A 51,646-nucleotide genomic window follows, 5' to 3' on the forward strand; every position below is an offset into this window, starting at 1 on the left:
TGATAGGTCCCGAAAAAGTAGGATTCACCCTTTGGTGTTGTATCTTAGTAATTGTCCTACTTGACTGCAACAAGACTTTCTTATTGCTCTGAAAGTGTATTTATACACTTAAACTCTCACTAGTATCCTTTCCTAATTGGGATTGTTAGTCGCTTGGTTTTAAATTTTTAGTATTTCTCTTACTCTTTATCGCTTTCGCTTTGCGTTCATGGCTACGTCACTCTCACGTGACGGCCAGCACGTTTCGACTCCGATCGGGGTGTGTCAATAAAGCTTGATTAAATTAAATTTAAAAAATTAAACAAATTAATTACACAAACATTAATATAATAATGTTTGATTAATTAATTTGTTTATTTTTTAAATTTAATTAATGTTTGCCCGACAACCAACGACTACAAATGCTAGGCACTAGTCGGACGGCGAGTTGGGACCTAGCGTCTAGGCGACTAGGCGAACTAGGCAAATTTAAGTAAAGTTATTATATTGCATAAATAAGTGCCTATTTATATTTTTTTTATGTACTTAAAAACACATATAATTATATTGGAATACGTAAATTGCAAAATAAAAAATAACATATAAATTATAAAGTATTAGAACATATTGAAAACATGGGGAACAAACATATAATGAGTGTTCATCCAAGTATTCAACAAGTTTCTTACATTTTATTGAAAAATTAAAATGTAAAATGAAAGTTATCAATTTTCTGTTTAAGTTAGAGTCGCAACCTTGATAGGAGCATATTTATGCAACTTAGTTAGCTTGTTTTCTTGCATTTTCATAGTTAGTTTTTGTTTATTATAGTGATTTAAGCTATTTTCATGTGTTTGTAGGTCCAAATGACAAAGTTGGCAAGAAAGTGCAATTTGGAGCAGTTTTGGGCCAAGAATGGATAACACATGCATGGAGCACTTTGGATGGACATTTTTGAAGTTCAAAAGGCTAGGAAATAAAGTCAAGACAAAGAAGATAAGGAATCAGCCAAAAAGAAGGAACATTATCCAAAACCTTATCCAACCTTATCTTATCCTACCTTATCTCCAGCTACAAAAGGAGTCCTTATCCTATTCTAAATCTTTCCCATCTGAATTTAGGAGTCCTAATCCATCTAAACACATTCATTCTTTTCCTCGCTGGAATCTGATGAGAAGTGTCCTATTTCCTTACTAATTTGGAGTCCTAATCCTCTTCTTTCACACCCTTGTCGTGCCTTCCCTCTCCCTATAAGTATATTAAGCTGCAGCGCTCATAATTCACTCATCTCTCACCACAAATTCGCACCATACATCCATCATACTTAAAAATCCCTTTTGTGCCTCAACTTCGCAAGGAGAAAGGAGAGGAAACCCTTTGTTGTGCCTTGCCATTCAAGATTGGATTGCTGGAGCATTTTTAGGTGTTTTCTATCTTTTATTTTCAATGTTTAATTTAAATTGTCTTTGTTTAATTGCAAACATGAGGAGCTAAACTCGTTTTAGCTAGGGGGAAATTCAAAGCCATGAACATATTTGCAATATGAATTGATTACTTCCAGTTGTGATTTCATGAATCGTGAATGCAATTTACTTAACTTTTTGATTCAGAACTTATTCTTGTTTGTTGATTAAGGGTGTACACTTAGTTTTCATGCAGGGATTTCATGCTAAAATATAAGGGAGTTTCACCTAATAGTTATGAACTTATATTTATAAGTAGTGGAGGTTGCTAGTCACAATCGTGTTAAATGAATTCCTAGCAGGAGTATCATGTTGTTCGTAGTTATGAATGCCTTGTCAATGCTTATGATTTTCAAAAAGCTTAATGATCTTTGATTGTATCTCTATTATGTTGTTATGTAGGGAACTATTGAAGAATAATTTGGTTGCCGATGCGTTGTCCATCCAATTCAATGACTTAAGGAAAATCTTAGGGTTAATTAGTGCTATTCACGGTTAATCTGGGGCATTGAGGTTCATGGTTTATTGGAAAAGCAACTGGAAATCGATTTGTATGCAAGTGTGTCATGTGTGGAGAAGAACCTGATGCGAAAATTATCTTAACACACAAATTAAACCTTCTTTTGACAATTGTATTATATGTATAAGTAGGGATCATTCTGGACCGGGGATTAGAAGGGCTTGCTAATAACCTCTAAACTGACTCAAAAACATAAAAACAAAGTTAAAAACATTTGAATAGACTCAAAGGACTCAAAACAGGTTCAAAAGACTTAAAACAACTTAAAAACACTCAAAACTGCCTAAAAACACTTGTTGGGCAGTTTCTGACTCTAAACACAACTTTGAACAAAAATTGGGTTTTGGCTTCACCTAAAACAATAAAAAACACAAACAAAACAGATTTGAAACACTTTGAAACAAGAAACTAAAAGGGGGGTTTTGATTTGGATGAAGTTGAAACAAACAAACAAGTATAAAAAACTAGACAGATTGTAAAACGAATTTGAGAAATAAGATGATGGATGGGATAGCTAGAGGTTTTTTCTCCACACATGACATGTATGCAAACAACTCGATTTCCAATTACTACTTCATTGAATTATGAACGACAATGCCCCAAATTAACTGTGACATCACTATTTAACCCTCAGATTTTTCTTGTTTTATTGGATTGGATGACATCATTCGACAACCCAAAACATACTTCAAAAGTTCCTACATTACATCATAATAGAGATACAATCAAAGATCATTACGTTTAAGGAAAATCATAAGCATTGACAAAGCACTTGAAACTATGACATCATGTCACTCATGCTAGAATTAAACTTAATGCGATCGTTTATAAGTGACATCCACTACTTATGAATATAAGTTTGTAACGATTATGTGAAACTTTCTTATATTCTAGCATTGGATTTATGCATGCCAATTAAGTGTCGACCCTTAATTAACAAATACAAATAAGTTATCAATCACATAGTTAAGCCAATTGCATTCACGATTCAAGAGTTCATAACTGGAATTTATCAAATCATATTGCACACAGAATCATGGCTTTGAAATCACCCATAGCTAAGAGGGGTTTAGCCATTCATATTCACAACAAAACAAAAGATAATGAATTTAAACATAGTAAATAAAGAACGAGTTACACCTAGAATGCTTCAACAGTCAAGCTTGAATATCCAAGAGTCCTTCCTTCTTTCTTCACTCACGGCACAAGGTTAGGTGTAAGGTTTGGATGGTGATTTGTATGGAAGTGTTTGAGAAAATGAATGGATGTTTATGGATGAAGGTTGTATTGAAATGGGGATGAATGATCTAGCAAAAACTAAACTCTATGGCTGCCACACACACTTCTTTTTATAGAGGAAGTGCACGGCAATGGAGGGTAAAATGGTGGTGTGTGCAATGATTCAAGGGTGAAAATGAAGTAATGATGCAAAGCATGGGGGGTAAAATGAAGTGGTGTTGCAGCAATGAGTGCATGGAGTGGTGTTGAAATGATTCAAAGGTGAAAGTGAAGTGATGATGCAAAGCATGGGGGTAAAATGGAGTGGTGTTGCAGGTATGAATGCAAATAGGGAAGATGAATGATTGTGCACATGGTAGAGAAAGGAAAGGGAGGTGGAATGTTGCAGAAATGAGTAAAAAGTGCAGGTTGAGTCATGATGCACGACATGGGATTCCAAAGGTGGTGGATGGTGCATCAATAAGTGCATGTAGTAGAGGTAAAAGTTGTATGAAATCTGATGGGTGAAGAGGACAAGGAATGTGCAGCAATTGAGTGCAATGATTCAATGTATTGGTGCTTGAAATTAGAAATAATGAAGGAGACAAGGGTAACGATGGGCAAATACCCATTGGTTATGGGTAACCGCGGTTACCCACCCATTTAAATTAAACGGTTACGGTTATGGGTAACCGTTTAGATAAATAAACGGTTATGGGTATAATCATTTACCCGTGAAATTTAAATAGGCGGTTATGGGTATTAACCACGGTTATAAACGGGTAACCGTTTACCCATTTATTTTATATATGTAAAATTAACACAAACCATGTTCACTATCCAACAAAACTTAGATCAATGCTATTGACTATAGTGCATGATTTGTGTTGCATAAAACCTATATGATGTGCTCAATAACTTATATTTCTATTACTCCAATTTTTAATACAAGCCTAAAAAGCATAAACCTTTTTGGCAAGCCACACGCTGTTTGGCCCTCGCCAACATGCATTGTTTTATTTTTTACACTATGCTAATTACAAGTGCATATTGATTATGTCTGTAACATATATATGCTTATATGCTACACATAGCCATCACGGTTTTACATGAAATATCGTCCGTAAATTATTATTTCAATTATTGGAAAGGTATAAGGACTTAAAAAATTAAAATACGGAAATGTATGATGAATGTACCTATAACGGTGTTTAATTGTCAAAAAGAAAACAATTTTTTTTTAATTTTCAAGTTGTTAAAAAACATGTAGACGGGTGAAAAGTGGAAATGGTAAAAAAAAAAGATAAACGGGTTAAAAGGGTAAATGGGTAAACGGGTATTAAACGGTTACGGTTAAATGGGTATGCCGTTATGGGTATGGTTAACCGTTTATAAACAGTTATGGGTATGGGTATAACTGTTTAGGCAACTACCCAACGGGTAAACGGTTATGCGGGTATGAGCATAAATGGTTATGGGTAAATAAACGCGGTTACCCGCCCGCCATAACCGTTGCCCATCCCTAGACAAGGGTGGTGCACGACAAGGAGGGATAATGAGTGTAATGGTGCATGAAATGAGTGCAAGAAATATGGTGCATGAAGGGGACAAGGGTGATTATGCATGGCATGGGTGGAAAGGTGAGTAAGTGGTGAATCAATGAGTGCAAGGAGGTGAAAGGATATTGTGCACATGGTAGACAAAGGAAAGGAAGGTGGAATGGTGCAGAAATGAGTGCAAGGAGGGAACATGGATGAATGTGCACGACATGGGTGGAAATTAGAGTGATTTATGGCAGAAAATAGGAAAATGATGGCTGCCTTGCACGGCAAGGAAGAGAAATGGTGAAGGATGGTATGGCTTGGACTTTTAGGGCAGGTTTAGGACTTGTAGAACATGTAATGAAATGTCCCAAAGTATTTAGGAACCCTTCGTGTGATTGAATCTTTGGTAATTTAGGATTAGAAATGTAACGACAAGATAAGGCAAGTTTGACTAGTCTTTCCTCATTCTTAATGGTTTCCTTGTCTTCCTTGGTCCTCAATTTATTTTCTTCCTCTCCTTGGCACATTCCTAGCTTCTTTAGATCTTTAATTTCGTCCAACCACTTTGCTCCATGCATGTGATATCCATTCCATGCCCAAAACTACTCCAAACGGCACCAAAATGCACTTCTTTGCCTCTTTAACCCTTTGTACCTACAACCACATGAAAATGGCTTGAAATACTAAATCAACTAAGAAATAACAACATAAATGCACAAGAACAAGCTAACTAAGTTGCATAAATATGCTCCTATCAGAACCCTCTAGCTAGCCATTCACCCATTTAAATCACCAATTTCGTCCAAAGTTATTTAGAGTCTTAAATCTGTTTAGTTTTTTACTTTAAATTCATCAAAAACCCAATCCCCTTTACTTTGCTGTGTCAAGTTAGTTAGAATCTGTCCAATTTGTGTTTTTAAGTGTTTTTAAGTGTTTTGAGTCAAGTTAAAATCAATTTTCGTCCAATTCACCTTCTAGTTTCTAGTTTAAGTCTATTTGATTGTTTTATGATGTTTTAAGTAGTTTGAGTCAATTTTGAGTCATAAGAGTCTAGTTTTGTGTGTTTGAGTCTAGTTTAGTGTTTTAGAATTTAATTTGTGTAGATTAGCAGCTCTTCTAATCCCCGTCCTAAAGCGATCCCTACTTTCTAAACTTGCTTAATAACTCCAGAAAATTGCTTTCTTTGTTTTACACATATGTGAGTACTAGTTTTCATGTTTACACCACTCTTCTCACATATAACTAGTGTAGGGTGTGTAGTCAGAAAATGTGAGTGAAAATAAAGAGTATCTTGTAAGGAATTGAGCAAATTCTCTAAGGCATGTTGTTACATTCAAAATATCGTTTTAATTGGTTAAATGTGAACTAGTAAGTGGTGACTGTGATTAAGTATGTGCTCAAGTGTGAAGATGACTAAAATCTGTGGGAATGATGATCTTTAACATGTCATGTGCATTGGAAATCCCTGAGGTAAATGTTGGAAAGATTAGAGTGTGTTTTGTTTACTTTGTTTTGTTGTGTTTGTTTCATTTTGCTCGAGGACTAGCAAAAGCTAAGTGTGGGGGAATTTGATAGGAGCATATTTATGCGACTTAGTTAGCTTGTTCTTGTGCATTTACGTTGTTAGTTTTAGTTATTTTAGTCTTTTAAGCCATCTTCGTGTGTTTTCAGGTTCTAAGGACAAAGTATGCAAGAAGGTGCATTTTGGAGCCTTTTGGAGAAAAATTGGGCTTGGAATGAATAGCACATGCTTGGAGCAAAAGGAATGGATGAAATTGAAGACTTGAAGATGTAAGGATTCCTAATCAATGAAGGATTCCTAGAAGAAGGAGGATTCCTACTCCAACAAGGATTCCTACTTGAAGTAGGAAAGTTAAGCCAAAGTTTCCTATTTTGGCTTGACCTTTCCTAATCCTAAATATCCCTAATGTTCCAGTAACATTGAAGGCCTTATATGCATTCTAGACACAAACCAAAGGTTTTAGAACACTTTCTAACCTTGCCGTGCCTTTCCTTGTGATTTTGGGCTTTTAGAAGCCCTATCCCTCCACTTTCCACCCTTGCTGCACCTAAACCCTTCTAGAACCCTTTTTCCTTGCCTTGCAAGGCATTCCCCCTTATCCTCTCAGCCGCACCTCTCAAGCCTTTTCTCCCTTGGATTCTGATTTGTTAGGCCTTTTTCCTTGTGGATTTGGGTTCTACAAATCCTTTTCAGAAATTAATTGGACCATAATTCCTTCTCCAAACTTTATGTCGCACCCTAGGCCTTTAATCCTTAATTTCTGCTAAGTCCAAGTCCCAATCTGATTTCGCTAGGGTTTTGTGATGCCTATATATATACATATTTTAGGGTTGTGCCGCAGATACCACCCCTTTCACTCAGAAACACAATCAGCCGCACCCCATTCATCATTCTACACATCCAAACACAATTCCAGGCATCCTCATTCCTTGCCGCAACCCCCATCCAACCTAAACCTATCTCTGACCCCTTCATACATCCATACACATCCTTGGACTCTTGTGCCGCAGCAAGGTGGGGAAAAAGAAGGGCCTTGGCATTTCATGCTTGCAGATTAGAGCATTTTAGGTGTACTTCATTCTTGTTTTCAATGTTTACTTTGTTATTACTTTCTGATTTTACTATAATCGTGAATGGCTAAAACCCTATTTAGTTAGGGAGAAGTTTGAAGCCATGAACATGCTTGAGATATGAATTGATTTCTTTCAATTATGATTTGTTAAGTTGTGATTGCAATTCAATTATCTGTTTTATTCATAACTGATTCTTGTATGTTTATTAAGGATGCATACTTAGTTTTCATGCATGAATTTGATGCTAGAATATAAATAAGTTTCACCTAATTGTTACAAGTTTATATTCATTAGTAGTGAAGGTTGCTTGTCACAACCGCATTAATTGAATTCTTGGCAAATGTATCATGCATTCATAGTTACAATTGCCTCGTCAACACTTATGATTTTCATGAAACGTAATGATTTCTGATTGTATTTCTATTATGCATTCATGTAGGGGACTTTTAGAGAATGATTGGGGTTGCTGCATGCATTCATCTAATCCAATGAGTAAAGGAAAATCTGAGGGTTAATTTGTGCGTCACGGTTAATCTGGAGTGTTGAGCATCATAATCTATTAAAAAGCAATTGGAAATCAATTCATGCACAAGTGTGTCATGTGTGAAGAACGGACCTCTAACTAATCCATCCATCATCTTATTTCTCAAATTCGTTTTACAATCTGTCTAGTTTTTATACTTGTTTGTTTGTTTCAAATTCGTCCAAATCAAAACCCCCTTTTACTTTCTTGTTTCAAAGTGTTAAATTTCTGTTTTGTTTGTGTTTTTGAGTGTTTTGATTCAAGCCAAAACCCAATTTTCGTCTAAGATTGTGTTTAGAGTCAGAAACTGCCCAGTTTGTGTTTTTAGGCAGTTTTAAGTGTTTTTAAGTTGTTTTGAGTCTTTTGAACCTGTTTTGAGTCCCTTGAGTCTATTTAAATGTTTTTAACTTTGTTTTTATGTTTTTGAGTCAGTTTAGAGGTTTTAGCAAGCCCTCCTTATCCCCGATTTAGAACGATCCCTACTTGCATTTATACTACGATTTGACAACAAGAGGGTTTAATTTGAGTTCTTAACTTTTATCGTATCAGCAAGCCACCTGCTTCATTGGGAGTTTGAAGAGTTCTTTCTTCCCTCGTTTTAGTTCAATGTTTATTTCAGATTGCAATTGTTATGAACATGTGTAACTAATTTTCTTATTAGTTAGAGGTGAATTCGAAGCCATGGACATATGTTTGATATGAATTGATTATGTTTAGTTTTTGTTTCGTAAAACATGAATGTGGTTTACTTATCTAATTGATTGAGAACTTATTTTTGTATGTTGATTGAGGGTGCACACTTAATTTGCATGCATGAATCTGATGCTAAAATATAAGAGAGTTTCACCTAATCGTTATGAACTTATAATTACAAGTAGTGGAGGTTGCTAGTCATAATCGTGTTAGGTAAATCCATGGCAGGAGTATCATGCAGTTCATAGTTACGAATGTCATGTCAATGCTTATGATTTTCATAGAACTTAATGATCTTTGATTGTATCTCTATCATGTTGTTCATATAGGGAACTTGAGAAGAATAATTTGGTTGCCGATGCATATTCCATCCAATTCAATGAACTTAGGAAAATCTGAAAGTTAATTTGTGCTTTTCATGATTAATTTGGGGCATTGTCGTTCATGGTTTAAAGAAACAATACTGGAAATCAATTTATGTTGCATATGTTTGATGTGTGGAGAAGAATCCTCTAGCTAGCTTTTCACCATTCAATTCACCTAATTTCGTACCTAGTTTGATTTAGTTTTGCAATCTGTTCAATTTAATTAATTTCGTTCAAATCAATCCCCCCTTTTATTAAGTGTGTTAGATTAGTTAGAAAAGTGTTTAAATCTATCCAATTTAGTGTTTTGAGTCTTCATAGTCTTAAATTCGTCTAAATCACTCCCTATAGTTTGTTTTGAGTCCTTTTAACTTAGTTTTGCTGTTTTTAGTCAGTTTGGTTAGTTTTGAGTCATAAGAGTCTAGTTTTCTGTTTTTGAGTCTAGTTTAGTGTTTTAAAGTTTAAATTGAGTAGATTAGCATCCCTTCTAATCCCCGGCCTAAAACGATCCCTACTTTATACTACAATCACAGGGTTTTAATTTGAGTGTTGGATAATTTTCACATCAGCCATGTAACGGAATTTACATGTTTACTGTGAAAACAAAATTATGTTTGTCAATTGTATATAACTCAAAATGTAACCACTAAGTTTGCAGTTGTGGTGGATCTAACATGCATGTCATGTAGCGAAATTCACATGTTTACTATGAGAACAAAATTATGTTTATTAGTTATATACAACTCACAATGTAATTGCTAATTCTGCAGTTGTGGTTAGTGTAACACGAACATCATATATCGAAATTCCCCATGTTTACTATGAGAGCAAAATTATGTTTATTAGTTATATACAACTGACAATATAATTGCTAATTCTGTGGTTGTGGTTAGTATAACACGCACATCATATATCGAAATTCACATGTGTACTATGAGAACAAAATTATGTTATTAGTTATATATAACTCACAATGTAACTACTAGTTATGTTTTGTGGTTGGTTCTAGCATGCATGTCGTGTAACAAAATTCACATGTTTATTGTGAAAAAAAAAATTAGGTTTGTCAGTTTTATATAACTCACAATGTAATTGCTAAAGTTGTTGCGGTGGGTCCGACATGCATGTCAGATAGTGAAATTTACATGTTTATTGTGAGAACAATAATATATTTTTGAGTTATATGTAAGTTCTCAATGTAATTGCTAGGTCTGTCGTTGTGGTGGGTCTGATATGCATGTCAAGTAGTGAGATTCTCATGTTTACTGTGCGAACAAAAATATGTTTTTCAATTATATGTACTCTGAGAATTTATGTTTAACATTATATATATTTTAATGCTATTAGGGCCCAACATGCATTTCATGTAGCGAATTTTTACATGTTTATTGTGAAGATAACATTGTCTTTTAGTTATATATATTTACAATGTAAATACTAGTGATGGATCTAACATGCATTTGATGTAGCGAATTTCACATGTTTATAAGAACAAAGTTATAATTGTCAGTTTATATACTTCACATGAACGAACTATCACATATATATTTGTAAATAATGTTAAAACTTGTTTCCTGTATGCATGTAAGTTTATGTTGTTATGAGGGAAAACGAAAAAAATGTGTCATGATGAGTCCCGGCATGCATGTGATGTTATGCACTGAATTGTTCAAGTTTATTGTAGTAAGAAAATATAACCACATATGCATCGTTTTAATTTTACACTTAGCTAATTACAAGTGCATATATCGGCGAAATGCATGGTTATGTACCAAGACATGACCATCATGCTTCACATGATAGATTCATATCGACAAATTATTAGGAGTAAATTACATTTTATCCCCTCAGGTTTGGGTGCAATTGCAAACTTATAAACATCTTTAAAATATTTATTATTCATTTCAATGACCATACATCTGTTACAATTTCTGTTAATTTTTCTGTTATCGGCCACCTGGAAAAAAAAAAACTAAAAAAAAACCCATTTAAAACAAAACTTGTGGTAAAAAAGTAGTTTTATTTTAAAAACTTAAAAGAAAAAACAAATAAAAATTTGAAACACCTTTGCACCCTTTCATAAGTCTCTGTTCATTGCTCTGCTCTCCCTCAAATCCTTCTCAATGACCCTCTTTCCTCCTTTCATGATTGGGTTCTCCCTAATTCTCATCAAAACAGCGGCATCTTCGGCCCATTACCTTAAGAATTCATGAAGATCCTAGGAGGTCCATATTAGATTTTCACGACTCAACGATGCTAGGTACTCACTTGGTGATGCATATCTATATGCAAATTAAGTATTACTTTAGTCTAAAGAAGGCTTTTCAATTGTACTGTACAAATGAACAGTGTTTTGAACCACATTTCAACGTATTTACAAGATTGCCACCACCTTTTCAGTTTCAGATTGAAAATTTTGATTTATTTACGAAATTGCTACCCTTCAGAGTGCACGTGTCGATCATCTTAGAAAGGGTGGGGGGATGGTGGCAAACCCGATTTTGTTCCAGATATCTCTTCGACGACAAACCCAGTTTGCTCCAGAGCTCTTCAACGACAAAGTCAATTCGGCGCCTCACCGTTGCATACCTTGCCTTCCTCTCGCCATCACACACCTCACCGTACCTCGCCGCCGCACTCTTTACCAGAACTCGAATCAATGGTAACGTGCCAACTGTATATATTTTTTGTCGATTTTATCATTATTCTGGAAATTAGGGTTTGATCTAAATTTGGTGTGGCTGTGCTTCAGCCAAAACTCACAGATTAGGCTGAGAGAGATATATATAGGAGGATTTGTGGACGGATTTCAGGGAGAGAGGTGTGGGATGGCAAGGAAGGGAAGGGAGAGGGAGGAGTGAGGCTGCCAAAAAGGGGGTTAGGGTTGATTTTTTCTCCTTAAATCAATTGTTGGTTTCGGTGATTAAATGAGCATTGGTTAGAGATGAACTTTCATTTCCTTTATTTCTGAACTGGAATGGGGTCGATGGGACCATGCTCTGTTGCACGTTCAGACGAGTGATTTCAAGGATTTGGGGGTAGGGAGAGTGATTTCAAGGATTGGTAATTTCTCTTTCACTCTCTTTCACTCTCTTTCAGACTCTTCCTTTCTCCCAACTCTCCATCTCTCTCAACTTTAGTGCTAACCCTAATTTGTTCTTTCATTCGTCAAATTTCTCCATCCAAGCAATGAAAAATCGAACTGGGTTTTCAGATTATTGATGCTTCACGGACAGAGAATGGAAAGAGTTGATTGAGGGATTGGTGAGTATAGGCTTGCACAGAGGGAACTGCTCTTCCTTTCTCTCCGCTCCCCGTATCTCTCGATGTAAAGCCCACAAACCAAGTAGTGACGGTTGAAAGCCTAAAACATGCCGGGCGCAAAATGGTGGTACAGTGACGGTCGACAACCGCCTCCGTTGTCTATGAATTTGGCCATCAGAAAGCGTCTTACGATATGGTGAATTTCTCCAATTTCCCTTTATTTGGGTTTCCTCTATCCTTTTTGCATTTGATTGGGAGTTTATAAATTAGGGTTCTTGGGAAATGAGAGTCGATCTTCCTAATGCTAGCGGCGACGGCCAAAAACAACATCAGCAAAATTCTGCAGAAGAAGGGCACCGTCGTTCTTCCTCCTCTCTCTTTCAAGCTCAAGGTAGGTACTTCCTCATTTTTTTTGTTTGCCCATTTTGTCCTTTTTGATTTTGTGATTGCGTTCGATTGGGGTTGAGTTGATGGTCTCAAATGACTCCTTATCATCTTAGGCATCTTCTAGAACTTTTGCATGTGAAAATTTGCTTCAGATGGAGTTCTTCGTTTAAATTGGGTTTTATTAAGTTTTTCATGTTTTTGTAGAATTCTTCGTTTCAATTTTTTTGTCTTTGGAGTATTGTTCATTTAAATTTTCTTTTGATGTGATTCCATTTTATCTTAATCATCATTTAATTTATGAGATTTTTAATGTAATTTTATATGAATTTTAGTAATTTTTCTGAGTTTTGTATAAATCGTCGATTAATTTCTGGGTGGTTATTAATTATATGTTTTTTATTGAATTTGTTTTCAGAAAACTACAAGTAAAATATCTTTAATTAGTCGTCAGTTTTCATGTTTTGAACATCGTTTATACAAGCTATTGATAGGAGCATATTTATGCGACTTAGTTAGCTTGTTTCTTGGCATTTATGTTGTTGGTTCGTAGTTATTTTAGTATTTTAAGCTATTTTCGTGTGTTTGTAGGTCCAAAGGGTTAATGTGGCAAAAAAGTGCATTTTGGAGCATTTTGGAGCATATGCTTGGAGCAAAAGGAATGGACGAAATTTGAAGTTTGTGCATCATCCTCTCCCTATAAATAACCATTTTAGCATACTCATTTCACCCAACACATCCATTCACCTACCACTACATCCACTCATTTCACCCAACACATTCACCTACCACTACATCCACTCATTTCACCCAACACATCCATTCTCTAAACATCCATCCACTAGACCCATTACATCCACTCATTATCACACACTCATCCGCTACACCCATTACATCCACACACTACACCCATTGCATCCACTCATTACCAAACACTCATCCACTACACCCATTACATCCACTCATTACCACAACACTCACCCACTACACCCATTACATCCAGTCATTACAACTCTATACACTCCTCTCCCTAGCCTATGAATGCATCCACCCTTCACCATAATTTGGGGGCCATCATCCAAAGACACTACATTTCACATCTCACAACTTCATTCACAAACACAATTTCCTCGCCGTGACCTCCATCCATTCATCTAGCCATACTACATCTCACCAATCCATACACTTTCATCTCTTAGCCGTGCGAATCCATTCCATCCATATATCCATACACATCCTAGACACTTGTGCCACAACAAGGTGGTGAAAACAAAGGTCCTTAACGTTTCAAGCTTGGAACTTTGGAGCGTTTTAGGTGTACTCTGTTCTTGCTTTCAATGTCTACTTTGTTATTTTCTAATTTTGTTGCAATTATGAGTGGCAAAACCCCTATTTAGTTAGGGGGAAGTTTGAAGCCATGAACATGCTTGAGATTTGAATTGATTTCTTCCAATTGTGATTTGATAAGTTGTGATTGCAATTCAATTATCTATTTTATTCATAACTGATTCTTGTATGTTTATTAAGGATGCATACTTAGTTTTCATGCATGAATTAGATGCTAGAATATAAATGAGTTTCACCTAATGGTTATGATAGGAGCATATTTATGCGACTTAATTGGCTTGTTCTCGTGCATTTATGTTATGTTTCGTTAGCTATTTTAGTGTTTAAAGTTACTTTTGTGTATTTTCAGATTTTAAAGGCAAAGTATGCATTTTGGAGCCTTTTGCAGCAAAATGGAGCTTGGAATGATTATCACATGCTTGGAGCAAAAGGAATGGATGAATTGAAGACTTGAAGAAATTAGGATTCCTAATTGAAGAAGGATTCCTAATCGAAGAAGGATTCCTAATCAACAAGGGATTCCTAATCACACGAGGATTCCTAGAAGAACAAGGATTCCTACTCCAACAAGGATTCCTACTTGAAGTAGGAAAGTTAAGCCAAGGTTTCCTATTTTGGTTTGACCTTTCCTCATTCTAAAAGTCCTTATGTTCCAGCCACTTTGAAGACTTCATATGCATTCTAGGACACAAAACAAGGGCCCTAGAAATCTTTTGGACAAGTGTCGCACCCCCCTTACCCTTTCCTCTTCCTTGCCGTGCAAGGGAGAGGGCTCTTTCCTGATTTTAGACATTAAAACACATACCTTTTGTGTTTTTATCTCCTTGCCGCATATCCCTTGCAATTTCCTTTAATTTCTGATTTGATTTCCTATTTCTAGAAGCTTTTGACTTAAATTTCTGTTTACCTAATTAGCCTAGGGTTTTTAATTTCCTAATCCCTTTAAATAAACATGTGTGTGCAGCCACAAACATACCCATTCACCCAGAAAATAACCATTCACGCCAGAAACTGAACCCCACCTTCAACAGTCCCATTCCTTCACCATTCACCATATTTTCTGACCCAAAACCACCCTAGCCGCACCACCCATCAACCCTAAACACTTCCATACGTCTTCCATCCATTCTACATCATTCAATAACCCAAGAAACCACCAACATCCAATCTGCCGCAAGCAAGGAAAGGGGACAGATTCACTCAATTGTTTGGCTCTTCATTCTGAGTTGTTGAACAATTTTAGGTGTATTCTATCTTATATTTCAATGTCTAATTCATGTAATCTTTGTTTTGCTTTAAGTATGATTGGCTAAATTCGTTTTGGCTAAGGATGTATTCAAAACCATGATTATATATGTGAAATAAGTTGATTACTTTCAGTTATCGTTGCATAAGTCGTGAATACAATTTGCTTAACCGTTTGATTTAGAACTTATTCTTGTATGTTGATTGAGAGTGCACGCTTAATTTGCATGCTTGAATTTGGTGCTAGGATATAAGTTTGTTTCACCTAATCGTTATGAATTTATATTCGCAAGTAGTGAAGGTCGCTAGTCACGATCGTGTTAAGTAGATTCCTGGCAAGAGTATCATGCTTTTCATAGTTACAATTGCCTTGTCGATTCTTATGATTTCCAAAGAACGTAATGATTCTAACTTGTATCTTTATCATGCTGTTCATATAGAAAACTTGTTAGGAATAATTTGTTTGCGATGCATATTCATCCAATTCAATGATTCTAGGGAAATCTGAAGGTTAATTTAAGCGGACCTAATTAACTTGGAGTGTCGAGGTTCATAACTTATTGAATTGATAACTTATTGAATTGATAACTGGAAATTGATTTACGTTGCATATATTTCATGTGTGGAGAAGAACCCCTTAGCCATTCCATCATCCATTGATTCATCACAATTTTGTCTACAATATGTTTTCTTTACAATCTGCCATTTAATTTAAATTCGTCCAAAATGAACCCCACTTTATTTCTTTGAGTCATATTAGTTAGAACTTGTCTTAGATTATGTTTTTAAGTGTTTTAGGTCATTAGAAAACCAAAATTCGTCCAAGTTTGCATTAGAGTCCAAAAACTGCCCAGAAAGTGTTTTAAGGCAGTTTTGAGTGTTTTTGGTGCTGTTTTGAGTCTTTTGATTTGTTTTAGTGTTTTAGAGTTTAGTTTTGCATTCTTTGAGTCCAGTCGAGTGTTTTAAACCTTGTTTTACATATTTGAGTCAGTTTACAGTGTTTTAGCAATCCCTCCTAATCCCCGGTTTAAGAACGATCCCTACTTATCCATACTACAATTATCAACAAGAGGGTTTAATTTGTGTGTTAAGTTAATTTACGCATCAAATTTTGGCGCCGTTGTCGGGGATTAGCAACTTTGCTAATCCCTCGTTCTTTTTGTTTATTTGTTATTTTCGTTTGTTTTCTATTGCAGATTGCTAACTTGTTTCGTTTCTTTGTTTTTAGGTACTAGTGCATGACTCGAAGTTCCAAACCTGTTCGTGAGCATATTTTGGACTTCGACGACGATTTCGAGCGAAATTTGAGAAGAAGGAAGAACCAACAAGAGTCTAACCCACCTAGCCCGGAACCTGACCTTGAAGAACAAGTTTTAGAAGAAGAAGAGGATCCCACGGCACAAGTGGGTGGAGAAGTTCAAGGCATGGACAACCGTACACTCAAGGAGCTTTCTGCCTCAAGTTTGGATAATGCCGCACCATTGTGTATCCAATACCCCATGGCTGCCCAAGGTAAAACCGAAGAGTTCGAGCTTAAGTCAAGTTTGCTCCACCACATTCCAAAGTTCCATGGGCTGTCCATGGAGGATCCGAACAAACATTTGAAAGAATTTGAAGTGGTGTGCTCAAGTATGACTCCGGTCAACGTTGACGGAAGTATTTTAAAGATGAAGGCTTTTCCATTCTCTTTAATGGACAAGGCTAAGGATTGGTTATACGAGTTGGCTCCCGGAACAGTTACGTCTTGGGAGAGTATGAAGAAGGCGTTTCTGGAGAAGTTTTTCCCAACTTCTCACATCATTCTTCTTCGTAAAAAAATAAGTGGAATTCAACAAGATGAAGGTGAGTCTTTTCCTACATATTATGAACGATTTAAATCACTTGTTGCTTCTTGTCCACAGCATCAGATGAAGGAGGAGTTGCTTTTGCAATACTTCTACGAAGGGCTCCTACCACTAAAACGTCAAATGCTCGATGCCTCAGCGGGTGGAGCATTGGTGGACAAAAAGCCCATGGCTGCAAAAATATTGATTGCTAATCGAGCGTTGAACGCTCAACAATACGAGGGTGTAGGCCAAAGAGGACCCCCACGGCAATAAGTTCATGAGGTAAGTTCCACATCCAATATTCAATCTCAGTTAGCTAATCTTACTTCTATTGTTTCACAGATGGCCGAGGGAATGAAGATTCAAGGACCCTTGGTGTGTGGCGTATGTTCTATCCAAGGACATGTTTCCGAAAAGTGTCCTCAACTCATCGAGAATGGTGGATGGGAGAGTGCTAATGCCATTGGGTTTCAAAGCCAAAATCAGCCAAGACATGATCCATATTCCAACACATATAATCCGGGGTGGAGAGACCATCCAAACTTCAAATGGAGAGAGCCACAACAAGCTCAACCACAAGGAGGCTTTAGGCAACAACCCCCGGGATTCTACACCAAGCAATACGCACCCCCACAAGCTCTTCCACAACCTGCCCAAACTACTTCAGGTAATGATTTGAATAATGATACACTTGTTAAGCTACTTTCCACCTTGACTCAGGGGCAAGAAAATCAAAACAAAAGGGTGGATCAACTAGAGAAACAAATGGGGCAGATTGCCGAAGTTGTTGGGCAGATTAGAGACCAAGGAAGGCTTCCTAGTTCTACCATTCCAAATCCAAAATGAGGGTTTGAATCAGCCAAAGCAATCACCCTAAGAAGTGGTAAGGAAGTTGGGGCAGGTTCTTCATCAAAAACAGGTCATAACGAGGATGAAATTTTGCAAATGGAAGAGGAGGAATCAAGGCCACCTACGGCAAAGGTGGACACACCTATGCCGCAAGCCCCCATGGCTCCAAATATGTCCAATTCATCCAACAAGGGTAAGAATGTGTCAAATTCGGTTCATACTAATGTTTTTCCTTCGAATGTTCCTTTTCCTAGTAGGTTTATGCAAACGAAGAAGGAGGAAGCTGAAAAGGACATCCTTAAGACATTTAGGAAAGTTCAAGTAAACATACCTTTGTTGGATGCAATCAAGCAAGTCCCGAGGTACGCCAAGTTTTTGAAGGAGTTATGCCCCACTAGGAAGAGGATGTCGACTAAGGAAGTGGTAAAGGTAGGTGAGAATACAATTGCAAAGATCCGGGTAGTTTTACCATTCCGTGTGTCATTGGTAACAGTAGATTTGAATCTGCCATGCTTGATTTAGGTGCTTCTATAAATGTTATGCCATATTCCATTTATGCATCTATGACCTTAGGAGTATTGAAAAATGATGGTGTAATAATACAATTGGCCGATAGGTCTAACGCCTATCCAAAGGGAGTTTTGGAAGATGTTCTTGTGCAAGTTAATCATTTAGTCTTCCCGACGGATTTCTATGTCCTCGAAATGGATGAATCAGACCATACTCCTTCGCTGCCCATCCTCCTTGGAAGGCCATTCATGAAAACGGCCCGGACGAAGATTGACGTGTATAATGGAACTTTGTCCATGGAATTTGATGGGGAAGTTGTTAATTTTAATCTTTCTGATTCCATTAAGTACCCTAGTGAGGACCATTCATGTTTCTCTATTGATCTAATTGACTCTTTGGCGCAGGGCTATCTCGAAGATTTGAGTGACGATGCGCTTGAAAAAGTCATTACAAGAGGCATGGAATTCAAAACCAAGGGGGCAGATTCTAGGGTAACCCACGGCATACAAGAATCATCCCATGCCGTGCCTCCTAGTGAGGAAATTGTTGAGTTGGTTGCTGCCCTTGATTCATTGCCTACACATGATGGTAAGTCTTCTAACCGTGAGTCCATTCCCGTTTCGACTAATAAATTGCTTCCATCCATAATTCAGGCACCTACCCTTGAACTCAAACCTTTACCAAGCCATTTGAAGTACATCTTTTTGGGGGAAAACGAGACACTACCTGCCATCATCTCTTCATCCCTCACGGCACAAGAAGAGGAGAAACTAGTGCGTGTCTTGAAGGAGTTCAAATCTGCCCTAGGTTGGACATTGGCCGATATTAAAGGTATAAGCCCTACGACTTGTATGCATCACATATTTCTTGAGGAGGGGGCCAAACCAACTAGAGAGGCTCAACGCCGTCTCAACCCTCCGATGATGGAAGTTGTGAAAAAGGAGATAATCAAACTTCTAGATTGTGGGGTGATTTATCCCATCTCCGATAGTCGTTGGGTTTCACCTATCCAATGTGTGCCCAAGAAATCTGGAGTGACGGTTGTCGAGAATGCGGAGAATGAGCTTGTGCCCACCCGAATTCAAACCGGTTGGCGAGTGTGCATTGATTATCGGAAGCTAAACGCAACCACAAGGAAAGATCACTTCCCATTGTCGTTCCTAGATCAAATGCTCGAAAGGTTAGCAGGTCATTCTTTTTATTGCTTTCTTGATGGATACTCCGGTTATAATCAAATTGTTATTGCCCCGGATGATCAAGAAAAGACCACTTTTACTTGTCCCTTCGGAACGTTTGCATATCGAAGCATGCCATTCGGTTTGTGCAATGCCCTTGCCACGTTTCAAAGGTGTATGGTTAGCATCTTTTCTGATTATGTTGAGAAGATTATTGAGATATTCATGGATGACTTTAGTGTGTTTGGTAAATCATTTGATAATTGCTTGGATAATCTCACTTTAATCTTGAAACGTTGTGTTGAAACAAACCTTGTGTTAAATTGGGAGAAATGCCATTTTATGGTTAAACAAGGTATTGTTTTGGGTCATATAATTTCTGAACGAGGAATTGAGGTTGATAAGTCTAAAATAGATCTTGTACGCTACTTACCCTCTCCTACTTCGGTGAGAGAGGTTCGTTCTTTTCTTGGTCATGCAGGATTCTATAGACGATTTATCAAGGATTTCTCCAAGATTGCACAACCCCTATGCTGTCTCCTACAAAAGGATGTGTCATTTGAGTTCAACGAGGCATGTGAGAAGGCATTCAAGCATCTCAAGGCCCTCCTCACCACGGCACCCATCATAACTCCCCCGGATTGGTCCATTCCCTTTGAATTGATGTGTGATGCATCGGATTATGCACTTGGAGCTGTTTTGGGTCAAAGAAAAAATAAACAGCCCCATGTTATTTATTATGCTTCACGCACTTTGAATGATGCTCAATTGAATTACTCCACAACCGAAAAAGAACTTTTGGCGGTTGTATTTGCTTTAGATAAATTTAGATCATATCTAATTGGTACTAAAGTCATTCTTTTCACTGACCATGCAGCCTTGAAATATCTTTTCACCAAAAAGGAGGCTAAGCCGAGGCTCATTCATTGGATGCTCTTACTTCAAGAGTTCGATATTGAAATTAGGGACAAGAAATGATGTGAAAACATGGTGGCTGACCACCTAAGCAGATTGGTGCGTGAAGAAGAGTCCCTCCCTATTTCTGAGACGTTTCCGGATGAGCAACTTCTGTCCATTGATGTAAGTACCCCTTGGTATGCCGATTTGGTCAATTTCTTGGTGTCTAAGCAAGTTCCTAACACTCTAAGCAAGGTTCAACGTGATAAATTGAAACATGATGCAAGATTTTATGTGTGGGATGATCCATATCTATGGAAATATTGCCCAGATCAGATTGTTAGAAGATGTGTGCCAAATTCTGATTTTAATTCAATTCTAGCATTTTGTCATTCTTATGCATGTGGGGGACATTTTGGCACCCAACGCACTGCCCTTAAAGTCTTAGAATGTGGGTTTTATTGGCCAACCATTTTTAGGGATGCTAGGACATTTTGCCTTACATGTGATCGTTGTCAACGAATGGGTAATATAAGTGTTAAGGATCAAATGCCACAAAACCCTATACTTTCTGTTGAAATATTTGATGTGTGGGGAATTGATTTTATGGGTCCTTTTCGTTCATCACATGGTTTTCTCTATATCTTGTTGGCGGTGGATTATGTTTCCAAATGGGTGGAAGCAAAAGCCACCCGGACTAACGATTCCAAAGTGGTTGCAGATTTTGTGAAGTCTAACATTTTTGCTAGGTTTGGAATGCCTCGAGTCCTTATAAGTGATGGAGGTTCACATTTTTGTAATCGCACAATCGAGGCTCTGCTCAAGAAGTACAACGTTACACATAGGGTTTCGACACCCTATCATCCTCAAACAAGCGGGCAAGCCGAGGTGTCGAATCGGGAGATAAAACAGATTCTTGAGAAGACAGTTGGACCAACAAGAAAAGATTGGAGCTTGAGGTTAGAAGATGCGTTGTGGGCTTATAGGACCGCCTACAAAACACCCATAGGAATGTCCCCCTTTCGGCTTGTGTATGGAAAACCATGTCACTTACCTGTGGAGTTGGAGCACAAGGCTCATTGGGCCGTGAGGAAGTTCAACATGGATGTAGATGAGGCGGGAATTCATCGTAAGCTTCAATTGAATGAACTTAAGGAAATACGGAATGAAGCTTACGAGAATGCTCGACTCTACAAGGAAAAGACGAAGGCCTTTCATGACAAGATGATTCGCACCAAGTCCTTCTCTGTTGGACAAAAAGTGTTGTTGTTTAATTCTCGTCTTCGTCTATTTCCGGGTAAGTTACGTTCACGTTGGATTGGACCCTTTGTTATTAATAATGTTTTTCCTCATGGTTCAGTCCAAGTTCGTAGCTTCAAAATAGGTCAAGAGTTCAAGGTGAATGGGCATCGCTTAAAGCCTTACTACGAGAGCTTTGTAGAACATGATGTGGAGGAGACAACCCACTATGCCGTGGGTTCCCATGAAGGCTGATCAATGAGGCATCGTCCGGCTGCAAGACGTAAAAGAAAGCGCTACGTGGGAGGCAACCCATGCATACAACAAAGAAAGCCCTACGAATCACTCCAATTCCAAATTTGCGTTCCTAAAACCCTTCTCTTTGTTGTTGTTTATAATCTGCCAGTTTATTTGTTTACTTGCTGTTTGTGTGTTTCCTTTTATTTGGTGTGATTTTATGCTTGAAACATTGAGGACAATGTTTGATTTAAGTGTGGGGGGGGGGGGGTAACTAAGTGTTTTTTATGCAAATTCGTGGGATTGTACCACCCATTACTTAGAAACTTGTTCCTTGCTGTTTTTAAGTGTTTTTAAGCAGTTTTGGTGTGTTTTAGTGTGTGTTAACATAAAACTCCGAAAGTCAAATAAAAATTTGAAAAAAGTGTTTGAAAAGCCTAAAAAGAGTGTTTTGAGTCGTTTTTGTGTGTTTGTGTCTAGGGTACCTTCCAACACAATGATGAGGATTCGGTTTGTAATTGCATGGCTATTAAAGAAAGTTATTAACATGATGAAAGTTTGAATTACTCTTTGCTTATGCTTGGTTGTGGTTATAGCTTATGAATTTACATGCAATCACAAAGGATAAAAATTAGTTTTTGTAACATGCTTGAAGGAAGGAACTCAAACAAACGCTACAACCTTGTGAGACTTGAGCCTAAACGTTTATTTGGAGAGTTAAAATCTATGCATTATTGTTTTCAAAGTCGTTGCATGATCTCATTATTCTTTGCTTGGTTATTACTTAGAAGGCGTTTCATCATTTAGTTCCAAATGCTAGAACTCATGCCATTTCATTCAAAGCATGTTATTGATTTGCATAACACATATTCAAGATGAAGTTGTGTAGTTACCACCACCAAAGCCAAATTGCCGTATATCCCATATCATTTTATGTTTAAGTTTAACCCCGTCGAGCCTTGTTAGCCTTCATTCTTTGTTAACCACATTAACCTCACCTAGCCTAGATTAGGACCATCCTTACCCTTGTTCTTGAAGCATAGTAAAGCATGATTCAAATTGAATTCCTTTTGATTTATATATGGCAGAAAACAAGTGTGGGGGAAAGGTTTCAATTTGGGTATTTTGGGTGCCATAGAACACGGCAAGAAAAGAAAAGAAAAAAAAATGAAATTCGTGGAAAAAGAAAAAGAAAAAGAAAAAGTGTGTGAAAAGAATGAAAAGGAGTTGAAAAGATGTGAAAAAGAGTCCCAAAGTATTGTTTGTTGAAGAAGGGGTCCAAAACTTTGAATTCGGCCCTAAATATTGCTTGAATCTTCCCTTCGTGTTTAAAAGTTGATTTCTGCAATCTAAGTGAATTCTAAGTTTCAATTTCATTACTTGGCTTGCTATTGCTTTAAGAACGTTTGTTATCCCTATCCTTTCTTTGTTAACCAATACCCCAAGCCCCGTTACAACCTTTGACTTCAATCTTGAGTGTTATGTGTTTCAATTTGTGGAGTTTGAATTTGGTATGAGCATATGGTGTCACTGGTTCTCGCATCTAAGTAGTAGCATTCCATTCATGAGATCATATCTTAACATTTTTATTAACTCCAGAAATTGCGTTCTTTGTGATACATATATGTGAGTGTTCGTTTCCATATCTACATCAATCTTCTCACATATAACTAGTATAGGGTGTGTAGTTAGAAAATCTGAGTGAAAATTGAGTGCATATCTTGTAAGGAATTGAGGGAATTCTCTAAGGCATGTTACTACATTCAAAACATTGTTTTAATTGCTTAAATGTGAACTAGTAAGTAGTGACTATGATTAAGCATGTGCTTAAGTGTAAAGATGACTAAAATCTGTGGGGAATAACGATTTTTAACATGTCATGTGCATTGGAAATCCCTGAGGCAAATGTTGGAAGGTTTAGGTTGTGTTTTATTTGTTTTGTTTTGTTTTATTTCTTTGTTTTGCTCGAGGACTAGCAAAAGCTAAGTGTGGGGGAATTTGATATGAGCATATTTATGCGACTTAATTGGCTTGTTCTCGTGCATTTATGTTATGTTTCGTTAGCTATTTTAGTGTCTAAAATTACTTTTGTGTATTTTCAGATTCTAAAGGCAAAGTATGCATTTTGGAGCCTTTTGGAGCAAAATGGAGCTTGGAATGATTATCACATGCTTGGAGCAAAAGGAATGGATGAATTGAAGACTTGAAGAAATTAGGATTCCTAATTGAAGAAGGATTCCTAATCGAAGAAGGATTCCTAATCAACGAGGGATTCCTAATTGAAGATGGATTCCTAATCACACGAGGATTCCTAGAAGAACAAGGATTCCTACTCCAACAAGGATTCCTACTTGAAGTAGGAAAGTTAAGCCAAGGTTTCCTATTTTGGTTTGACCTTTCCTAATTCTAAAAGTCCTTATGTTCCAGCCACTTTGAAGACTTCATATGCATTCTAGGACACAAAACAAGGGCCCTAGAAATCTTTTGGACAAGTGCCACACCCCCCTTACCCTTTCCTCTTCCTTGCCCTGCAAGGGAGAGGGCTCTTTCCTGATTTTAGACATTAAAACACATACCTTTTGTGTTTTTATCTCCTTGCCGCATATCCCTTGCAATTTCCTTTAATTTCTGATTTGATTTCCTATTTCTAGAAGCTTTTGACTTAAATTTCTGTTTACCTAATTAGCCTAGGGTTTTTAATTTCCTAATCCCTTTAAATAAACATGTGTGTGCAGCCACAAACATACCCATTCACCCAGAAAATAACCATTCACGCCAGAAATTGAACACCACCTTCAACAGCCCCATTCCTTCACCATTCACCATATTTTCTGACCCCAAACCACCCTAGCCGCACCACCCATCAACCCTAAACACTTCCATACGTCTTCCATCCATTCTACATCATTCAATAACCCAAGAAACCACCAACATCCAATCTGCCGCAAGCAAGGAAAGGGGACAGATTCACTCAATTGTTTGGCTCTTCATTCTGAGTTGTTGAACAATTTTAGGTGTATTCTATCTTATATTTCAATGTCTAATTCATGTAATCTTTGTTTTGCTTTAAGTATGATTGGCTAAGGGTGTATTCAAAACCATGATTATATATGTGAAATAAGTTGATTACTTTCAGTTATCGTTGCATAAGTTGTGAATACAATTTGCTTAACCGTTTGATTTAGAACTTATTCTTGTATGTTGATTGAGAGTGCACGCTTAATTTGCATGCTTGAATTTGGTGCTAGGATATAAGTTTGTTTCACCTAATCGTTATGAATTTATATTCGCAAGTAGTGAAGGTCGCTAGTCACGATCGTGTTAAGTAGATTCCTGGCAAGAGTATCATGCTTTTCATAGTTACAATTGCCTTGTCGATGCTTATGATTTCCAAAGAACGTAATGATTCTAACTTGTATCTTTATCATGTTGTTCATATAGAGAACTTGTTAGGAATAATTTGTTTGCGATGCATATTCATCCAATTCAATGATTCTAGGGAAATCTGAAGGTTAATTTAAGCGGACCTAATTAACTTGGAGTGTCGAGGTTCATAACTTATTGAATTGATAATTGGAAATTGATTTACGTTGCATATATTTCATGTGTGGAGAAGAACCCCTTAGCCATTCCATCATCCTTGATTCATCACAATTTTGTCTACAATCTGTTTTCTTTACAATCTGCCATTTAATTTAAATTCGTCCAAAATGAACCCCACTTTATTTCTTTGAGTCATATTAGTTAGAACTTGTCTTAGATTATGTATTTAAGTGTTTTAGGTCATTAGAAAACCAAAATTCGTCCAAGTTTGCATTAGAGTCCCAAAACTGCCCAGAAAGTGTTTTAAGGCGGTTTTGAGTGTTTTTGGTGCTGTTTTGAGTCTTTTGATTTGTTTTAGTGTTTTAGAGTTTAGTTTTGCATTCTTTGAGTCCAGTCGAATGTTTTAAACCTTGTTTTACATATTTGAGTCAGTTTAGAGTGTTTTAGCAATCCCTCCTAATCCCCGGTTTAAGAACGATCCCTACTTATCCATACTACAATTGTCAACAAGAGGGTTTAATTTGTGTGTTAAGTTAATTTACACATCAGGTTACAAGTTTATATTCATGAGTAGTGAAGGTTGTCTATCATAATCGCGTTAATTGAATTCTTGGCAATTGTATCATGCATTCATAGTTATAATTGCCTCGTCAACACTTATGATTTTCATTGAACGTAATGATCTCTGATTGTATCTCTATTATGCATTCATATAGGGGACTTTTAGAGAATGATTTGGGTTGTCGCATGCATTCATCCAATTCAATGAGTAAAGGAAAATCTGAGGGTTAATTTGTGCATCATGGTTAATCTGGGGTGTTAAGTATCATAGTTTATTGAAAAACAATTGGAAATCGATTCATGTACAAGTGTGTCAAGTGTGAAGAATGGACCTCTAATTAATCCATCTATCATTTTATTTCTCAAATTCATTTTATAATTTGCCTAGTTTTATAACTTGTTTGTTTATTTCAAATTCATCCAAATCAAAACCCCCATTTTACTTTCTTGTTCCAAAGTGTTTAAAGTCTGTTTTGTTTGTGTTTTAGAGTGTTTTGATTTAAGTCAAAACACTAAATTCGTCCAAAGTTGTGTTAGAGTCAAATCTGCCCAGTTTGTGTTTTTAGGCAGTTTTGAGTGTTTTTAAGTTGTTTTGATTCTTTAGAATCTATTTTGAGTCCCTTGAGTCTATTCAAACGTTTTTAACTTTGTTCTTATGTTTTTGAGTAAGTTTAGAGGTTTTAGCAAGCCCTCCTAATCTCTGGTTTAGAACGATCCCTACTTGCATTTATACTACAATTTGACAACAAGAGGGTTTAATTTGAGTGCTGAACTCTTATCGCATCAAAGTTTTTGGCGCCGTTGCCGGGGATTAGCAACTTTGCTAATCCCTTGTTATTTCTTTTTGTTTATTTTCGTGTCATTTGTTTTTAGTTACTGACTTTGTTTCTGTTTGTGTTTTTTTTTTTGTTTTACTTTTGATATTTGATTTAGTTTTGTTTCCTTGATTTCAGGTACTAGAGAAGTAAGACATGGATTTTGCTACCATTCAAGCTTAATTGGCGGAACTTACTTCTCAATTGTCACAATATGCCGAAAGGACCACAATGCAAAGTGTCCCTACATGTGGTGTGTCCTATGGGCAAGGATATCCAACTCAGCAATATTCTCAATTTGCTGCGAATGAAGATGCTTGGGGTTATCAAGGCCATAGCCAATCATAGGACAACATGTTTTCCACCGCTTACAATTCGGATTGGAGAGATTATTCAGATTACATAGAACCTCAACAATTCCAACAAGATGGGAATTGGCAGCAAGAAGAAGAGTTCCATTCAAGACCTATGCAGCCATCATAACCTCATATACAATATGCTCAATCAAACTCAGGTTCGTCACTAGATTATGATCGAATTTTTTATGAAATAAATTCTTTGGTGCAGGGCTCACAAAATCAAACCAAGGAGGCTCAACAAGATAGATATGGGCAGCAATCTGAGGAGTTTTATTTAACACCTATGCAGCCACCACAGTTTCGCCTACAACAATTCCAATCAAATTCAAGTATGTCCACGGATAGTGATCAAATTTTTCAATTCCTAACCTCTTTAGTGCAAGGGCAGCAAAATCAAAATGAAACAATGCTCAATCAAGCTAAGGAGATGAGCGAATTGAAAAATCAACTTAGAGAGATTATGGAGTTCACGTCACAAATTCAAGAGCAAAGTGAACTATCCAACTAAACTATTGAAAATTTGAAGGAAGATTTTGAAATTCATGATGCTATCACTTTGGGAAGTGTTATGGAGGTTGGAGGTGAACCCAAGACATCCAAACCAAGCCAAAACATGGATGAACAGCTGCTGCTTGAAGAAAATGAGAATAACAAGGCCACGGCAAGGGAAGAACCACCCTTGCCGCAGCCTCATATGCCCTCTATGTCGTCCACTACAACCAAGGTAAGCCTAAATTCAATTTGTCCTGACCCCGTTTCACCAAATGTCCTTATTCCTTGCAGGATCATGCAATCCAAGGAAGAAGAGGGTGAGAAAGCCATCTTCGAAAGCTTTCCAAAGAATCAAGAGCAAGAAGTGGATGGGGAATGTCTAGAATTCATCAAAGAAGATACACTTGAGACGAAAATTCCCAAAGAAGTTGGATTTTATGACACGGGAAAAGTCATAACTCTCAAAACACCAAATCTGGCCAAGTCCCATATCCCTAATATGGTGTTCGTAATTGAGTTTGTGTTGGAACAAGCAAGTAAGCCATCTTCTCCAACTTCGATTTTATTATATACTAACTTGCTGATTTTGATGATTCAGGCACCTACACTAGAATTTAAACCATTGCCGGATCACGTCAAGTATCACCTTCCATTCAAGGATCAATTCCATGCTATGGGCCCTATCCAAGTTTAGAAGAAAGTTTCATCCGGCTGGAAGACATTAAAGCAAGCTCTTCTTGGGAGGCAACCTATGTATTCAAATAAGGAAGATTTTTGAATTGCTCCACGATTGGTTTTGCGTTCCTAAAAACCTTCCCTTTTTTGTAGTTTTATTTTGCCATGATTGTCATTTTTATTTGTTGCTTGTTTAATTGTTTTTTGTGTGGGTTTATTTTTGAAACATTGACATATATGCAAGGTATTTTACATTCATTCTCATAAAAAAAAGGGAACATTAAGCAGAAAAATACAAGAGAGAGCTTTCACAAAGGCTGCTTAGGAGAAGTCTCAGTAGTCGGCGAAGCCTCAGCAGTTGGCGAAGCCTTAGCAGTCGACGGAGCCCCAGAAAGAAGAGGCATCAGAGGTTGATCATTTGGAGCTTCATTACACAGTACAGCCCCAAAAGATGAAGGCAAATGCTGTTGGAACAAACCCATAAACCTCTGATGATCAAGTAAAATCTAACCTTCAGATTCCTGCATCAGGTCAATCTTCCTCCTTCATGTTTGTAGCATAGTTATGTGCGAGCCTATGCAACTATTTATTCTCATGCTTGAGCCCTCTAATCTCCTGTTTAAGACTCATCACTTCAGCCGCCAATGATTCAACTTGATGGGTTCGAGCAAATAGACGTTGGGCCATATTAGACACAGAACTTGCACACTGCACACTAAGAGCCAGAGAATCCTTAACAGCCAACTCAGCAGACTGTTTGGAAAGCAGTCTGTTATCTTTGGGAGTGACAAGGTTCCGGGCCCCCACCACAACGGTCATATCATTCTTCATCACCGAATCCCCAATGGTAAGAGGACCAGTAGGGGATATGAAGGATGGGCACCATATGTTGTCTGGAGAAGGCATGGCTGCCTCTTCACCAAAGTTCAAGTCAAAACGACGGTCGGAGGGGCCAGACATTTTCAAAGGTGTTGAAGAAAGAAGAGGTCGGACAAGTTAAGATTGTAGAAGTGCAAGAAGGGAGTTTCTACAAGCAGAAATTCAAGTGTGCTTTGAAACGTACTGCGCACCTTTATAAAAACCGGCACTCGACGAGATTTTAGAGATCGAAGAGGCGAGCTCAGAAATTGAATAGGCCAATTCAAAAATCGAAAAGGCACTAGCTTTCTCAAAAGCTGGGCTTGCTCAGAAACCACAAGCTAATCATCTTTTCCAGATTTGTCCACACTTGTTACATGCAACCTCTGCACTCGACGGAGCTCAGAACTCGAAGAGGCAAGCTCAGAAATCGGAGAGGCATATGCTTTTCCAAACGTGTCAGCGCCTGTCACATACACACTCAGCTTTGCGAAAATCACAGGCAGTTTGTCGAAGCGCCGATTCCAGATATTGGAGAGGCATCTGTTTTTTCAAACGTGTCAGCATCTGTCACATACACACTCAGCCTTACGGAAATTACGGGCAATCTGTCGAAGATTTCTAGTTAAGTAGAAAGCACGGAAAGTTTACTGTTCAATCATCCAACGGTTGCCGACAAGAGTGAAAGAATAGTACCGGTTATTATTTCCTATAAATGTCGACCTTCACCCTCCATAGCAAGGCAGACATACATAACCTTCCGTCATCTCCGAGAATGCCTTCCCAATGAAGTCTCTCGAGTCGCTCAGTGTTCCTTATTCCTTGGGGTACCTCTGCAAACAACTCATCCAAAGCAAAAGTATTTCATATCATGAAGGTTGAAAGCAAGAGCATCTTATATCATGATTTCTCCCTGTCCTTCTCCTGATCATTGTTTTCATCTAAGGGACAAGAAGAAAGAGAGCAATCAGCCAACACTTGGTATCAATCTTTCGATCTGGAACCGACTGCCTGGAACCCCTTCCTGATTGCTTACCTAGCCCTGCTCTCGAGTACTCATCTTCAACATCTTATGCTTCCTCTTTGTCTACCACGTTTGCCTGGGGAACATATAAGAGAAGTGAAAATGATACCTCGAAGCATATGGAGACAATGTGCTAATTCATCCTCAGCTAGGGACAAGGAGAAAAAAAGCAAGAGGTGGGCACTTGGAAAGATTGAAGAAAGAAACAGACCATCACCTCTACCTCGTGCCTGCTTGCCGTACAGAAGAAACAAGCAGAGAAGAATGCAGACTGCACAATCAAATCAACCCAGCAGAAGGAGTCTGATTTGAAACCAAGGAACTCTTGCTCAGAATTCCGAACCAGTTCGAGATCAAAGCTGTGGAAAGACAACAAGATCATCTATCTCCAAAACCAGATTTGCATTCTTAAACTCTACTCTATCTGGTTTTTACTTTGCCATACTTGTCATGTTTATTCATTGTTTGTTTGATTGTTTGCTTGTGTTTGTGTGAGTTTATGCTTGAAACATTGAGGACAATGTTCAATTTAAGTGTGGGGGGTAACCAAGTTGTTTTGCATGAAATTCGTGGAAGTTTATCACCCATTACTTCTAGTGTTGTTCCTTGCTATTTTTAAGTGTTTTTAAGCTGTTTTGGAGTGTTTTAGTCTGTTTTGACATAAAAATCCAAAAATCTCATAAAAATTTGAAAAATTGTTTTGAAAAACCCAAAAAGAGTTGTTTTTGTGTGTTTGTTTGTGTCTTAGGGTACCTTCCAACACAATAATGAGGATTTGGTTTTTAATTACATGACTGTTAAAGAGTGTTATAAACATGGATGAAAATTTGATTTACTCTTTGGTGTATGCTTGGTTGTGGTTATAATTTATGAATTCACATGCAATCATAAAGGAAAAATCAGTTTTTGTAACATGCTTGAAAGAAGGAACTCAAATGAACGCTACAACCTTGTGAGACTTGAGCTTAAACATTTATTTAGAGAGTTAATAATATGTGCATCATTGTTTTCTAAAGTCGTTGCATGATTTCATTATTCTTTGCTTGGTTGCTACTTAGAAGGCGTTTTATCATTTAGTTCCAAATGCTAGAACTCATGCCTATTTCATTCAAAGCATGCTATTGATTTGCGTAACACATATTCAAGATGAAGTTGTGTAGTGACCACCAAAGCCAAATTGCCGTGCCCCTATTTCATTATGTGTTTAAGTTTAACCCCGTTGAGCCTTGTTAAGCCTATGTTCTTTGTTAACCCACACTATCCTTACCTAGCCTAGTGTTAGGACCATCCATACCCTTGTTCTTGAAGCATAGTAAAGCATGACTTAAAATGAACTCCTTTTTGATCAATGTATTGCAGAAAGCAAGTGTGGGGGAAGTGATTCTTGTGTGTGTGTGTGTGTACCAGAGTCCTTAATAAGGCAAGGGTAGAGAAAAGAAAAAAAAGTATGAAAAGAGCTCTAAAGTGTTGTTTGTTGAAGAAAGGGTCCAAAACATTGAATTCGGCCCTAAGTGTTGTTTGAATCTTCCCTTTGTGTTTAAAAGTTAATTTCTTCATTATTAAGTGAATTCCAAGTGTCTATTTCATTACTTTGCTTGTTATTCCTTTCAGAACGTTTGTTATCATTATCCTTTCTTTGTTAGCCATTACCCTTAAACCCCGTTACAACCCTTAACTTTATCTTGAGTGTTATGCGTTTCAATATGTGGAGTTTGGAATTTGTTTGAGCATATGGTGTCACTGGTTCTTGCATCTAAGTAGTAGCATTCCATTCATGAGATCATATCTAAACATGCTGAATAACTCCAGAAAATTGCCCTCTTTGTTATACATATATGTGAGTGTTCCTTTTCATGTTTACATCAATCTTCTCACATATAACTAGTGTAGGGTGTGTAGTCAAAAAATGTGTGTGAAATAGAGAGTATCTTGTAAGGAATTGAGTAAATTCTCTAAGGCATGTTACTACATTTAAAACATCGTTTTAATTGGTTAATTGTGAACTAGTAAGTGATGACTATAAGTATGTGCTCAAGTGTAAGGATGACCAAAATTTGTGGGAATGATGATTTTTAACATGTCATGTTTCATTAAAAATCCCTGAGGCAATTGTTGGAAGGTCTAGGTTATGTTTTGTTTTGCTCGAGGACTAGCAAAAGCTAAGTGTGGAGAAATTTGATAGGAGCATATTTATGCGACTTAGTTAGCTTGTTTCTTGGCATTTATGTTCTTAGTTCGTAGTTATTTTAGTATTTTAAGCTATTTTCGTGTGTTTGTAGGTCCAAAGGGTTAATGTGGCAAAAAAGTGCATTTTGGAGCATTTTGGAGCATATGCTTGGAGCAAAAGGAATGGACGAAATTTGAAGTTTGTGCATCATCCTCTCCCTATAAATAACCGTTTTAGCACACTCATTTCAACCAACACATCCATTCACCTACCACTACATCCACTCATTTCACCCAACACATCCATTCTCAAAACATCCATCCACTACACCCATTACATCCACTCATTACCACACACTTATCCACTACACCCATTACATCCACCCATTACACCCATTACATCCACTCATTACCACACACTCATCCACTACACCCATTACATCCACCCACTACACCTATTACATCCACTCATTACCACACACTCACCCACTACACCCATTACATCCACTCATTACCAAACATCCACCCACTACACCCATTACATCCACTCATTACCACAATCCACTACACCCATTACATCCACTCATTACCAAACATCCACCCACTACACCCATTACATCCACTCATTACCACAACACTCACCCACTATACCCATTACATCCACTCATTACAACTCCATACACTCCTCTCCCTAGCCTATAAATGCATCCACCCTTCACCATAATTTGGGGGCCATCATCCAAAGACACTACATTTCACATCTCACAACTTCATTCATAAACACAAATTCCTTGCCATGACCTCCATCCATTCATCTAGCCATACTACATCTCAACAATCCATACACTTTCATCTCTTAGCCATGCAAATCCATTCCATCCATATATCCATACACATCCTAGACACTTGTGCTACAACAAGGTGGTGAAAACAAAGGTCCTTGACGTTTCAAGCTTGGAACTTTGGAGCGTTTTAGGTGTACTCCGTTCTTGCTTTCAATATCTACTTTGTTATTTTCTAATTTTGTTGCAATTATGAGTGGCTAAACCCCTATTTAGTTAGGGGAAAGTTTGAAGCCATGAACATGCTTGAGATTTGAATTGATTTCTTCCAATTGTGATTTGATAAGTTGTGATTGCAATTCAATTATCTATTTTATTCATAACTGATTCTTGTATGTTTATTAAGGATGTATACTTAGTTTTCATGCATGAATTAGATGCTAGAACATAAATGAGTTTCACCTAATCGTTACAAGTTTATATTCATGAGTAGTGGAGGTTGTCTATCACAATCACGTTAATTGAATTCTTGGCAATTGTAACATGCATTCATAGTTATAATTGTCTCGTCAACACTTATGATTTTCATTGAATGTAATGATCTCTGATTGTATCTCTATTATGCATTTATGTAGGGGACTTTTAGAGAATGATTTGGGTTGTCGCATGCATTCATCCAATTCAATGAGTAAAGGAAAATCTGAGGGTTAATTTGTGCATCACGGTTAATCTGGGGTGTTGAGTATCATAGTTTATTGAAAAACAATTGGAAATCGATTCATGTACAAGTGTGTCATGTGTGAAGAACGGACCTCTAACTAATCCATCCATCATTTTATTTCTCAAATTCATTTTATAATTTGCCTAGTTTTATAACTTGCTTGTTTATTTCAAATTCATCCAAATCAAAACCCTCATTTTACTTTCTTGTTCCAAAGTGTTTAAAGTCTGTTTTGTTTATGTTTTAGAGTGTTTTGATTTAAGTCAAAACACTAAATTCGTCCAAAGTTGTGTTAGAGTCAAATCTGCCCAGTTTGTGTTTAAGGCAGTTTTGAGTGTTTTTAAGTTGTTTTGAGTCTTTAGAATCTGTTTTGAGTCCCTTGAGTCTATTCAAACGTTTTTAACTTTTTTTTTATGTTTTTGAGTAAGTTTAGAGGTTTTAGCAAGCCCTCCTAATCCCCAGTTTAGAACGATCCCTACTTGCATTTATACTACAATTTGACAACAAAAGGGTTTAATTTGAGTGCTTAACTTTCATCGCATCAGCTATTATATCTCAATGTTTGAATTTTTTAACTTTGTATTTATTTTGTAGGGATTTCTGCATAGAGAAGAGAATTGTTTTGTTTACGTTTCACTAAAACTGGCAAGTAATAGAGAGCAGTCATACTCTCATGTAGCTATGCTTAGCAATATTACGATATCAGTACATTAACAAATCTCAGTGGCTTAGATTTCTAACATTGGCATTTGTATGAATGAATTTCCATTTTCTCTTCCAAAACAATTTGTTAATTGAAAATTGTTTTCTTTCTGCACAAGGTGGTACTGAAATTGGATTTACATAAGGACAAAGAAAAGCAAGAGGCCTTGAAAGCAGTCTCCAGCCTTACAGGTATCAACTATTTTTTTAAGCATGTCGGTTTAATTTGGCTCCGTGAAAAACTTGGAAAATAATAAAAATGTAAAAAAAATTCTGAATTATTTCATCCATCACCACCTACTCAGTTCTTTGTATTGGTTGAGAAGTTCTCTTAGAAGAGAAAAGATTGGAGCTTGGCTTTTAACTTTTTAGCCATGGTTTCAGGCACATTCATCAGAATCAGACTGAATGGGAATGGAAATTTGTCCAATACTATGTTTTTATAGAAGAAGAAGAAGCTCAGAAGTCTGATACGTTAAGCAACTCCATCTGAAAGCGGAAGAATCCAAAGGTAAACCCCTTCAAACTCTTCAATTATGGTGTTCTTTAGTCGATTGCAACTATAACTTGAAAAACTAACACATGCATATAATTTTTTGTGAAGGAACTACTGCGATCCAGTGGCTGGATGGAAGAAAATGACAATGCAAGCTCTCTCTCTCACAGTAGCTCCGTGTTCCTCTCCCCCCAAACCTAATGGCTTCGGCCCAATTTGGAGCCTGCTTAGATCGGGACCCTTTAGAGATTCAGAGCTCCATGTGAGAAAATTTTCTCCAAATTGTATTCAATTTATGTTGCTTCATTTCATTGTCCATTTTTAATTTGGAATTAGTTGATATTTTAGGTGGGTATCACATGTATAAGCAGAACAATTTTTGTGTTGGATTGGGGTCAAATTGTCCAACTTTATTAGCTATTTGGTCACCTGTGTATTTGTAATCGGAATAATATGAATTAGAGTTTTTCTGTTAGTGTCCGTTTAGTGAAGAAATGATGCTTCTTTTTGTTATCATGCATATTTAAGCTGTAAAAATTTGAAAAGCTGCTTAATTGAAGTGAGATTTCCAGTTTTTGAGCTCAATTTCAGGCTTGAGCTTTGAATTTGTTTATATGTAGCCAAGCTGAAGCTATCTATGTCGTAGTTTGAAGTATTTGTATTGGTAACTATGTGTTTTCGTTGCACAATCTGAATTGCCTCAATATCTTTTATATGCAATTTGGTGTGGACAAGTGGTTTTTGATGTTTTGGTGGGTACTGGAAAAAAAAATGAAATTGATTTGCGCTCAATGCATAATTAATCTTAAAATACGTTCTATTAAATTGGTTTGATGATATATAGGTGGTAACAAATTAACGATGTCAACTCCTACAAGGAAGAGGCTGATGAGAGACTTCAAGAGCCTGCAACAAGACCTGCCTGTAAGATTAGCAGGGTGCCTCAGGATGACAATGTAATGTTGTCGACAAGGTTAGTTATTTTTTAGGCTCTTCTTCTACAAACGTGAACTCTTTACATGGACACCAAATTTTATGTGATTTTTAATAGTTATACATCAAACTCCTCTGCACTAAACTCTGTATTACAACAATTATAATTAGAACTTGGATGAAATGGGCTCCATCCAACAAAGCTACTGCCCCATTAAAAATTTAAAAAACTCAAGAAATTTGATAATTTCATAGTTTAGACCATTTATACAAGTCAGAATGAGAAACACAGATGTTTTCTATATCTTACGCTATATGTTTCGCTGTAAATCGTATGGGGTAAATCTCTTGGTGTCATTCTAAATAAACTGGAAATGTGTCTCATGCAAAATTTACGTTGTTGTTTATTAATGGAAATAAGTTTTAAAGTGATTACCTTTCTTCATACAAGTTCTCTTCACAAAGAAACCTGTATTATGGTTTCGCTTTTACTTGCTTTCACACTGGGGAGGCTTCTGGGCATGTAATTGATGTGTCATTACTCACTATTTTTTATTTATTTATTTATTTTATCCTTATCTTCTATGTAATATCACCATTCTCAACCGAAGGTTGCCTCTTCCAAGTCGGTATGTGATGATCCCCAATCCCTTCTGTGCAATTTCTCCGATCTGAATCTTGGATGGTTCCTCAATGAGGGCAGATTTGTGGGTTTTTGGTTTATAGGGTTTTGTGTCTTGGAAATTTTCTTTATTTTTTGGGTATAAATCTCAGGATTTTGGGGTTTTTACAATGGTGGGTTTATGGAAATTCAAATTCTTGCATTCGCAAATCCATGTAAAACCCTTCAATTTTGTTTTGTTTTAGCTTTTGAGGAATGGTTTTATAGAAATCAACGGTTGGAATTAACTTTAGTAATCTTGATTTTGGTTTGGTTCGGCTAGGGTTTAGACGAGTCCACCTGTTATGGTGAAAATGGAAGATGCTAAATTTTGCTCAATGGAGGTAAATTTTGCTCAATTTTACATATTTTTTTATTGTGAATTTAATACATATGTGGTTGCCCTGCTTGGCTTTGGGGTTTTGATTTGGTGTTTGCTTGGATTTGGGAATTACCATTGTTGGATAGCATTCAAGCAAGATGCATAACTCATGTGCACAATTTTTTTTTTCTTATTCCTTTTCTACCATCTCTTATTTAGATTTGTGTAATTGGTTGGCTTAAAGACGGTTTACAGGCAGGGCTCTATATTCATCTTCAGATTGGTCCATATATTTGTTCAGAATGGAATTTTGGGTAATGATCATTTTCCTCAGCATTTTTTTGTTTCATCAAAGATTTAGTCCGACAATTGCTCGGGTGACAATGTCCATTGGTGAGATTGGTTGGATTAGCCCACTTTTCTGTTGGTATATATTTACTTATGCGGCTTTCTGTATATATTAGACTTTTCATGCTGTAATTTAACAGATTTAATAGTTCATTCAGTGAATAGCTCATCAGTATCCATTTTGAAATCAACATCGTTTACTTTCATATTGATTTACCGTCACCTAACAAGGTTTCTTTGGACCCAAAACCAATCATAATTAACTATTCGCTAATCTATTCAAGAATCAAGGAACCTTGCGTTTATAATTTAATCCTAATTTTTTTCTCTTTGCAGGACAAAAAACTACCTGGGAAGGAAGAGACTGCCAAGAAAGTAAAACCCAGACCGGAGAAGACAAGCAATGGCTGAGGAACCAAGGCTGTAGATCTTTGATAAAAGGTATAAGTCCTTTTCGTTTCTGGTAGTTTGCCCTTGGCTAAAAATGTGAAATTTAATATGGTGTTGATGAGCGTGTTTGAAGGCGGAAGAGCTGATCCTGTAATTTGATTGCTTTGTCACACTCGAAATCATTTATCAATTTTGTTAAGTAATGTTTATATCTGCACCGTCTTCTAACTTTTTTATAAATGTTTTAACCCTGATCTATTGTTTGATGATCGTTTTGTAGCACTGACAATGTCATCGCTCTTTCCATTCCTTTATTTTTTGGTGAGTGCTCACTGATTAATATTGTTGTTGCTTTTAGTTTTTAAATTTTATGAAAAATGCAACCTTCAAACCCTGTTGAAGTCGATTTGGTATCTCAAGATTCCAAATTATTGTTTGCAGATTATGATTTGCATATTGCTAAAGGAGAGGAAGACATTGGCTATTGTGCTGGATATGTAGGTGAGTTGATGATTGTCACTACTTACCTTTTGTATTCTTCACCATTTTGTTCCTTAACAAGTGTCTTTCTTCAAAGGGGCTTCATAGATGCTTGGCAGAGTCCTGACATCAAATTTTTGGGGAATGGTGGCTGATATTGACTCAGATGAAGCCCCTATTTATATATCCTAATCATTTTTATGTTCTATCTTCTCTGACTTGGATGATATTGATCGAATGAATGAGTTAGAAACTGAAAGTTACATTTGTTCCATCAATATGTTGACCAAATGGATGAGTTAGAAGCTGAAAATTACATTAGTTTCTTGCTGCTTTTATGTGTAGTGCTTTATTTTCAAGGTTATTTCTCTCAACACCATGTGAATGTAATGGTTCTTTCCCAATTCAACCAATTTAAAAATTGGGATTTTAACTGATGTTCGTCCATGGTTCCTTACTTTCCAGATATTGAAACATGCATAAATTCACCTGGAAATTATTCATGTTAATGTCCCAAAGGATACAAACATGAAGGCATGGATGAAAAGAGTTGTATCAAAGACAACAAATGGTCAAAGGCCATTCTCCTCATTATTTCATTAGGTATGCATGTTTTTTTTCACATGTTAATATATTGCATATACGAGCCTAAATTTATTTTATTGGAGCCACTTTTGGATCCAAAATTCTCATTGATAGGAGCATATTTATGCGCCTTAGTTAGCTAGTTCTTATGCATTTATGTTGTGTTTTCTTAGTTAAGTTAGTCTTTTTAGCTATTTTCATGTGTTTTCAGGTTTTGAGGAATGAAAGAACAAATTAGGGCTAGGACTAAAGTTGAGAGAGATGGAGAGTTGGGAGAAAGGGAGACTTTGAAAGAGAGTGAAAGAGAAAGGGTTAGAGAGAGGAGTGTGACAGAGATGAGAGGAAAACACGGGATGGGATTGCCAATCCCTGAAATCACTCTCCCTACCCCCAAATACCTGAAATCTCTCCTTCTCTCACTGTCGCCCTCCCACTCACCCATGCCAGGATCGGCATGGCTTTGTCTGTGCCGAAGATAGAACGAAGTGACGGGGCAGTCTCATGATGAAAAAGATGATTCTACCCCTCCATCTCATCATCCTCACTGTGGGATCTAAAGATGAGATGGGCAGTCTCGTCATTCAACACAATAAAAAATTTCTGAAGCAGAGCAATCCTGGTAAAACTGTAAATATTTTGAAATCTGGTCAGAGACAAAATTAACCTCCTAACTTTTAAAAACTACCTTCCAACCCAGCCCCAAATCCCACGGTTTTGTTGTAAATAAAGCAAAATCGAAGGGGGACGAATTGACCTCAAAAGACAAAATTACCCTCCTAACTTTTAATAACTACCTTCCAACCCATCTCCAAATCACATGGTTTTGTTCTAAATAAAGCAAAATAATAAAAAAATGAACAGTGCCTGCCCTCCCCCTACTTTAGAATAGATAATGGCAATCTTGCTGCTGATAGGAGCATATTTATGCGCCTTAGTTAGCTAGTTCTTATGCATTTATGTTGTGTTTTCTTAGTTAAGTTAGTCTTTTAATCTATTTTCATGTGTTTTCAGGTTTTAAGGACAAAGTAAGCAAAAAGATGCAAATTGGAGCATTTTGGAGCAAAATTGAGCTAGAATGGAGCTCATGCATGTGGAGCACAAAGAATGGACGAATTTGAAGGATTGAAGAAGCTAGGAATGTGTTTCAAAGTTGAAGAATTGAAGATGCAAAGTTTCCTAATTGAAGTAGGAAAGTGCCTAATTGAAGATGAAATCCTAGTCAACAATGGATCCCTAGTTGAAGTTGGATTTCTAGAAGATTAAAGATTCCTACTCAAACAAGGTTTCCTACTTGAAGAAGGAAAGTTAAAAGCTAAAGAATCAGCTCAAGTGAAGAAACCTTATCCAAAACATTATCCATAACCTTATCCTATCCTATCTTATCCTAATCCTAATCTACCTATATTTCAGCTACAAAAGGGATTTCTTTTCCTATTTGGAGACTTAAAACCTGATTTCTAGAAGCCTTATCCCTTCCTACAAAGGTGCCACACCTTATCCCTTGTTTTTCTAGAAATCAGCCACAAAACAACCTTTCTAGAAGGCCTTATCCCTTGTCCTACAAAAGTGACGCCCCAAACCTTTCTAGAACTTCTAGAAACATGATTATTCCTTTCCCCCTTGGTTTCTAAAAGCCTTAGCCTTTTCCTTCAAGGATTGTGTGTTATTATCCTATACAAATTGGGCCCTTCAATCCTTTTCCTTTACTACATAGGGGCTGCGAATTTCATCCTATAAATACCATCATTTGCTGCACCATTTAGTCACCACCTTCTACCATATTTTCACTACACCATTCACCCAAACATCCCTCTTGTGCCGTGAGTTTGCAAAGGAGAAGGAAGGAGACTCTTGGAGCCGTGCATGCCATTCAAGGAGCTTGGATTGTTGGAGCGTTTCTAGGTGTTTTCTATCTTTATGTCAATGTTTAAATTTATTTATCTTTGTTTATTTGCGAACATGAGGAACTAATTTCGTTTAAGTTAGAGGGGAATTCAAAGCCATGATCATATGTTTTATATGACTTGACTTCCTCCAGTTATGATTTCATAAATCGTGAATGTGGTTTACTTATCTAGTTGATTGATAACATGTTTATGTATGTTGATTGAGGGTCGACACTTAGTTTGCATGCATGAATTTGATGCTAGAGTATAAGGGAATTTCACCTAATCGTAATTAACTTATATTCATAAGTAGTAAAAGTCGCTAGTCACGATTGTGTTAATTAAATCCTTGGCAAGAGTAACATGCGTATTCCATAGTTATGAATGCCTCGTCAATGCTTATGATTTCCATTGAACTTAATGATCTTTGATATGTGTCTCTATCATGCGTATTCCATAGTTAGGGTCCTTGATAAGAATAATTTGGTTGTAATGCGTATTCCATTCAATTCAATGAATCTAGGGAAATCTGAGAATTAATTGGTGCAATCTAGTTAATTTGGGGCATTGTCATTCATGGTGTGTTGAAAGAGTAACTGGAAATCGAGTCGTATGCATATGTTTCATGTGTGGAGAAGGAACCCTCTAACTAGCCTTTCACCATTCTTTTTTTTATCCAAAATCGTTTTTGTTAAGTTTGTTTTCAAAGTTTATGTTTTAACTTTCAATTTCGTCCAAACAAAATCCCCATTCATTAAGTCTTGTTTTTAGAGTCGAAACCTGTTTTCTTTTGGTCTTTTGAGTATTTTAAGTTCTATTTTCATCCAAATCACTTATTAGGTCTAGAATTGAGTCTTTTTTATTGTTTCTTGCTGTTTTGAGTGTTTTGAGTTAGTTTTGAGTCTATAGAGTCTAGTTTAGTGTTTTTGAGTCTTATTTGTGTTGATTAGCATCCCTAGTTAATCCCCAGTCTAGAACGATCCCTACTTGCATCATTACTACAATTGTCATCAATAGGGTTTAATTTGTGTGTCAAGTTAATTTTCACATCACTCATAAAGTATGTCATTGATGAAAGTTATATTCTGGTGTCTTTTAGTGATCTTCATGTTTTTCGTACGAAATAAGATTGTTAGCTTCTACGGTAAACAGTATTAACTATCAGGGATTTGTTTTCATATTGCATGAAATTTCCAATTTTTTCATCTTTGAATAGTCTCAAGCACGGTAAATATAATAGCACTAGAAAGTGAGGAAATCCACTTTCTTTGGTCAGGTTGGATTCTCTACTATGACTACCATTTTTATCTCTAAACAAATTTTTAATGGTATGTATGATATAAAAGGGTAAATTTAACTATTTTGGTTTCTTTGTTCTCATACTTTGGTGCCTCGAGTTTTAATTTATCACAGTTGTGTCTGAGTTGTTTTCCAGTTACAATTCGGGTGCCATTGGCAACTTCTAGGGGACCAAAATTGTTTTCAGGTCAAAATACAAGAACCAAGTAGAGCCATTTTACGGTACAATGTGTTTACCGGTTCTCATGTCCAAGTTTTTCTTTTGCTTTCAATTAAGTTTTGTTTGTATGTTATGTTTTCATGGAAACTCTTGCACAGATTTCAATTGCACAGATTTCAATTACATTGTACTTGAATGTCCTGAACTCAAGTCAATCAGGATTTTTTTTGGTTGAAACCATTGAATTTCGTTGTACTTGAATGATATAGATGTGGGGAATACATTTACATAAGGATTAATTTTAACCATTGAATTTTATTTCATTTGTCCTTAGAGCTTGAGTAACAAGATCATCAAATTCTTATATTCGTTATCTGTGAGAATAAACCTACATGCATAACAATATTGTTACACTTCTACTTTTATTGGGTTTTTATATAGTTTGTGTGTTTGCTTAGTCTTGCCTTGGAGTTGGATCCACTTTGTGTAATGGATTGTGATTTGTTTGAAAATATCTTTAGTGATGATTTTGAGTATAATGTGTTTTTCTAATACTATTTTTCTCTCCCTTTGTAATCCAGTCATGCAGAAGACATCTCCATTAACCAGTAACAGATGAAATCGTTTGCTGTCGAGATTCCCGTGCAGAAGAGTGAAAATGCTGCAAGTGAAGGATATTTAACAGCTCAAGACACATGGTATGAGGGTGCAGGTAAACTGTACATATGCATCTGGAAAAAGTTAAAAGTTAGGCAATACTTTTGAACTGCATTAAGCTGTTAAAAAATTAAGGTTAAGCTATATTTTACTTATCAAGAATGGGTAAACAATTTTAAATAGGAAAATTAAGTGCTTATATCAGGTAAACTATCAATTTTACAAAGTTTTCTGGTAAATTAGATATATAGTTTAATTTTAGAACTTTTGTCCAGTAGGGATTTGAAATAGGGATTGAGACTCTCACATATGAGTAAGATGTCCCAATTGTTCATTGATTCTTAGGTGCTACGTCTTTTTAATTGCTTTGTGTGAAAACTATTTATGCATGTTGTGACTAATACATTCAAGTCCCCGCAGCAACGCACGGGCATATTTTCTCGTAATTTTCTAAACTTTAGTTTTCTTTTGAATAAGATCAAGCCGCTACATACCACTCCATGATAAAGTCTCATTATGTTTCATGCTTTTTATTAAGACAGTGGCGCTATCAATAGAACCCTGGGATTCTAATGCATAGATTGGTGATGCCGAAAATCAGGTGATTACTAGCTCTGCCAGCACCAAGTAGTTGCCGAAAGGAAAGAAAAAAAAGGAAATAAACAGAAATATGACAAATTTTTTTGTTCTTAGACCAAAATGGGACAAACCAACACACACTTCATGCTCAACATGCACAAAAGCAAAACGACGAAAATACCCATTATAAATATAAAAACTCACAGTTGATGGCATTATTTTTCTGAGTTCGGAGAGAGGGATGTCGAGAGAGACCTGTGAGCTATGAGTTTTTGGGTTGAGCTCTGATTTCGAAGTGATGGAAGTTGAGAAAGAGCTCAGAAGAGTGAAGTTGGGGTTTTGGGTTGAGCTCAGAACTGTGAGCTCTTATTTCCAACACATGGATGTTGAGAGAAATCTCATAAAAGTGAGGTCGGGGTTTTTGGGTTGAGCTCAGATATGTGAGCTATGTGTGATATTCTTTCATAACCAAACACAACAAAGTCTTCCATCCTTAAAGATAACACGTATGTATCATATTTTTAGGTTTTGGTCGAAAATATCCATTTTTTCTAACGACTGAAGCTTTGGCGGGCATATTTCAGCACCTCAGGCATCTGCTCGGTTTTGGAGGCTAGTATGGTATTTAAATCCAAGTTCCTATATCAATGGTTTATGATATATATGGGTTGTTTATAAGATGAATTAATATTTAGAAGTTCAAATAAGGTTTGTGTTTTATGCTGGGGGCTATGGGTTGTGGAAAAAACTTGATTTTTGATGTGCTAGAATACTTGATATGTTCCAATTTCTGTTTCAAGTGTTTAGTTATAGAAATTTTAGAAAATTTTCCCACTATGTGCATATGGTGTTCATGGAGTGCATGACCATAACTTAATATGACAAGCGGGAGTGTTCACTAGTTCTAATGCACGTATGTTATATATTATTTTAGGTTTGTGCAACATAACATGGGGGAATTACCTGCAATGAATTGTCACAGTGGGAGGTGGGTTCTATCCGATAATAAAATGGAGTATGTAGGTGGTGAAGAAAGGAATTCTTGTGTCTAAATCCATAAAATTCAGGGAGTTTGTGGAGATTATTTTAAATATCGAGTCCAATGGTATTGATATGATAACTCTTGCCTACTCAGTTCCAATGGGGTCACTGCAAATAAACATGTGATGATTCGACACGATAGAGACCTGCTGTATTTTTTGGAGTATGGTCGGGCAGTTATTGCTACGAGGGTGACACCTATTTATGTATCGATACTTAACCGACTGTTAACCAACCTCCCACTAAGCTCTCACCAATGCTCTGATGCAGTATTTGTAATGACCACTTTCACTGTAGAGGTGCCTTTGAAAGACAGGGATGACATAAATTCGGTTACCATGGTGGACATTGATTCTTGGTAATACAAATTTTATTCAATTTCCATGAATAGCTATACAAATGAACATGTCATGGCGATGCCTCATGATAACGATGTACAACCAAATTAAGGTGTACATATCCAAAACTTAAACCAAAAAAGAAGTACGTGTAAGGAAGACAACAATGAATCTACCGGCAACTATAATGGTTCCGTGAAAGGCACAGCTATGGTGTTTATGGAAATGTGTATTAGCAACCGTATTTGAGAAGGGGCAACCTTTTTGTCGACAAACATGATCTCTCGAAAAGGCTTTAACTGAAATCAATCAAAGGGAATTTTCAATACACGATCGATGCATCTTCGAAGAGGCATCTCAATATCAAATGTAAGGATGCCCGCTGCCTTTGGTGGATTTTTGCATACTGGAGAGGTAGTGGCGAGTTTAGGATTGTGAAGGATGAACTTTGCCATCGGTGTGGTTTAGTTTTGTTCAAGGAACATCATCCGCAAGTTAATTCATGGTTTATCAATCACATGATGAAGCATAAAGATGTGGTGCAAGATATTAAAACCACAATTAGCTATAGGATAACATCCTGGGCTAGATTAGTAGCATCGGCATCATGATGAGGTTCACCCGAGGAGTTGTATGCCAATCTATCCACGTATTGTGCTGAATTTTAGAGGCTAAATCTGAGCAGCTGATGTGAAAATTAACTTGACACACAAATTAAATCCTATTGATGACAATTGTAGTAATGATGCAAGTAGGGATCGTTCTAGACCAGGGATTAACTAGGGATGCTAATCAACACAAATAAGACTCAAAAACACTAAACTAGACTCTATAGACTAAAAACTAACTCAAAACACTCAAAACAGCAAATAACAATAAAAAAGACTCAATTCTAGACCTAACAGTGATTTGGACGAAAATAGAACTTCAAAGACTCAAAAGACTTAAAGGAAACAAGTTTTGACTCTAAAAACAAGACTTAAAAGCAAGGGGTTTGGTTTTGACGAAAATTGAACTTTTAAAACATAAACTTTGTAAACAAACTTAAAGACTCACGAAATTGATGAAATAGAATGGTGAAAGGCTAGTTAGAGGGTTCCTTCTCCACACATGAAACATATGCATACAACTCGATTTCCAGTTACTCTTTCAACAAACCATGAATGACAATGCCCCAAATTAACTAGATTGCACCAATTAATTCTCAGATTTCCCTAGATTCATTGAATTGAATGGAATACGCATTACAACCAAATTATTCTTATCAAGGACCCTAACTATGGAATACGCATGATAGAGACACATATCAAAGATCATTAAGTTCAATGGAAATCATAAGCATTGACGAGGCATTCATAACTATGGAATACGCAGGTTACTCTTGCCAAGGATTTACTTAACACAATCGTGACTAGCGACTTTTACTACTTATGAATATAAGTTAATAACGATTAGGTGAAATTCTCTTATACTCTAGCATCAAATTCATGCATGCAAACTAAGTGTCGACCCTCAATCAACATACATAAACATGTTATCAATCAAATAGATAAGTAAACCACATTCACGATTCATGAAATAACTGGAGGAAATCAAGTCATATAAAACATATGATCATGGCTTTGAATTCCCCTCTAACTACAAAGAAATTAGTTCCTCATGTTCGCAAATAAACAAAGATAATTAAATTTAAACATTGACATAAAGATAGAAAACACCTAGAAACGCTCCAACAATCCAAGCTCCTTGAATGGCATGCATGGCTCAAAGAGTCTCATTCCTTCTCCCTTGCAAACTCACGGCACAAGAGGGATGTTTGGGTGAATGGTGTAGTGAAAATATGGTAGAGAGTGGTGATCAATTGTTGCAGCAAAGGGTTGTATTTATAGGCTGAAAATCACAGCCCCTAGGTAGCAAAGGAAAAGGATTTAAAGGCCTAATTTGCATAGGAAAATAACACACAATCCTTGGAGGAAAACAAATCAGAAATCCAAAGGGAATGGGAGGATAAGGTGCGGCATTAAACTAGGAAAGGATAAGGGCTTCTAGAAACCAAAATCCCAAGGGAATTGGGTAAAAACTCACGGCACAAATTGGAGGGAAAGTGGCTGAATTGCAAAGCAAGGCAAAGGTCTTCTAGAAAGGTTCTAGGCGCCACCTTTGTAGGAAGGGATTAGGTCTTCTAGAAATCTGATTTTAAGCATCCTAATATAGTTAGGAATCCTCTCATGCAGCTGAAATATACGTGGATTAGGATTAGGATAAGATAGGATAGGATAAGGTTTGGATAATGTTTTGGATAAGGTTTCTTCATTTGAGCTGATTCTTTGGCTTTAACTTCCCTTCTTCAAGTAGGAAACCTTGTTTAAGTAGGAAACTTCAATCTTCTAGAAATCCAACTTCAACTAGGAATCATTCTTCAACTAGGAATCCTTCTTCAACTAGGAATCCATTGTTGACTAGGATTTCATCTTCAATTAAGCACTTTCCTACTTCAATTAGGAAACTTTGCATCTTCAATTCTTCAACTTTGAAACACATTCCTAGCTTCATCAATCCTTCAAATTCGTCCATTCTTTGTGCTCCACATGCATGAGCTCCATTCTAGCTCAATTTTGCTCCAAAATGCTCCAATTTGCATCTTTTTGCTTACTTTGTCCTTAAAACCTGAAAACACATGAAAATAGATTAAAAGACTAACTTAACTAAGAAAACACAACATAAATGCATAAGAACTAGCTAACTAAGGCGCATAAATATGCTCCTATCAGCAGCAAGATTGCCATTATCTATTCTAAAGTAGGGGGAGGGCAGGCACTGTTCATTTTTTTTTTATTTTGCTTTATTTAGAACAAAACCATGTGATTTGGAGATGGGTTGGAAGGTAGTTATTAAAAGTTAGGAGGGTAATTTTGTCTTTTGAGGTCAATTCGTCCCCCTTCGATTTTGCTTTATTTACAACAAAACCGTGGGATTTGGGGCTGGGTTGGAAGGTAGTTTTTAAAAGTTAGGAGGTTAATTTTGTCTCTGACCAGATTTCAAAATATTTACAGTTTTACCAGGATTGCTCTGCTTCAGAAATTTTTTATTGTGTTGAATGACGAGACTGCCCATCTCATCTTTAGATCCCACAGTGAGGATGATGAGATGGAGGGGTAGAATCATCTTTTTCATCATGAGACTGCCCCGTCACTTCGTTCTATCTTCGGCACAGACAAAGCCATGCCGATCCTGGCATGGGTGAGTGGGAGGGCGACAGTGAGAGAAGGAGAGATTTCAGGTATTTGGGGGTAGGGAGAGTGATTTCAGGGATTGGCAATCCCATCCCGTGTTTTCCTCTCATCTCTGTCACACTCCTCTCTCTAACCCTTTCTCTTTCACTCTCTTTCAAAGTCTCCCTTTCTCCCAACTCTCCATCTCTCTCAACTTTAGTCCTAGCCCTAATTTGTTCTTTCATTCCTCAATTTTCTCCATCCGAGAAACGAAAAATCGAACTGGGTTTTCAGATTATTGATGCACAGGGATTCATGGACAAAGAAGGCAGAGAAAGAGAGGGAGTTGATTGAGGGAGTTGGTGAGTATGGGCTTGCACAAAGGGAAGAACGCAGAGAGAGAGGTTAGAGGCATGGTTCACAGAGGGGTTGATGGCTTGCAGGTGGAGAGGGGGGTTGACGGGAGGGGTCCTAGGTGGACACAGAGAGAGAGAGAGAGAGAGAGAGAGAGAGAGAGAGGGAGAGATCGTCCAACTTTTCTCTACTTGGATGATTGCGGAAGATCAGGTTTGATAATTTTCGTACTTTCTCGAATCGATTCAGTGAATTTTTTTTTATAAATTACTCAGTTTTAGGTTTGAATCTTTATCTAGAAATCCAAAACGAAAAAACTGTGCTCTGCAACACGATTGACGATTTCGATGTCGGCTTCGTGAGATCGATCTCTTCAATCTTTACTTCCCCATCTGTTCGATCTCCTCGCCGCCCCATCGTGCTCCCAATTTCTGTAAATTTGGGGTTGCTTCGGGTAAAATGTTTTCAAACTCTGTTACTTATTGGATGTGAAGATCTAATTCAATATGGTGATTAATATAATTAGATTGTATTAAATTTTTCATTATTTTGTAGAATTTTACGTTTAAATTTGTGGGTTTTGGAGAATTCTCATTAAATTTATGGGTTCTTTTGATGTGATAATTAGTTAATTTTTGTAGCTTTTGTAAAATCCTTCGATTAACTTTTTTTGTTTTGTTCTCTTTTCGTATTAGCAAGTTATGGAACCAACCAAGATCAATTAACTTATAACTGATTCTTATCTCCTCAGGTTCATGGATTGTTAAACAGAGTGTGGGAAAGAAAGGGTGCCTCACTGGTTAGGCACTTGAGATCAATTATTTCCATCGGAAGAACTACTTGGAAGTAAAGTTGAAGAAATAATTATTAAAGTACATTAAAAATTCTAACTTGCGTTTTGATATTCTATTACTTCACATGCTAATCCGCTTGGACATTAAATGGATGAGCTGGTTTCTTTTTTACTTAGGGTGTGTGTAGGGGATGAGATTTAAATGTGTGCCTCTCATGATTTGCATAAACATAACTTGGATATGAAAGTATAAGATAGCATGAATCATATGTTATTTTCTTATTTGGATACATTATGTGAATTATTGCTTCTTTAGAAAAGATTAAGGAAGTTGAGTTCATCATGGGATTTAAGTTTTAACAATACAACTTCTTAAAATTGAGTAAATGCTCTCATTTGATAGAACATTGAAGATGGATTTTCAGGTTCAAATTTTGGTTGTGTATTGGTACTGTGGAGTTTTTACTTTTATTTTATTTGGATGTATGGTTGGGAATGAGATATCTGAAAATTTTGGAGAAAAATTAGCGGCTATTGTTTACTTGCAAAGTTAGTAACTTTCTTTTAGCTTTTGCAGTACGTTTGGGAGCAAGCTGAAATTGATATCATTGAGCACGAGACAAGAATAAGCCTCCATTTCCATCTCATAAAAGCAGCAGAAGAAAATTAAACAAGCATTTTCATACAGCTGGAGGCTGTAAGTTGTTTATGTTTTTCCAGTTATAACTTATTTGATAATATTTTGTTTTTTCTGGTGAATTGTCATAATTATTTGAATTATGTTTCTTACCATAGTAACTAAATAATTTAAAAAATCTAAACAGGAATTAGTATGCAGTTTGTTGAATCTGAGTCATATTTATATATGCCCTCATTTTATCTGAAAAACGGCTTTTATGCTTGGTGACAATGTGTTTTTCAGTTTGTTGCAGCTAATGTCAAATTCTATCTAATTGGGGAAAAGGTCCAACAGATTTCCACTGGATCCATCAAGCACATTATAAGGCTTTCAAAATTTATGTAAGTAATTCTTTTGTTTGTTCCTTTAAGTTTGCGTATATGATTTTTTGCATTTAAAAGAGTTAAAATCAAGTTTTTTTTTTTACTTTTCTGGGTTTTCTTTTTAGTGATTTTTTTTTTATGAGAATGCAGGTTTTGGATTTAGCATTTGATTTTCTTTAATGGGATTTTGAATCTATTGCGTGGAAATTGGGTTTCATTTGAATCTAAAAAATTTGAATGTTTAGGGTTTTTGTTTGCTGATTATTGTTTGTTTTATCTGTATTTTTTAGTTATATTTAATTTATGTTTATATTGGGAGGTTGATGCGAAATAGATAAGCACACAAATTAAACCCTATTTTTGTCAAATTGTAGCAAAGATGTAAGTAGGGATCGTTCTAAACCGGGGATTAGGAGGGATTGCTAAACACTTGGAAACTGACTTAAAAACTCAAAAACAAAGTTTAAAACACTTAACTAGACTCAAAGAATGCAAAAGTAAAGGTTAAAACACTTAAACAAACCTAAAACTCAAAACAGCAACTAGAAGGCTCAAAACTGCCTAAAAACCACTTTCTGGGCAGTTTTGAGCACCTACACTAATTTGGACGAAATTTGATGAAAAACTTGAATCAAAATACTTAGAAACACAAATCAAAACACTTTCTAACTAATCTAAGACTTCAAATTAAAGGGAGATTTGTTTTGGACGAAAATTTAACACAAAACAGAAACTTGAAACTAAACAGATTGTAAAAACGATTTTGTTGAAATAGATGGATAAAAGGCTAGTTAGGAGGTTCTTCTCCACACATGTCACACTTGCAAACAAACGATTTTCAGTTGTTCTTCCAATAAATTATAAAGACTCAATGCCCCGAATTAACCGTGAATTGCACTAATTAACCCTCAGTTTTTCCAGAATTTATCAAGTTGGATGATTGCATACGACAACCCAAAACATTCCCTACAAGTTCCCTACATGAATTGCATAATAGAGATACAAGCAAGAATCATTACGTTCTATGAAAAACATAAGCATTGACGAAGCATTTGTTACTATGAATTGCATGAAACTTATGCTAAGAATTCATTCAACGCGATCGTTTTCAAGCGATCTTCACTACTTGTGATTATAAGGTTGTAACTATTAGGTGAAACTCCCTCATAATCTAGCATCATATTCATGCATGAAAACTAAGCGTGCACTCTCAATCAACATACATAAATAAGTTATCAATCAAATAGATGAACGAATTGAATCCACAACTTATGAAACAACAACTGAATGTAATCGAATCAAATTGCAAGCATGTACATGGTTTCGAATTACCCCCCCAACTAAGGGGGTTTAGTTCCTCATACTCACAACACAAAGTTTATTGAATTGAAACATCAAAGACATAAGAAAGATTACACCTAAAATGCCAAAGACGTCCACTTTGAAATCTGCACAGAAAGCTCCTCTTTCTTCTTCTCCTTGTTGCGGCAGAGTTGGTTTAGGGGGTTTTTGGATGGTTTTGGATGACTTTGGATGAGG

General features: G+C 36.6%; 1 protein-coding gene and 1 long non-coding RNA gene across 3 annotated transcripts; both read left to right on the forward strand.

The window, feature by feature from the left end:
- Positions 1-12,392: 12,392 nt before the first annotated feature.
- Positions 12,393-35,077, forward strand: LOC126627648 (probable magnesium transporter NIPA9). Of its 2 annotated transcripts, XM_050297160.1 has the most exons (3): positions 12,393-12,555; positions 34,691-34,763; positions 34,956-35,077. In XM_050297160.1, exons 1-3 carry the CDS (start codon positions 12,466-12,468, stop codon positions 35,015-35,017), a joined length of 225 nt encoding a protein of 74 aa, XP_050153117.1. In that variant the 5' UTR covers positions 12,393-12,465; the 3' UTR covers positions 35,018-35,077. The 2 variants fall into 2 exon arrangements, 1 of the variants encoding a protein (XP_050153117.1); XR_007625096.1 differs by lacking the exons at positions 34,691-34,763; positions 34,956-35,077 and adding an exon at positions 34,464-34,662.
- A 2,553-nt stretch (positions 35,078-37,630) lies between these two features.
- LOC126627653 (uncharacterized) lies at positions 37,631-42,874 on the forward strand. The gene is made up of 5 exons (XR_007625102.1): positions 37,631-37,772; positions 38,002-38,042; positions 38,163-38,222; positions 38,310-38,804; positions 42,713-42,874. It is a non-coding gene; the product is annotated as an uncharacterized LOC126627653 (long non-coding RNA).
- The last annotated feature ends 8,772 nt before the right edge of the window (positions 42,875-51,646 follow it).

Source organism: Malus sylvestris, chromosome 7, assembly GCF_916048215.2.
Source record: "Malus sylvestris chromosome 7, drMalSylv7.2, whole genome shotgun sequence".
In the NCBI taxonomy this organism is placed as follows: domain Eukaryota; kingdom Viridiplantae; phylum Streptophyta; class Magnoliopsida; order Rosales; family Rosaceae; genus Malus; species Malus sylvestris.

Coding starts and splice junctions, on each gene's coding strand:
- LOC126627648 (XM_050297160.1), top strand. CDS start 12,466: ATGCTAGCGGCGACGGCCAAAAACAACATCAGCAAAATTCTGCAGAAG. Junction 12,556..34,690: donor CTCTCTCTTTCAAGCTCAAG/GTAGGTACTTCC, acceptor TTTCTGCACAAG/GTGGTACTGAAATTGGATTT. Junction 34,764..34,955: donor AGCAGTCTCCAGCCTTACAG/GTATCAACTATT, acceptor CCATGGTTTCAG/GCACATTCATCAGAATCAGA.